The sequence below is a fragment of the Euprymna scolopes genome, chromosome 1 (assembly GCF_053919585.1).
Source record: "Euprymna scolopes isolate OS-2025 chromosome 1, ASM5391958v1, whole genome shotgun sequence".
Classification (NCBI taxonomy): domain Eukaryota; kingdom Metazoa; phylum Mollusca; class Cephalopoda; order Sepiida; family Sepiolidae; genus Euprymna; species Euprymna scolopes.
This window is the reverse complement of record NC_136482.1, coordinates 42,663,151-42,735,239: the sequence shown is the minus strand read 5'-3', so window position 1 is coordinate 42,735,239 and position 72,089 is coordinate 42,663,151. Positions and strand designations below refer to the sequence as shown.

At 33.6% G+C, this 72,089-nt stretch overlaps 1 protein-coding gene across 1 annotated transcript; it reads right to left on the bottom strand.

The window, feature by feature from the left end:
* Positions 1-40,131: 40,131 nt before the first annotated feature.
* On the bottom strand, positions 40,132-70,838 carry LOC145294050 (cysteine-rich venom protein VAR8-like). The gene is made up of 8 exons (XM_080141080.1): positions 70,612-70,838; positions 65,111-65,233; positions 61,845-61,935; positions 59,312-59,451; positions 56,832-56,926; positions 55,665-55,744; positions 50,319-50,417; positions 40,132-40,376 (listed from the first exon to the last, which is right to left on the bottom strand). Exons 1-8 carry the CDS (start codon positions 70,681-70,683, stop codon positions 40,258-40,260), a joined length of 819 nt encoding a protein of 272 aa, XP_079997206.1. The 5' UTR covers positions 70,684-70,838; the 3' UTR covers positions 40,132-40,257.
* Between the last annotated feature and the right edge of the window lie 1,251 nt (positions 70,839-72,089).

Below are 72,089 nucleotides of genomic sequence, written 5' to 3'. Positions count from 1 at the left end.
ATGTTTCGACCTATGTAATTTCGGATGTTCTACTGGTATAGCTTTTTTAGCTAGGGGTTGTGCACGTATATTGGAACAATCCCCCTGGTGGAATGCATTTATCATCTTGTAAAATTTGGAATCAACTATTTTCCCAGTGTTCAAGACTCAACCCCCAGTGAGACGAATATCTAATATAATTACACATTTCTTAGAGGTGTCTATCCTGCCAATGATGCATAGACGAGATCAGTAAGCAAACTGTTCGGTTTCTCACATCTGTAGATAGAGCAGCAAGTAAACTGTGAAATTTGATTGTGGAATATTTACAAGGTTTTAGAATAATGATGACGATGGTGATTAGGATGATGATTACTACGTGATGTAGAAGTGCCAGTAAATGTGTCCTGTGGGGCAAATGGCTTACCGTACAAACGTCCTCGTGTGCGTCTGTCCTGAGAGTCGCACGCGTCAAGAAAGAAAGAAATAGGCCATCATGGTCGCCATGATGTTTTTTAGTGAACGAAGTCCCGTTAGATCACGTGCGCGTGCCTTATATAAACATGTCACTTGTCGGAGGGAAAGGATCGAGAAATAATTCACCGTTTGAGAAGCGGCGAAATCAGTTGGGAAAATTTGTGTGAGCAGTGATTTTTCCTGTTGATCGACTGCAAGCTATTTCAGCCCATTTTTTTTTCAATGGACAAGATTGACCTGAGATTGATACCGGAGTTCGACGGCTCCTCCACCGGACCCTCGGTACTTGATTGGTGGGCAAAAACTGAGATTGTCTGTCGGCTTTGCAAAATAAACGATCCTACGCTTGGCATTCCATTGAGGTTGACCAATGGGGCATATTCCGTTTATCAACAGCTCGGGAATGAACCAACTCTGGAGGAGGTTTAAAAGGCACTATACGTGGCTTTTGCTACGGACCATTGTATTGCCTGGAGGCAGTTCAGCAAACGGTGGGCTGGGTTGTATGAGAAGATGGACGTCTACCCGGCGCATTTAAAGAGATTAGTTGTGCCGTATTAAGTTGTGCTTTTCTTACAGGACTCCCGGACGACACCAGCCGACTGCTACGAGCATCGCAAAGGCTTAGCAAGATTATGCTTCAGGAATTCTTTGCTAGATCCCGGAATATTTTAAAAGAAAAAGATGCGATGCCGCTGCTAGTAGCCGCAGAAGATGGTGTAAGGTGTTATAAATGTGGCGGGTCAACCCACTTTTCTAGGGACTGCCGAAACGAAAGCTCAGGAAACGCATGCGTTGCTACCGGTGCAGCAAGATAGGTAACGTAAAAGCAGTTGGCCGGGAAACGGCTTGGGGTGTAAACACTGGCGCCAGTATTCTCCCCAGATCATTGACAAATTCTGCGTTACCCGCAGTTAGAGTGCGCGTGAACGGATGTGAACGCTTTGCGCTCGTAGACACAGGGTGCACGCAGACTCTCGTGCACAAGGCAGGCTATGACGCATGGGACAAGAAGAAGATTCCAGTACTGATAGTCGGCGGGGCACGCTAGCCTCTTGTGGAGTAAGTGTCATTCGTACACGTGTCGGTGATGGGTCTATATTAACCGTACGAACCCTGGTTTTAAGCGAGCACTTTCTTGGTTATGATTTGCTGTTAGGAATGGGCGTTATCAAAGAATTAGGTGTTGTCCGTATTGATGGTGACGGTAAGGCCTATTTCTCTAACGCCTGTCTTACTCTCGGTGCATCCATGAAACTGGAATTACCTGACGTTCATGCCGAATTCGCCTAGCGTACGAGGTCTTGAACAGTTTCTTGGAAATGGTCGGAGGAGTAGCCACCCGGAAAGATATATAATAGGGTTTCAGAATATAAAATCCCCCTGGAGTTCGTGAAGAATATGATAAGAAACTACAGGCTTGGATAAAAATGGATGGCTAGTTCCCTATCCAGAGAAAAAATTGCCCCGCCCAAAGTATCTGATCCCGTTAATGGCGGTTATCTAGCACAATAATCGTGATGATATATGTACCGGGAATTTGATGGAATGGAGGCAAGTAGGATCTAATGTACCTGTGCTGAATCTTCGTAAAGCATACCTTCAAGTTCATGTACACCAGTCACGATGGTTCTATCAAACGGTGCTCAACAAGGTAGAAAGGTATTGATTAACCCGCATGAGATTTGGACTTAATGTGGCACCATCAACTATGAAAAGGATTGCTGACGCTATATTAACTAAGGGTGATCGCATTCAGCTGACAGTATTTGCATATATTGACGATATGTATGTGGATGAAGAAATTCTTCCTGCAACGCGCGTAAATGAACATCTTCACAACTTTGGCCTTCTCGGCAAGGAACCAGAAAGGCTACAGGACGGTGCAAGAGTGTTCGGTTTTCAGGTCTGGGAAGAAGATAATGTCCTGTGCTGGAAACGAGGCAATGAAATCTCAGGTGTCCCTTGTGTTTTTACGCGTCGGAACGTATTTTCATTGTGCGTAAAGTCAGTTCCACCTTCTTGTTGGTACTGGCTTCGTATTGCAGTGGCATTTATCAAATGGAGAACCTCTGACGTCAGAACCGGATGGGATGACATAATTTATGACGCCCTCTCAATAGCATGGTCAGAGAGGTCCTCACCAGAGTGTACAAAGAAGATCCAGCACGAGGCACATGGTGTGTTGACAACCAGGACCGTAGTGTATTGGTTGACACAAGCTCTCTTGCCATTCGCGTGTCGTTAGTCCATGATGGAACCGTAGTAGAAGACGCTTGCTGGTGCACCCAGAAAAGGGCTCCCAACATATACACCTGGCAGAACTCGATGCAGTGGTCAAGGGAATAAACTTGGCAATCCTTTAGAAGACAACCACCCTGCGACTATTCACAGATTCTGCTTGCGCCCGTAAGTGGAGTTCAGACACTCTTACCGGACGGCCTAGAGTTAGAACCCAAACAACAAGCGAAATGCTCATCCGTCGGCGGCTCGACACGATCATGAGCCTGGTGAACGAATATGCATTATCAATGGAAGTGTCCCTGGTAAGATCCAGCATAAAAAGGAGGATTGTTTAACAAGGGAACCTCATGGATTGCTTGATGCCATAAAAAGCACTGTTGAGCCTACGCAACCTCCTTGTGCGCATTTATGATCCCTGGCCAATCTAATCGGATTAAGGAAATCCACCAACAAAGCATACCCTATATTTCGCTAAGTTGGTTGAACCAGGAGTGCAAAGGGCAGACGTCATGGAAGTGGTCAAAAACTGCGTGGAAAGCAAACCCATTGATCCGGCACGCGTTCGATGGGAAAAGGGGAAGTTGGAAGTTAGGAGCCACTGGAGTCAGCTAGCGATAAACATTACTCACCAGAATGGCGAGGATTTCCTGACTCTCATTGATTGCGGTCCATCAAGGTTTGCCATATGGTGTATGCTGCGTCGTTAGATACAATCACTATTTTCCGTCAACTTAACAATATTTTCCTTGAACGTGGACTTCCCACAGAGATATTGATTGGCAATAGTACTGCATTTACCAGTGAGCAGTTTAGAAAGTTTACTGACAGCTTGGGAGTACATCTGAGGTTTCGATGCGCCCATGTACCTAGTGGAAATGGGATCATTGAACGGAATCATCGAACCGTGAAAACAATCGCGGCTAGATCACGCTGCACAGTGTTTGAGACAGTTTATTTGTACAATGTAACCCCGAAAGATGATGTGTCGCCCTCTACGGTGCCGGCTGATACATTGCATAGGTATCAGGTCAGGGTGAAGGGCATAGAGACGAACCCGTTGCCTGAACTGGAAGTAGCCGGAGAGAGATTGAGGAAAGGGCATGTTGTGTGGGTCAAAATCGCGCGAGGCAAGTGCACGACAAGGTATGGAGTCGAGGGTCACTAAAATTATTAGCCCACAAGCGGTGCGGGTCGACAGCCTGCGACGTCATGTTAAAGATATACGGGTAGTAACGCAACCATCACTCGACGACACGAGCGAATCAGTCAAAATCTAGCGAGGCATTGCTCTGGATTGCAGTACCACCATTAGACAATGATTCAGATATCAGTAGCCTCCCAGAAGACATAGAGAGTAATAGCCTCCCAGAAGAGACAGAGGTACTCGACCCTCAGACCGCAGACGAAAGTACAAGTGAAAATGAAACGTGTGTCGTCCCTCCTCGAAGAAGCACCCGGCGAAGACGATCATCATCCCTTTTTCATCTCTGTGATCATGAGATCAGGAGGGAGTTTGGGGAAAAGAGCTTACCGTGCGTCCTCGTGTCTGTTTGTCCTGTGAGTCGCACGTGTCGAGAAAGAAAAAAGAAAGGGTCCATCACGGCGATTGTGCCATTTTGTCGTGAACGACATCTCGCGAGATCATGTGCGCGTGCCTTATAAATACATGTCACTTGTCGGTGGGAAACGACCGAGAAATCATTTGACGTTTGAGAAGCGGCAAAGTCAATTAAAAGAATTTGTGTGAGCAGTGATTTTTGCCTGTTGATCGACTGAAAAATAATATCGCTCTAAACAATACAAAATGAAGGTAGCTGCGATAAAATATATAATTTGTATATAGAGATGCGATATGATACATAACATTTTCAGTGAATATTTCAATGGAGTTTCAAATCAATCCAAAAGAATCGTCTCATTGTGAACTATGTAATTCCACATACTTTTCATATCCAAAGGAAACTGGGGCAATCACGAAAAAATGCGCAGTACTTAAGAAAACGAATGACACAACATTTTATTGCGTATGAAAACACAACAGGGCAATAGATTTACAATAATAAATCTAAAGAGATAGATATATAATGAGGAGAAAGGCTTGTTATGCTGTAGATTTTTTCATCGAATGAAAAGAGCATGAAAACCCGATAACATAAATAGATCACACTAGCAAATTCATACAAAATAGATGATACAAATAATAAGCGTCTCTTTCAAACTTTTGCGTTCAAAATGAATAGGCAAATATAGTGAGACATTACTAAAATTCTACAAATTGTTAATTCTGTTTAAATTACTTTAAAATAAGTATGATATATATATATATATATATATATATATATATATATATATGTACATATTAATATTATCCTTAAAATTATAATTTGAATTTTGTCTGACTGTGCGACGGTACCGGTCTTTCAGTTCCTGGCTGCTGTTTCACACTGGTAGTAAAACGACAGTTGTATAATATCGCCATGACTGTAGCGCCATATCGCACGAAGGAAGAACCCCATCACTTTTCTGGGGTTGGCATCCCGAGACGCAAACTTGTACATGACGGCGAGGTTGATGGTCTTCTTGTGTTGCATGTTTAGTATTCTGCACAACCACTTTGCCGAGCACCTAACCTTAACTAAAACTTTTAAATAAACTAAAATTATTTCAGTTAAAAATTACTATTAAACCGGGCTTAAACTCAAAAGAATACACTCTGTATCTTCCCTTGATGCTTGCATTTACAAATATCCGCGGGCTTATCACTAATTTAGGTGATGTTGAATCATTTCTTCTAGCAGATACCCTGAATATCTTCGCACTACATAAAACTAGCGTACACTCTGCTATCCCTTCTAAATTCTTTAACATGCTTGGTTATCTTCAACATTGCCGTAAAGAATCAGACAGGCATATACACGGACTGGGAGTCTATATTCGAAACACCTTTTTCATGAATAAGGAATCAAAACTAGAATAAGAATTATATGTTTTCTACCGTTCTTCCTCGACGCAAGACTACGCAAATCAATCAAGTATTAGGCAAAATTGATATAATACTCTCCCTTGGTACTAGCGCAAAATTTCATGTATTTTCTAGCCATAATCTCCACAACAATATTTAATTTGGTTTCTCTGTTAAACAGACACAGCTTGTAGCACATAGCTTCTTTATATCGCATTCCCTATAAGAGACGGTTACATTTCCGACACGTTTCTAAAATCAGCAAGACCAACATGACTCACTTCTAGATCTATTTCTGATTGTGTAATATATGGCCATAGCCGACTCGGGCATGCTAATGACGCTGATAATAGAAGTAATCGCCCGTAATTTTCGTCCCAAAACTGAAAAGCCATTGCTCAACAAGACAAGGTATTATGAGAAGGCTGGCTCAGAAGCTATCAGGGATCTCATCAGAGATGTCTCAAGGGAAACTATATTTTCTCTTCTCGTTAGATAGTACGCAAATTAGACAACTGAATGGTTATAAACGTCAATTGAAGCACGAGTTCTCACGCGGAAATTCTATAGAAAACCTTATTTTCACCAGCAGTTTATTCTACTTATGCAGCAGCCATGGCGCAAAAGCAGCATGGATTCTGCAAGTTTAAGTCCAGTAGAAACGGATAAAAGTATATAGACGCTTAAAGTATCCTTAATAGTTAAATAGTGACAAAAAATATTCCGAAACCGCTTGAACACGCGTCGAAGAACAGACATTAGGAGCCCGCGATTTCTAGAAAATCTACAACAGTATAGTAAACGATGGGCTATCAAGATTCCCCCATTTTCCAACAATCATGAAGTTGTCGCAGGGTAGCCGAGTAGGCTAATATGCCTGCCAGTCCGTTTGTATAAAACTTTACATTAGACTCAGCAAACAACGCCCTCACTTACTGTTCTTTTGCGAGATGACACCCTACTAGATGATCTGAAAATTCTGGCAGGGGCTCTAAGGCGAGCAATATTGCTCCCAATTAGGGGGAATTAAGAGCCCCTTAAACACTGAGTAAGACCGAGTAATTATACTATAATTGTCTGCTAAGCATTAATTTAATCCCGGACAGCGGCGAGTAACCTAGCTTAAGTGATAAATTTATTGGGTTTTTGTAAAACAGACATACATTTTATGTTTGAGAAAAGTGAAAAGAGATGTCAGATTAAAGTTAGAATGAAATCGTACATTTGTTCTTGGCCTGACGAACCCGTGCTCCGGAAGTCTGGCTTTCTGAGCGTGTTAATAAATTTCAGTTCTGATCCCAGATTCGCAAGACTTGTAGAGGTGCATACACACAAAAGAATTCGGGACTTTCCGTATAACATGTTGAGTTCTGAATAATCTGGGGAACAACTAACCCCACCCATCCCCTTTCAATATAAGCAGATGCCCGGGCCGTAATGATCAGATGGAAGCCGAATCTCGAGAGAAACACATACACACCAGAAACGCCACTCACTCCCTCTCTATCACGGTCGCCATCGTGGAGAAGAAAGAACAAGAGTTGGACTGTATGTAGAACACCTGTAATTTTCGTAAATTGACGTTGAGTTTGTTTTCTTTTGATTTGCATGTAAAGCAAAGCTAATTGATTCTCAGCGGGGATCGACACGAAGCCTGCGACGCTGAACTCTCCTGTTAAGTACTCCCGAAAGAAATCGATCTGCGGCCGTTGCAGTTTCAACAGGGGCAGACCCCACATCTTATGCTCTAAGGAGGCAGGCTTACAAAAAAACCTTACCAGGTGCATGATATCATAAAAACGTGGGCATTTTACTACATGTGGACCCAATCTTATCCCGACCGTGCTATTAAAAAATTCTCCACTGAGACTGCTCCTGTTCTCACCGAATTTTACAACAAATTTATTAGTGAATTTTTCTTTCCTGACAGATGGGAAACGGCTTCTATAGTACCAGTTTATAAGAATTGTATACAGCCAAAATGGTAACTGGTTTCGACTTCATAACGCTTTAACTATTGGAGTTAAAAAAAGGTAGCTTTATATTTTGACAGAGAAGTATTAACTATTAATATGCACATTCGATAAAATTAGAGTGATTCACCAGAGTTGTTCATACAGTATAATCACATTTCTATGCCTGGTGAGAATAAGCGTGGAAATCAGTGGAACATACGCCCATGAATTCTCTCCAACCCGAATCTGCCTACGATGAGTGACACATCAGCAAAGTATATAATAAGTAAATGTTCATAGTAATCAAGTAAATTACTTTTTCCATAAGTGTCTGTCTGTGTGTGCCTGTCTACGTTTACATACGCAATAACTCTGTCAATTTTAAGTCTCCATACTCGACATTATATATACAGGGTACTGAGATTTGGGAAAATCGATGTGATCGGATTTCGCCAGAAATTTGGTGGTTAAGTGGTCAAAGTTCAACGATTTGACTTTTTAGTACAATATCAAAATATCAAGGTTTCTTGGGCATGGGTCTAACTTAATAACTTGAGTTGAGCTCAATACAAAAAATTTTAAGGGGTCAAAGATTTAAAAATTGATTGCTTTTTTTTTTTGCTCACCATATACCTCCAAATACCCGGGCAAAGTCGCCCTGAAATGCTAGTATATATATTCATACAATATTGCTAAGTAAATAAAAAAACGATGCTGAGGTATTTAGGTATTTTTTATCTATTTTCTATGCCTATATTGTTATGTATGTTTTATTTTTAAACTAAAAGTACCCGTTTTTTTCTGTTAAGACTTTATGAACGATATGGTTCGGTATTGCTATTATAATAACGATTGTTTCAGTAGAACAACACGAACCTGTCAAACATGTATTAAAATGTTAATATTTAGTAAAGCTGTTTGGTATGAAAAATCAATTCATGGATTGCAAAAGGCAAAAAAAAATTGGAATACACAAAAAGTGAAATATAATTAAAAGAACATACAACAAAAAAGAAGGAAAATATGGAATTTATAAAGCATATATATATAAATTAGTCTCGCAAGTAACTGCGAGACAAACAAAATGTTACTTCGAGACTACTATTGTGTAATCCAGCGTAGGGTACCGGTGGAAAAAATAAAAAATTAATTTACTTGAGACATACTTATTGAACATTTTCTGAAATAATACAATAATTACCTTGACATTCTTCTGTTTAGTTTAAGATATCATTTTCAGATATTTTGATACTAATACCGTTATTATTTGAATATAATTGCCGGATTTTAGTTTCATCAAAGTTTTCCACTACAATATAAATGCAGAAGCACATTTTTACCTAAGTACAACATTAACAAGAAGTAATATTACGACAATAATCATTATATAGATTTACATAGTAAAAAAAAAATGTTTTCTAAACTTCCCGTTTCGCTTCCAAGGGCACAAAATTTGTCAAAAATGCCCCAACAGTTTAAATCTCATATTTTTATTCTTGCTCAACAACGCCCACCAAAAAATCACCGATTAATAACGCATTAGCAGACGATAATTAAATTGGAAGATTCTAAGAAACGAAATAAACAGTCAAGTTTTAAAAAGGATTTAGCAAATAAAGCCATCTTTGTCATTTTCTTTGATGATAGGCTGAGTTAGATTAAAATGACAAATTTATAGGGTATTATATTATTCTGGGGGTCATTTCTTTTATTTATCTTTCATCTCCTTTCACACATGTATGTATATATTACTGCTGCACCTACTGCACACCCTTACTATACATTCGCCCCCTCTTTTCTACTCTCTATTTATCAGTCTCCCCATTCCCCTAACTCAACGTGACTATTCCTCCACTTTTTCATTTCGTCATGTTCCCCCCCCCCTTTCACTGCCCCTATTTTCCACCTCCCTGACCGATTCTTCTTCTTCTTCTCAATAGTACTCTCAATACTTCTCAGTTCTCTCTACTATTCATTGTTGAACTTTATTTAATTATTTTTTTTTATATTGCTCATTCAGATCATCCGAGACTTGAGACCACAAAGTGACAATTAGAGACTCAGACTGTTAATTAGAGAGAAAGAGAGTGACGCAGGAGGGAATATAAAAGATTGTAATGGAAAAGGAAGGATCGAGTCAAAGTAAAAGAAAGCCTGAGTTGTAGATTGTTCAGGAACAAACAGAGAGAGATATAAGCAAGGAGAAAGCAAGTGAAAGAGAGGACGAATATTGCCAAGAACAGACTTACTGAGAGTGAGGGCACTCAGAACAGGAAAAGACAACTCAAGCTTGTCAAGACACTGCATAAGGCTTGTCACTCCTACCACTTGTTTGACCATTTTTATACATTTTCTGACTCGTTTCTTGTTCAATTTGCACATAATTGACATATTTTTGCCAACTATATTGCATTGCAAAGTCATTAAAATTGTATTTATGTTCATAATTATAAAAAATGTAATATGTGATTATATTTTTTCTATTTTCACTGTGAACAAGATAAAATTTAATTAAAATATATCTTTTATGAAATAGAAATTATATTTCACAATTAAAAATTGCATAATTCATTTCGAATTTAAGCCTCGTTATCACAATAAATGCTACATTATGCATAAAAACAGATCTATTATTCTGATGCTTCTGATCATTTGTGGAGTCGAAATTAACCCAGGACCTATTGATAAGCAAAATGAAATGGAGTACACCAATGCAAATGATGGCAATAAAAAAGTATATGATAAAATTGCTGAAAAAGCTAGAAAAGCTGAATATTATAGAAAAAATAAAGATAAAATAAAACAAAGAGTTCAGAATTATAAAAAAAACTCAAAGCGGTAAATAATGATACTTATAAAAAAAAGCAAAAAGAGTCAAATAAAGAATATTTCAATAAAAATAGAGAAAAAATGCATGCGAAAATGGCCCAATATTATAAAAAAAATAGAGAAAAAATTTGTGCAAAAGCATATTATAACAAATATAAAAATAAACATAGAAAAACAGCATCTAAATTTACTTGCAAATTCGAAATGTCAAGCAAAGATGCTAATTTTCATCGACACATTCTGATTAGAAATATGAGACAAATTAAAAAACGACGAAGATGTTATGATGAATTAATGCAAAAAATTATTATAATGAGGAAAATGATTATGTCATACAAAAAAAATGTCAAAGAGAATATAACAGACCTACAGGAACGCAGACTGGCAAATAAAAGTGCATTCAGCACTGTAAACAAGAAATATATTGAAGGAGTTGGCATGAGAAACTTCATGATCAACCAATTGAAGAAGTACTTCAGATTCATCCACTCTTATGTAGAAAAAGCCAACAATGACGGTCTGCAGACTTATTGGGGCAATAATTTGTTCCACTGCTTCACCAATAAGCACTTTCTTTGCGATAAAAGCAAATATGAATATGTGCCATTGGCTCAGTTGTCAAGACACAATTTTAAATTTATGCATTGCCAAGAATGTGATTGCAGTGAATTAAATACATTTGAAGTCCCCATAAATGAAAACAATGAAAATCAAATTAATAACAGTGACTACAGAATATCAATGACTCGTCTTTGTAGAATCAAAAATGGCTGTCCAGACTCAGCTCAGAAATTGGAATATGCTAAAAGATTGCATAACAATTTGTCTGATTTGAGTCCGAATTTGATAATTGCTCAAATGAGGAAGAAATTGGATAGTTTCCAAAGTTGCAAAGGTATGCATTCTGATAGAATTTATTGCTGTGGCCAAAGTGATTGCACGGACAAGCTGGCCCTGCTGAAACTCTTGTCAGCACACTCGCAACACCTGAGAACAGTGATCAGAAAAGTATATCGATTATTGTCGATTGGAACATGGCTTAACAAATATGACATCGCAATACTTGAAGTTGACTGGTCAATATATACTGAGTTAATTTACCAGGTTAGCAGGGATGCTACTATTTCTGACCTTTACAATGAATCCTTTTCAAATGAAAATGAATTTCACACTGAGGTTTATGTTACAACAAAATATGCCAATTTGTTTAAAAGATTTCAAAAGGCAATTTATGATTTTAAAATAAAGCATTGTGACATTTGCAAAATGCGCAAAAAAGATTCAGAATTGCATGAATGGGACAACTGGGATAAAATAAAATCTCAAACAATACTTAACATTATTAAAGCAAATTACACATTACCATGTATTGTATGCAAAAAATGTCAATCGGATATGATAACATACAAAAAAGTACCAAATTTGGCATCGATTAATGGTCTTCAAGTTGATGACATCCCACCTGAAATCTCTATTTTGAATATGTATGAAAGTCTTCTTATTCAAAAAACCAAATGCTTTATGAATATAATTAAATTGGTGCCATACAAGTTTAAAGGACTGCAAAGCCAGTTGATCCCAGCTATCAGAGGAATAGCTAGTCATTTGCCAATGCCAATGGAAACAACTATCAACCATGCTATGACTACATTGCCAAACAATGATCATAAATTACTTGAAATTATAGTTGATACATTGCCAAACAAAAAAAAATTATTTGGCGCTCATTGGTTAATATGGATAAAGTTCTCAAAGCTTTGGATTGGTTGAAAAACAACAATATCTTGTACAATGACATTAAAATTGATCGAAATGCCAACTTGGATGAAATTGTCACATGCTCTGGGCGAAATGATAGTCTGAAAATGGATCATTTTCTGACTCAGACTGGGGATCAGATTTCATATGAGCATCACACGCTCATTGAAATGCAACCAATGTTGCCACCTGAAAAGGATTTGACGATTTTCAGGCAAAAAAGAGTTGAAGGAGTATTACTAACTGACAATGACCCATTATTGGAATTGTTTTGTTTTCCTAATTTGTTCACAAGAGGTAGATTTGGAATGTTTTCAAATGAACGTCCATATGGCAAAGTAAAACCATACATGTACATCAGAAATGGATTGAACCATTGTGATCCTAGATTCAGAAGAAACATTCTATATTTGATGTTTTCTGCCGATAAAGCTGATAAACGAGCCATTGATGCTGGTATTTATGCTAAGATTCACACAAAATAGTCCAAACTTTCATTGAATCTATTATTACTTGTCAATTTCCCAACCATTTTAAATCACCTAAATTAGCCTATTTGGTGAATAAAGTGCAAAGAGACACTTGTGGTGGATCACGTTACCGTAAAAAAATTGTCAGAAATAAATTTTACACAATTTGTCGCTATGGATTTCCTAAATCTGCTGGAAATTTCAAATTTAACACAATTGAAGAAAGTGTTAGGTCACATAAATGTGGCAAAAAAATTAAAAAATTGTATAATTTGAATAGAAGCTCACAAGAGCAGTACATTAATGCTTACAACCCAGCTATTTTGATGATGTGGGAGTCTAATATTGACTTGCAGTACATTTCTGACAATTCAATGATTCTGAACCATTACATCACCAGCTATCAGACTAAATATGAAGCATCTGAGACTGAAGGTGTTTGGTCATTGGACCAATCAAAATCATTTTATGGTAAATGCAAAAGCGCTGGTCTTTATACATTGCCCAAAAGAGATTCAGGAGCTTATGAAGTTGCTGATAAGCTGTTGGGACATCACTTGTTTGGAGCTTCTGCAACTGTAATGTGGGTCGGTGCTGATATACCTGAATATAGAACCCGCAGATTTTTGCCACAAGAAGAATTGGATCAAATGCAGCCTAATTCTACAGATTTGTATTGTGGCAATATGGTTGAAACATGGTACCCGAATAGACCTGATTCTATGGAAAATAAAAGTTTGTACTATGTTGCGAGAAACTATGAAATCACAATGAATGCTTCCACAAATGATGATGAGAAAGTTTCATTGAAGCTGCGAAATAATCATGGCTTTTTAAAAAAGTGAAAGAAAAAGCTATAAAGACGCCAAATGTGAGATTGACTTCTGAAACAAAAGAACGATATTATCACAATTTGTTGATGCTGTTCAAACCTTGGCACCAAGAAGAAATTGATTTACTTGATGGCTGTAAATCATATGAGGAATCATTTCATCAAAATGCTCCATATTTGTCTGAAATGACAAATTATGAAAGTATTAAGAAAAAAATTAAAGATGCTATTGAAATAAGCAATAAAATAGAGCAAAAATCTAAAAATTATGAAAATGAAAATAACGCTGACGATGATCTAATTGATTGCGATCCTAATATGGCTAAAGAGGCAGATAAAAATGAAGCTGATTTAAATATGCCTCAAATAAGACATGTCACTGAAGTTCAAGTTTTAGAAAATGAGCAAAAATTGAATTTCATTCAAAAATAAATTTATAATGAAATTATTTCCAAACTTGAGCAACAAAATCTTCATTGGAATGAGGAAAACCCTATTCACAGGTGCAATTGTGACGATTGTCCACAAATTCTAAAATTTATTAGTGGTTTTGGGGGTGTGGGCAAATCTGTTCTGATCAATGCACTGGCAGATAAAATTACTCTAACATATCCTGCCATCAATGGACCCAGTGTAGTTATTTGTGCTCCTACTGGTGTCAGTTCTTACATTTTGAAAGGATCTACATATCATAGAGTCTTTCAACTAAATGTGCAGCATGGTTCTACACCTAAATATGAACACTCATCAAAGGATAAAATAAAAAGTTTGAGAACCATGCTTGGATATGTGAGATTATTCATTATTGATGAAATAAGCATGGTTAGTCACTTGCAATTAGCATTTATTCACCAACGTTTGCAAGATGTTTTTGGTGATATTAGGAAACAAGTGTATCCATTTGCAAACATGTCAATTGTTGCATTTGGTGATTTATTCCAGCTTCCACCTGTTAATGAAAAACCTGTATTTTCCAAAATATCTATTCAAGATGCTAGAACATCAAATTTGGGAATTGCTGGTATAAATTTGTGGTCATATTTTGATTATGATGAATTGACCATAAATATGCGACAAAAAGATGACAATGAAAACTTTGTTAATATTCTTAACAGAATTAGACTTGGGTCACCAACTGATCAGGATATTGAGATCTTGAAAAGGCATCGAATCAATTCTAAACAAAAAGCAAATATTGATCAAGTTACTGATCTTTTGCAAAATTTGCAAAAGAAATTGCATATTATTTGCATTGTACCCACAAATGAATCTGCTGAGGAAGTGAATTATAAAATGTTGAAAAAAAATAATATTCATATCATTGAAATTTCAGCAACTGATTCCAACTTAAGACAAAAAACCGTAACAAAAAAAAAATCAAAACAGACACCAAAAACTTCTAAACTTAAAACGATTTCTGACACAGCTGGACTTGAAACTGTGCTTAAAATTGGAATTGGTGCTAGATGCATGTTGCGTCGAAATATTGATATTGAAAAAGGACTTTGCAATGGTACAATAGGTACAGTCACTGAAATATAAATGAAAGATGGCAAAGTTGTTGCTGTGACTGTAAAGTTTGATCATATGGATCATGCAGTCAATGTTGAATTTGTGCAAGCTGACTATGAACTTTCTCCTGGACTCTTTGTGATTAGATCTCAAATACCTTTGTCACTCAGCTATGCTTTAACTGCCCACAAAACCCAAGGTATTTCAGTCGATGGTATCATTGTTGACTTGGGATCTGATGTATTTTCAGATAGAATGACCTATGTAGCTTTGTCACGTGCTAGAAAGCTGTGCAATGTCTATTTGATTGACCTTGACCCTCATAAATTGACCATGTGTAACAAAAGTGCATGGACTGAATATAATAGATTGAGGGCCAAAAGAGACAAGGTTGATTTGCCACCGCTTCCTCCTTGTTCTGTTAAGCCTCAAAGTTTGTCATTGTACAAACAGACTTATAAACGAAAAAAAAAACAATCGTTATAGATCCTGATTTGAAGCAAGAACCTAATAGTCCAAATAGAAAATGGCTGAAAATAGACAATTCAATTTCTCAAAATAATTTGGACGTCAAATTGATCAATGAAAGAAATGCTTGTTTTGCTAACAGTATTGTTCAGACAATTTACCACCTTCCTTTGTTGTCTAACATCATTAAAAGCATTCCAAACATTGATTTGCCAATTCATGCACTCACAGTGTTGCTGATCTTAGAGAATCAATCGGAGGCGTTTTTAATAGTGGCCAACAAGAATGTGCTATTGCATTTTGGGAATCTTTGATAAACAAGTGCCCTGACAGTGCCAAACAATTATTCACTTTTGAAGAAAGTAAAGTGATGAAATGTCTTAGAATACGCAAACAAAACTGCCAAAGACTACAAGATAGTGAATGTAATTGCACCTTTAAAGTTAGCTGTGGGTTCCAAACCTTGCAGATTGCTGGAATACCACAGAGATTAGTTATTCAACTTCATCCTACTGATGGTCGACAGCAATTTAAAAGTTTGCTCAAAACTGATGCTTCAGTGCTCAAACATTGTATCAAATGTCAGCAAAATACTGAGCACTGGGAAAATGTCACTAGAACATTTCCTACTGCAATGAAATATTTGTGTGTTCAAATAAATAGATTTATGTTTGAAAATTATAATCCTCGGCGAATTAATACTGAAATTATGAATTTCAGTACAAAAAAACAAAATATTTTTGGAACAAATTTCAAAGTAAAAACAGCTATTCTGCACACTTTGAATAGAGTCGATTTTGGGCATTATACTTGCATTGTTAGAAATAATAATAAGTGGAATATTGTCAGTGACACTAACTTTTCTAATAATGTCAATTTTCCTTCCAAAATGTCCAATATTGTTCGCATTTTTTGGAAAAAATATAAAGGAAGCAAACATTTGATAAAAACAAGGTCATACATTCAATAGAAATAAATAGTGGTGGTTTTCGCTTTTAAAATTCAACCATCACCTAGGCATGGCATGGGGCTGTAACTGTAACTCTGCAGGCGAACAATAGCACTGTTATGAATCATAACTAAACTGGAGACAAGATTTCTGTTTCAAGAGATAAATGTACTATAAAATTTTAACTGGAAAATTATTTTACTGAAAACTATTGATCAATATTACACTCTAAAAAGGAAGATACTAGAGTTAAAAAAACAACAATTTTATTTACACTCACGCAATTCAAAATTTATCTCCAAACTGACTCTTCCATTCGCAAATATTGTCAACAAAATACTGAGCATTTGGAAAAAATCCACTAGAATGTTTTCTACTGCAATGGAATATGTGTCTGTTCAAACAAATAGATTTTTATTTTAAAATTACGATTCTCAATGAATTAATTCCGAAGTTATATATTTCATTAAATTTTTTTTGCAGAAATTTTATTGTAAAACCAGATATTCTCCACTTTTATGAAACTCGATTTGGGTATTTTACTTGCATTATTTAGAATAATAACAAGTGAAATATTATCAGTGACACCAATATTTCATATAATTTTAATTTTCATTCCAAAATGTCGTCCATCAATATTGGCATTTCTTTTAAAAAATATAAAAGAAACAAATAATTGAGAAAAATCAGACCATATATCCAATCGAAATAGCAAAAACTTGAGTGCTAACCTCCCAATCAGCGTGGTATGGGGCTATAACTCTATCCCTGCAGGCGAACGATAGCACTTTTATGAATCACTTAAATTCAGAATTTAAAAAAAAAATTCTGTAATTTTTTTTTTATGTAATACTTTTCCTGTGATCATTAGCATGTTCTATTAATTAATAAATATAATTCTATTATTTTTATTGTTGCTGATGTTGTTGATGAATAGAATTTTAAAAAGTTAGGTATTTTCTTGAAAAAGGATTTCGGCCTCAACAGAAAGATGTTCAACAAGATGTTTAACCATAAAATTTACCAAAAACTATTAATATTAAACTATAAAAAGAAAGATACTAGAATTTAAGCAAAAATATTTTATTTCAACTCAATCAGATGTGCCTTATGCACTAATAAAAATGCAATTGGCATTTTGTTAAACTTTTTAAGATTTTAAATATTTATAAATTTTCTCATTATAAAAAACGATTATTATATTGATTAGTGTGTGCCTTTAACTTTTCCGTATATAAGCGGAATTGAATGAGGAGAGAACGAGACTCCGTGACACTCATGCTGGGAGATTCAGAAAAGCAATCAACGTTGATCAATGCGGAAGGGGTCACCTTATATCAGACAGTTGCTATTCCTTTGGACATTCCTCTTTATATGGACGCTGGTTTTCCCCAATATCTGTGTGGGAAACAAACTGGCTTACAGCAACATTTAAATCGCGTGATGTTTGACCTTATTACATTCACTTACCTTTTTAATCGTAAAAATCTGATAAAGTACCCACTTGTATGTTCAGCAAAGTCTGTTTCCGCCGTGGTTTTCTGGTGGGTTCTTATGTCTTGAAACTTTTTATATACCCTCCTGATTTTAATATCTGCGATATCCGAGTGAATGTAGTGTGTAGATTTATTTTGCTTGACTTTTATCAAATTCGCACTATTCCATTCTGTCGCGGGTTGGTTGTTGTTTTTTTTTGTCCTATTAATAAAGTAACACTAATCAAAATAATGGCTTTCCTCATAGGGACGCCCAGAAAGCAATTAGCTTAGATCAATGCGAGGAAAACCGTCACATCAGATAATTGTTATTCATTGGGGCACTCTCCTATGGGCTGGTTTTTGGGGAAACAAAACCAAAAAAACTGCGTCACAGCAAAGTTAATTGCAGGATTTCCTTCCCCCATTGGGTGATATTTGACCTCATTAAATGTACGCGGCTCTCACTGAAGTTTTAATGGTTTAATTTCAACACTCCTTACAAGTAACCCTCTTTGGGTCCTGGTAAGCTGTCAGGCTTTTTTTTTTTTCGCTTTCGCCTCAAGGATTCGGGTTCAAGCATACCTGCCTACCAAAATATATATTTTACAACTACAGACACGCGAACAAAGCCGGAGCCCCCTGCTAGTCATTAATAAAATATTATATATTTCATTTTCATGGTTGTAGATTTATCGACATCTTACATGCATAATTGTTAACGAGATGTTTTACAAAGATGAACACCTGATATGTCGATAGCAGTTAGAATTGAATTGTGAACTTTAGAGTAACACAAACTATATTTATGGATTTAAGTATAAAAAATGATGACGGCGTTTTTACCTATAAAATGTCTGAAAATAAAATCTCCCTCCACTTTCACATAGTCAGTATGCCACATAAAAATAACACATGCATAATGTTCTCCTTCTTTTAGGGCGTTGATTGTCTGAGGTGTACTTCCGGTGATGACGTCATTATCTTCTGTTTAAAAAGATGCGTATAATATATATATTTACTACATTGACATCAGGTGTCATATTATAAATACTACATGGGTTTACTGATGATTCAAATAAAAAAGCAATCATATCGGAAATGGCTGAAACAGTTTACGATTTCAAGTATACTTTTAACACAGAGTTGGAGGTATAAAGTCCGTCCGGCAAATGGCTGAGAGAGTTTACGGAATAAACGTTACATAAGTCCATGTATATTTTTAACAGTGGAATGGCATACGTGAAGTCCGTCCTGGGATTGAATGAGATAAGTACAAATATATGTTAGTAAAATACTCAGCGTCGCCCAGGATTACATGAGATAGGTGAAAATATAGTAGCCGAATACCAAGCGTCGCACGAAATCGATTGAGGCAGGTGGAATATATATACTAGAAGAATACATGGCATTGCCCAGGATTGACTGAGATAGGTTGAACATATATAATATACGAATACCCGTGATTGATTGATGTGTTTTTAATGAATAATATATATATATATATATATATATATATATATATATATATATATATATATATATATATAGCACCATTATTTAAGTAAGAGGCGGCGATAATGTGGGTTAAAATTATAATAAAGGTTGTCGCAATAAGTAATATATCCAAGAATTATGAAAAGTGCTGAAATGTGCTTTTAATAATTGGTGTGTTTTAATGAATTACTAACCGATGACAATATATCAAAGTTAATATTTTAGTAAGCGGGGTGTAAAGTGGGTTGAAATTATTAAAACTGATTCTTGAAAATAGTAACATATCCAAGAATTATAAAAAAAATCATGAAATGTGAGTTAATTAATTGCTGTGTTTGTAATATAATAATCACCCAGGCAATATATCAAAGTTACAATTTTATTAAAGGAAATAAAAATGTGGGTTAAAATAATTGAAAATGATTGGCGAAATTAGAAACATATGAAAGAAGTATGAATAATAATGAAATGTGGGTTAATTGAATAATGCCTTTTTAATGAAATAATCAGCACAGGAAACATATGAAAGAAGTATGAATAATAATGAAATGTGAGTTAATTGAATAATGCCTTTTTAATGAAATAATCAGCACAGGAAACATATGAAAGAAGTATGAATATTAATGAAATGTGAGTTAATTGAATAATGCCTTTTTAATGAAATAATCAGCACAAGAAACATATGAAAGAAGTATGAATAATAATGAAATGTGAGTTAATTGAATAATGCCTTTTTAATGAAATAATCAGCACAGGAAACATATGAAAGAAGTATGAATAACAATGAAATGAGAGTTAATTGAATAATGACTTTTTAGTGGAATAATCAGCACAGGAAACATATGAAAGAAGTGTGAATAATAATGAAATGTGAGTTAATTGAATAATGCCTTTTTAATGAAATAATCAGCACAGGAAACATGTCAAAGATATGTTTTAATAAGAGAGGGACGATAATGTAGGTTTTAATTATGAAGGATGATTGTCAGATTTAGTAACATATCCAATAATTATGAAAAAATGATGAAATGTAAGTTGCGGATTAGTGTATTTCTATGAAGAAAATGAGCCAAGCCAATATATCAAAGTTATAATTTTGTAAGGAGGAGAAAGAATATGGGGTTTACTTATTAAAATTTATTGTCGTAACTATAAACATACCAAACAATTAAAAAAACTTATGAAATTTGAGTTAATTGAATTATGTTTTTGTAAGAAAATAATCATCCCAGGAAATATATCAAAGTTATTATTTTAGTAAGGTTGTAGCTTTAAATCATGGGGAATGTTTATTGAAATAAGTTACATATTCCAAAATTATGAAAAATGATGAAATGTGAGTTAATTGATTAATGCGATGGTATTAAAATAATCAGCCCAGACAATATATCAACGTTGTTATTGAACTAGACGGCGGGGGCGTTAATGCAGGTAAAATATTTTTTAAGTTAGTTACACATCCAAGAATTATGAGAAAGAATTAAATGTGAGTTAGTTAACTGGTGCTTTTGCAATAAAATAATAAGACAGGTTGTGAATTGACTAATAATGGGGCAATAATATGGGTTAAAATTATAAAAATGATTGTCAAAATTACTACCATATCCAAGAATCATCCAATAATTATGAAAAATCGTGAAATGTGACCTTATTAATAGGTGCGTTTGTAATGAAATATTTTCCGAGGTATTACATAAAGGTTATTATAGTATTTAGGTTGTGGACTAGAATTATGAAAAAGATCGTCCAAATTAGTAAATGACCAAGAATTCTGAAAAACGATGAACTGTGACTTAATTTATTAATATGTGTGTAATGTTTGTAATCAGCACAGACGATAAATCAAAGTTATTATTTTAGTGAGAGGGCAATACCCTGCAGTAAAATTATGAGAAATGAGTGTCGAAATATCTTTCTATTAAAGAATTATGAAAACTGATGAAATACAATTAATTTATTGGTGCGTTTGTCATGAAATACTCACCCGGACAATATATTAAAGCCCCTTTGTAAGTGTGGGGGGCGATAATGTGGGTTTGAAATTATGATAAATGATTGTCGAATTTGTAACATATACAATAATTATAGAAACTGATGAAATGTGAGTTAATGGATTGGTATGTTTGTAATGTAATAATCATTCCAGACAATGCACCAAAGTTATTATTTATTAAGGCGTCTGGCTATAATATAGGTTAAAATTATGAAAAATGATTGTTGGAATTAGTATTCTGAGCTAGAATAAGGAAAAATGATAGTGAGTTAAATGATTAGTAAGTTTGTAATGAATTAATCAGCCCAGACAATATGGCAGATTTATTATTTAGTAAGGGGAGTATAGTGTGGGTAAAAAGTAAGAATAATGATTGTTGAAATTAGTAACATAATAAATTATTCTGAAAAATGGTGTATGTTAGTTAGATGATTGATGTGTTTGTGATGTAATCATCAGCCCCGACAAGATATCAAAGATCTTATGTAAAAGTAGGGCCGATAATGTTGGTTTAAATTATAATAAATGATTGTCAAAACTAATAACGTATCCAATTTTCATAAAAAATGATAAAATGTAAGTTAATGGATTGCTGTGTTGGTAAGAAAGTAATCAGCGCAGAAAATACATATAGTGATTATTTTAGTAATTGAATCGATAATGTAAGATAAATTATGGTAAATTAGAAAATTTGTTAAGAAGTCTGAAAAATTATGAAATATGATTGAATTGATTGGTATATTTGCAATAAAATCATCAGCCGAAACAATATATCAAAGATATTATCTTTTAAGGAGGGAGGTTATGAGGTAGATTTAAATCATGAAAGTCGATTGTTGAAAGAAGTAACATACACAGGGATTATGAAATATGATGAAATATGAGTTAATGGATTAGTGTTTTTGTAATGTAATGATCAGCACAGGCAATATATCGAAGTCATTATTTTAAAATGGGGGGAGGGTGAAAATGTGGGTTTAAATATGAAAAGTAATTTTCGAAATTAGTAACATATTAAAGAATTATGAAAAATGATGAAATGTCAGTTAATTTAATAGTGTGTTGGTAACGAAATATTCAGCCAAAACAATAAATACAAATTATTTTAGTAAGGGAGTGATAAAGCATGAATAAAAGGGCTAAAATAATGTTGCAATCATTCATGCTAAACGCTAATAGAATATCTAGCAAAAATATATTACATATGAAAGATGCCGAGGTCAATTTCCACAGGTTCCGCTGGTATAACATTAATAGGTTAGCCTAATTAATCTGAAGCAAAAACAACCCAATCCATTATCTGTAACAGTTTTTGTCTTTTAATATAGGGAGGTCGTGTTAGAGGAACACTTCTGGAGAGGCATATATTGTTTGGTTTTATACACCCCGAGACAAGGTGTCATGCTAAACAATTAGAGATCCCTTAAACATAGAACTATAGTCAGTGCGAGAGAGCAAGTTGTTCATATATCTCTGGAGATTAAACGAGCTGCTGACTAAATATTTCACCAAGTAACAATTTACAATTATTTTTTACGATAATTTGCCATATAGTTTTCAAGGTTAGAAAGGTTTCCAAACTATATATATATATATATATATATATATATATATATATATATATATATATATATATATATATATATATATATATATATATATATGATGAAGCTGAATGGCTGTGTGTGAGTGTCTGCCAGGAATTTTATGAGTTATAAGTAAAGATTCCAGAATTTCCTCAGGCGAAAAAGATTAGCTTTCATCTGACTTGCAAAAAGGAGCAGATACTGAAGGTTTAACATTTCATTCCGAAAGAAAACCTTCTTTTTAATCGTAATGTATTCTTCGAATGGAATTTTTTATTCACAAATAAAACACATATTATTCACCCACATTTTAAATTTCCTGGAAACTTCAACCGCAAATAAATGGAATTTCTTAATTTTCCCGAATATATTATAGTTTGATCGTTCGAATTAGAATTAATGTTTTAGTAGAAATAATTTAGAATTAGAAAAAAATGATTTTTCGGGCGTAGTCCTTTAATCACATGTCGGTTCGAAATCATATACGTGTGTGTGTTTTTGTTATTGTTATTAGATTATTATAGAGAAAGTCTCCCGCTCTAGCAAACCCACACATACATACAAAGTTGATTATATATATATATATATATATATATATATATATATATATTGGTGCGGTTGTTGTTGTTATTGTTGTTTTAGTACACTCATCCTCCTCAATTAGAGAACTTATGACGGAACAGTCACACGATTTTGAGTGTAAAGTTTACTGTCAAAATATGTGCCACATATTAAACTTTGATAATCTCTGTCAAGATCCGCACGCACAATACTATTAATCAACAAAGAAATTTGAAGCTGTATGTGTAGGACGGATATAATAAGGTGTGTTCCTTGCTCATGCGTTCTAATCTGGAGACTAGTGATTTAAAGTGCATAAAACTGTGTGTTTATAGCGAAAGCTGTTTGTTTTCGTGCAATAAAAATAATTTTCTAATCAGCATTGTAGAAAACTAATAAAAATTATTATTATAAAGTAAAGTGTGTAGGGGGTTATAAGATAAAAAAATGTATCTTTAAAAAATGGTCTATGGTCTAACAACCCCCACGTTTAAACAATAAAGTACGATTGTTGTTGTTGTTGTTGCTGTTGTTGTTGCTGTTGTTGTTGTTGATGTAAAGTACGGTCGTAAGAACGGACGCTTCCAATTACCGGCGGTCACCCGCAATGTCCCAATATTTAGAAGGCGTTCTGAAGAGGAAAAATGTCGGCGCTGTTTTACAATCATTCCCTGTGTAAGGGGTGACAACTTTGTTTTACTAAGAGATTCGTTTGCTTACACATCTATATAGAACAATATTTTTCATTAAATCAAAAAATAAAAAAAAAAGTTGGGACGATTTTTTTAAATGTAACGAAGTTGATATATATATAACTATACAACATGTATTCGGTATCAAACTATTTAGAGAAAACCAACACAGCAACGATCGTTTTATTAGATAAAAACATTTAAAAACCGCTTCAGCAAATTTATTTGTTAATTAATGTATTAATATTATGGTGAAGTTTTTCAAACAGATAATTTTTAACCTAAAAAATACAAAGTAGAAAGCTCTTAAATAACACAAGGAGGGAACATTTAAAGATGCGACAAGGTTTTTAGCAGTATCATATTATATAATATACGTAACGCACACAATTGTTTAACATTACAAAGAATTAAAAAGCGACGATAATTATAGAGGGATTGTAGACGCAGTTTTAAAAGTTTCGTCCTTGTTGCGTTAAAGAATTTTATTCTTTGTATTTTTTTAAGTTAAATACTAATGTTTACCATAACATTTACTTTTTATTAAAAAGAAGTTGCTACAGCTACGTTTTTAAATGAGTTCATCTACTATCGTTTGCCCTTTGGTTTTGTCTCAATAGTCGATTACAGGTTACATTTTATATTATTAATGTTATCAAATGTGTTGCATTTAAAAAAAACAATCGTCGAAGCTTTCTTTTTTATTTTTTGATTACTAGAAAATATAGTTACATCGGGCGTCTAAAGTTATTACATGCACAAATGAACCAACCTTTATATTATATAATATAAGTAACGAAGATAATTGTAGAGGGATTATTTAGGTAAAATAGAGCTGCAGGTTGAACGAAAACAGCGCCTAAATACCGTCATGTTTAAGAAAAGCGTTAATATAATTTGTCTATAATCTAACACATGTTTACAGTATGGGGGCGTCAAGTGAATTCTAATCAACAAATCCAGAAACGAGAATTCAAGAAATTGGTAATGAAAATATAATGATTCAATATAGTATTCTTGGTATGTTTCTGTTTGCAAGTATTTAGGCAATATTAGTATGCTAATATGCACCGACCAAATACTGTAAAAGGAAACAACTCGTTAAAAAAAGGGAACTCTCAAAAATAATGAAGTAATAGCATCTTTGTCGCTTTCCTCATTATGAACTTAATCGAAACAAAAATCAATTGTATCCGTAAATGTTATGCATTTTCTTTCACGAAAATTTGTGTGGAATTGGGTGTAGTTGTTATTAAATGTGAGGGTTTAAGTACGCACATTCATGATTTTGTATTGCTTTTAAAAGTCCTACAATTATTGCTTTGTGTAAAAGAGGCATCCATATTTATAAAGGTCTGACGAGTGTATTTTTAAGAAGTGTATATTCTGGAATTCTACGTGTGTATGTTCTCAGCCATGAAAATAACCGGAAGGGAATGAACAGGAAACATTTCTTTTTCGAGTTGGGAAGTGGAAATATAATTGTCAGGATTGTTTCGAAATATTGTCTATATGCCTCACTAAAATTGATTTCGCGATAACCTATTGGATAACGTGCTTTTTGGTAAAATATACATGATATATTTCTTCCCCAAAACAGAGAACCTGATTACACTCAATAAAAATAATTTACAAATCCCGACATTGTCAATTTAATACGATTTACCCCTTATTTCTGGCACACAGTTTTTCCCCGTAATGCTAATATGATACTAAATTTTGTCGTTTACCCCTCTAGATTTAAATGTCCACTCGAGTCGCACGGGTGTTTCGTCATGTAACCGACAAAATTAATATCCACGGCTGTCTCATGCTGTTTCGTAAGCGAAACTATAAGCTATAAATAACCACTCTAGTGTCCAGGATGTGTTGTCTGTTAAACGACCAGATATAATCGTTACACTAAAGATATGGTAAGGACTCATTAGAGGGCATGGAGTCGGAAATATAAACAGAAATTGTCTTTGACTTACGCTCTTCTGTGCGGAGCTAGATTTGGGCATTACCAACACTACCTTCCAGCTAAATGGCATGTACAAGTCGATCTAGATGCACACAAGTTCCAATGCTGGTACCTTATCGATTTCTTCATTATCAGACACTTCTATCTGCGTTACTTGCTCTAAACGTGCGTGGCGCGTAATGCTTCACAGATCTCGGTCTAGTTCGCTCATATCTTTGGCTAAACGTATGTCCACCTGCCCGTCGGCGGAAGCCAAAACCGTGGTTCGGCCTGTCTTACGTGATGCATACGCTGAGTCCCTTCCTAACCTCGCTGCTGTCTCAGCAGTGACCACTATTACCCTCCCAGTAGAATGACAAGACACTGCTTTCCATGGTTCTTCAGAATCAAACCTTGGCTACTCTAAGAGGCGAGATAAGGGCTGGTTCTCCTCTTGTGCAAGGGACACCAGTTTCATTACACATGAGAAAATGCAGCTTATGATGGCCTTCTTAGAAATGTAGCATCTTTCACACATCGTAAGTATTTCATCCCCGTGCCATAGCCAAAATTACGTCATATGATGCATGAATAGTGGCTAAAGAAGGCCTAAGGAATTCAAGGCCGTGCGGACCTTGGAGATAACCACGGTTTTACAAAGTAGTAGAAGTGATTTATGACTCAAATGAACGGTCTATGCATCATCATAGTAAAAATAGTGCTCTTATCAAAGAGAAGTTAGGTACCTTGGAAGGATAGACTGAAAACCTGCGAGATCTACTTAATAACATGAATTCTACTGATCCCTCTATTGCTAATACTATCCCAACTCTGCCATCGATTCCCGTACTGGGCAACCCACAATCCATCAGGGAGGTGAATACGGCGATTAACAGCCTGAAAAAAACAATAAGGCAGCTGGTCCCGACAGTATACCCAATGAGATCCTAGAGTGGGACGGAACTAACCTACTCCTGCGTCTCCACTTATTCATCCCGGATTTAAGATCAGCAAAAGGGTAACCCACAGCAGCGGCAAGATTCTAACACCATCCTCGTCGACAAACGTTAGGGTGACCACGCTTGCCGTGGCAACGAGCGAGGCATCTTTGTCCTCTCTGTGACTGGTAATGTATTGGCTTTGTTCATGCTCACCCGACTTCTGGAAACTGGTTGTCCTCCCAGAACACCAGCTACCCCCGAGTGTGTAGTACCGAGAGATTTCCGTCTCCTTTAAATATCCGCATTTCAGGTGAAAAATTTCATGTTTAAATTAATATAAATTCTGACGCATTTCAATTGAAAACGTTATTATCTACTTAAGTGTCTCTTCGACCGTTATAATCCTGGCATCCCTGTAAAGGAAAACTGGAATATTCTATTCAAATAGAAAACAAACAATAAAAGAAGGGTGCCGCTGGTAAGAAAAAAATCCAACAACCTGGAAAAGTAACTTCTGATTAATTATTAAAAGGCACAGGAAAAGTAACTTCGGGTAACTTAAACAAATGCGCTTAAAAGTAAACTCTGATTAATTACTAAAATCCCCTGGAAAAATAACATTTGATAGATTATAAATATAAACGCAACAAACATAACCATCGCCCAAACACCACCGGCAACACCGCCACAACTGCAAGTGCCGCCATTGCAAACACAACTTCCACCGCCGAAACGGCCACCACTGCTTCTATCGTGATTGCCCCCGCCGTTGCCACTGCCACAACCACCACCATCATCTTCATCTATATTTCAACTGCTACTACCAGCGCAAGTACTGTCACAGCACAACTACTATCACTACCACCACTCTTATCTTAAGTGTCATTGCCACAAGCAACACTACCATTGCTTCAAAAACAACCACTGCAACCACCACAACCCTCACCGCAACCGCACCCGCAACTGCGAACACCACTGCGATCGCCGCCGCGACCACCGCCGTCAAGACCGCGCCACTACCACCACTATACTGCAACAGCTACAAACACCACCACTACTGTCAGCCAACCACTATTGCCACCACCACTGCCTCTATTTCAAGTGACACTGCCACGGCGATCCCTACTATTACTTGTTATAAAACAACCACTGCCATCACCACAATCGCCTCGACCATTACTAGTGCTATAACGATGACTACCACTACAACCACCGCTACCCTTCTAGCTTCTATCTCCACTAGAAATACCACTGCCATTGCCTGCAACTACGATTGCCTTGAACTAATACCATCGCCACACCTCACCATCCTTACGATCGCTGCAAACTAAACTGCCAACACCTCGACCACTGCTACCACACAACCACTTCCACCGCGACTACCACCACCGCTGCCACAACTACCACAATCGCCACTACGAGTTCTGTCGATAACCCTACCGCCACTACCAGCACGACCACTCAAAATCAGGTACCTGTACAATACTCGACTCAAGAAATAAAGTGGTTTTAAAGTATAGTACCAATAAGACTAACAAAATAAACCTTACCGTTGACGTACGTAAAAGTGGTTAAAACTAAAATCAAGTAAACCTATCGAGCTGTTTGATTTTAAATAATAAATAAGGTGTTTCTACAGTATATTACGTCTATGAAAAGAAAACTCTAAGGCGTGGCGTACGGAAAGTAAGCACAACCGCAAATTATGTAAAAAGAAGAGTAGTTTTATTTAAAAAAATATTTATACAGTAATTAAAACGAGAAATAACGTATTTGTACAATATCCTACCCATATTAAAAACAAAACGGAAAATCTTTAAAACCGAAGATCACGTAAAATCCCCAAGTATTAGGAAGTTTAATTGTGTTCTCATATAATCAGAATACTGTAGAAATACCTTATTTCCAGGGTAGAATTTTGTGCAAGTACCTTATTACTTAGGTAGAATTTTTACAAATACCTTATTTCTTTTATTGTGACAGCGCGGGTAGGGAACAGAAGGATTACAAGGGCTCAACCAGGGGAATGGCTGAAACAGTTTACAATCGAAAATCACTTTATTTCATGTATAGTCGAATATCGCACAACATTTTATATTATCTGAAAGACTATATTTTACATAAAATTCCCCATGGCGACTTGTAAATTAATTAAAATAGATTCGTATAAATTTAAGTTTTGTAGTAAGTTATTGCAACAGTTTTAATTTGATTTCACATGATGCATTTTCCAGTAAGTTTTCGATATACTACCTTACTTTACATAGCATTTTAAGGTGCGTATTCCGCTGTATATAATAGACCACTTTTCAATTGTGTTAAACCATGTGTCTTTTGTTTTCTGAGCGTTGTATACAAAATGGAAACAGCAAATACGCACAATTTTTTTAATTTCAATTCAAGCTAAGCCGAAAACTGGCGAAACAGCTCGCGATATATACGAAGCGTTTAGTCAAATAACAAACAAGACTGAACGCACAGCCCAAGGGTTGCTATAGAAATATCGTTGCAGTGAGGAGGAGGTTTTTAAAAATGGTGGGGGGAGTTGTTGGCAATCGGACTTTGACAACGATCAATTAAGAACCTTAGTTGATTCCAAAAAATGCACAACTCTTCGAGAACTTGTTTCTGAAGAAGATGGTTTCCAATAACTTGATGATGATTAGAATAACAAATACACTTGATAAATTTGTAACTCTCGAATTGAACAACAACAATCATATTCGCTTTTTTAAGTAACAAGAACGATCCGTTTTCTGTTGTTACATGCGATAAAACGTAGATCCTTTATGGCAAGCGGCGACGTTTAGCTCAGTGGTTAGACAACGATGAAGCTCAATGACACGTCGCAAATCATATTTGCACCAAGAAATTCATGCGTACTCTTTTTTCATCTGTGACCCTCTCATTTATTGGTTTTAGGAGTGCAATCACAACGATTCCGGCGGAAGAGAACTGTCAACAATAGATGAAATGCATAAAAATCTCCGAACCCATCCAGCATTAGTCAATAGAAAAGTTCCCAATTTACTTCACACTAATGCCTTACCGCATATTGAGAAACCGATTCTGCATGAATTAAAACCTCCCATGTAACGACTACTATTTTTTCAAGCATCTCCACAAAATAAATGCTTCAAAAACGTAAACGGCAACCTAAAATCCTACTAGCGACTTTATTAACACTTAACGCATAATTTGTATGTTACTGGCACAAATATACTCGTTTTGAGTTGAGAAAATTGTGTTAGTTCTGATGATGATGGTATCGGTCAATACATTTTAGGGGTAGAAATATGTTTATCTCTATTTAAAAAAAAATCGCATGTACTTCCTTGTCAACCTGACAGTTAAAAATAGTTAATAGTTACTTTCAATATGTAAATGAATTGGCCTAACGTTGGTCAAAGCATTAATGTGTACCATAAAAACACTGTCTTATTTTAATTTTTACAAGCTTCATTATATGAGTATTTAAGTAAGATGTTTAAACTTATTTTTTTTTATAAAAATGTTATGAAATAAAATGTAATCCCCTTACTATGACACTTTAGATTCAGTCTAGATCGTTCGGGAAATCTTCATGCATTGCACACAGATTGGTGTGTGGATCTGCTATTACCACAATTGCAGGGTAGTCCGCCATTAAAACGAGCAACTTGGCTTAACCCCATATAGTCCAAAATCTCATTGGGAAAATCTTCGTTTAATGGTGCAAGGCATGGGAATGACATAAAATACTCGTATCCCTCTGGGATAATTAGATTACAGTTTTCTATCCCTTAGATGAAGAAGGTTATGAGAGAGGCAGGATATTTAGATACAAAATTAAGAAGGTAAAAATGTTCAGAAAAGGCAAATACACTCAACAATGACAGAAATGGAATGTAGGTTACAATTCTGGATACTTTTGTTTTTTTTTGTTTTATTCCATTTATTGCATGGTAAATAGAAATCGACTGTCAATAATTTCCACAGGTAGGAGGGCTAAGATATTTTGAAGAGCAACTCATGCCAGCAATAAATAAGAATAAACTCGCCACCGCTTTTTTTATTAGCGTTAAATAAATACAAGGAACATTAATTCACATATGATTACCTCATTCAATCCATGGTGTTCGTCGAATTACGTTTCTTTTATTTTCTTTATAATCTGATTTTCAAAAAAATATGTTTTATCTTTTCTTGTTATCCATTTTTCCTTTAATTAGAGATTGTATTTACAACTTACAAAACTTATTGTCTTGGGTTTTATCTAATCAATTAAAAACTAACCGAGTAAAATCTACGGCCCATAAACACAATATCGTGTTGCATAGTGCATGCGTAGAGAGATTCGTACTTCTAACTCGAGCTGTGCAGAATTCATATTTTTTCCGTTCGATGTAGAATATCTTTCATTTTATCCTTGTTGCTTCCCTTATGCTAGCGCTCCAAATCAAAGTTTTTTTTTTGCCACCGCCTTGATAGTAGAAAGTTCACATATACATAAAATTTGCCTCTAGACGGTTGATTCGTTTCAAGAATCCTTTATCGTGTTTAGTTCAATCAGAGATGTTCTGTCCGCCAGGTTGAGGTTTTCTTGACACTTGACACTTATTCATCTAGCTTGCCATCTATGTGTAATGCCACAACGAACTTCTTTCATGTTTTCTGTCGCTTTCAAAAGTGAATATTTTCTATTCCTCATGTTTAAATGAGTCTCTCATGCATGCTTGCCTTCACGTATGTCGAAAAGATTAAAACAAATTGATTGACCGATTTAGATCATCTGACTCAAAGTTACCCGAAAGCTTCACCTACTACGTGGCTCAGCAATAACAACGCCTAATCGCAAGATGACCTGGCGACGCTCCTTCAGATCCTTTCCCTTCAAAAAGTAAAAAATACTAATATCTCTTACTCTATTTTACATGTTTTTTTAAAGACTCGGTATTACTCTAGCTAGACAATATCGACAATGCGGGCATTTTCTGATTATCCCGAAGCCTGAGATATTTTATTTCATAATTTTACTCCTGTAATACTAGGTTACAACTTTTTAGTTTGCGGTTTCCTTCCGTATTAAATCAACAAATATCAATGATTGTGATCGATATATACTTTCATCGGCCCCTGCGATGCGGTAAAACAGACTTAACAATGCCGTAAACTCAGCAATAAGGTCAAACTTACTTTTCTATGTACAAGTAACTCCTCTGGTATTTATTTAAATTCTTGTAACACACAGATGTATAATTCACATCTTCATCCTGTTATTATATTACCGCGCGAGGTCATAACCACACGCATTTGTGCGCAAACAATATTGTCACAAAGATCGGTACTTGTAACACTGGTCCAACGCTGGACATATTCTCTATGCGGTCAAATGTTTACTGATATTCCTATGATCAGAAGGTTCGTCAAGAGTGCTGTTACTACGAAACAGTTTTGACATGATATGCGATAATATCTATCCATTCCCACCACCCTTTGTAAACTCCTGATATTCCATGCCTCCGGGTACACTTTGATGTCGATGACTTTGTTCGGGCTAACACGTCTATACCAGACAATATGCCTTAAATACTATACTTTGCAGCGTCAAATTCGCCCTTGGCCAAATTGTATATATATATATATATATATATATATATATATATATATATATATATATATATATATATATATATACAAATAAATGGGTTAAGAAATTCCAACGAAAGAAAGATGTATATTTAAATAAGCGAGTAGCCACCAACAATGTGTATTTTTTAACATTATTTTATTATTCCCTGTATTGGTTTTTCATTGAGAATTATGTTTGGATCATTGTAATAATGTTTTTAAGTCATTGAAATCGTTTTTTCGCGCGTTTCAGACGTTCTGTGAAGCGTCCTCGTCAGAAATTATTTTCAAATGTGTTGGAGATGTAAAAATGGAAATATTCGTAGTTCATTTGAAGTGTGTCCAAGGGGTGGAGGCTGATAAGTCTTTATTATTCATTGGCATGTTCAATTTTGATTACTCTTTTATTGGGCTTGTCGAGGCCGCTGACCTGCTGTAGTCACTCTCTCTTTCTGCTAGTGTTTCTTTTCTTTTCCTTTAGGGTGGTATAGTGTGTGTGTGTATTTGTGCGTGTGTATTTGCTTTTATGTTTGCTTTTATTGGTTTGAGAATGTGTATACTGTTTTATAGTATTATGAGGTTATTTGCTTCCTAGGAAGGTGACTGTGATCCGAGGTCGTTACTAATGTGTATGTGTGAGGAGGGGGGGGCCAGCTGTTCTGAAAAAATGGTAGGGATGCTTTCATTCTATTTTGATATTTTTTTTTTGGATTCTTGCATTTTAGTATGGTGATTTTTTCGTTTCAGTCTTCTCGGGTATTCCTTATAGTATGTTTCTTTAGAAAGAGGGGTTTATTTAAAATATGTATAGGGTTTTTTTAATGTTTCTATTTATTTGTCTCCCCATATGGGTATGGCCAGACCCAGGATCGGTTCCTAGTGTGGGGAAGATTTTGTTCCCCAGAGGGGGGCAATTGGAGGGGGTGTAGGTATGGGAGGGGGATGATAGAAGGGATGATAGTTGTTTCAGTCATGAAGGGGTTCTCCTCCACTGACTGTGGAGGGAGCGAGGTGTTGGAACAGATACTATACTATGGTTCTAGGTGTTTCCTAGTGTTGTTGGTTTCGAGGTTAAGTGGGGTTGGTATTGCTCAGTGTGTTGTATACGAGATAGGATGTTATATCTGTGTGTGGTTGTATGCGCGCAAGTGTGTGTGTTTTAATGTGTCTGTTCTGATTTATGTGTGGGTGTGTATATGTGTATGTGTATGGATGTGCATGCGAGTGTACCTTGCATTTCATGTTTTTGTGTGATGATATTATGCTCTGTTCAGTTCAAGAGTGAATCTGGTGAGGAAGTTTTTTCCTGCGTAAGTAAATAAAAATAATTGTCTGTTTGGAAGATTGGCATTATTTTGAAGCTGTTTACACTGCATGTGTGTACGTGTTTTGAAACATAGAGGTGTCTGTTATCTGCAATCTAGATGTTGCTCTAATGTAAGGCCACTCTGTTGCTGAAATATTTGGTGGCGCCTATGTAGGATTTGTTTCATGTTGTGCATCTTAGTATATATACTACATTTCTGGAGGTGCAATTTAGATCCTTTTTTATTTTGAATGTTTGTGCTGGGTTTTTGAATGTGTATGTGTTACCTTCTATTATTATGTCACACACTCCACATCGCGGTTTGTTGCATTTTAAAGCCCCTTTTGTAGTATGTGGGACGAGTTTTGAGGAAGTTAGGATGTGTTTTAACATTTAGGTTCGCGTTTGCTTTTTATTATTTTTGTTGTTTTAAGTATGTCGTTTAGTCTGTCGTTTTGATTGAGGAGGATAAGATGTTTTGTTATCTGTGTGAATAGTTCTGGGTAGTTTGTGTTGTGTGTAGCGACGTATGCTAAAATTTGTTCTTTGTTGTGTCCTTTTGGGGTTCTTAGTTCGTCTATTGGAATTTGTTCAGCCAGTTCAATACCTTTCTGTATTAGTGGTACTGGATATCCTCTTTTCAGCAGTGTTATTTGTAGTGCATTCAGTCTAGTTGAACGGAGGTGGCTGTCTGTTACTATGATGCAAACTCTACGTGCTAGGGAGTAAGGTATTGATTTTAGACAGTTTTTTAGGATGGTGTTTTTGAAGTGGCGGTATTGTTGAGTGTGTGTGGGTTTGTGGTAGATGTAATTATGTTGTTGTTTTTTATTGTGTTTAGGATGTCTAGGAAAGGTAGTTCTGTGGGGCTTTGTTCTAGTGTAGAGTTTATTTTGGGGTGTAGATTTTGTAGCAAAGTGTGGAGTTCTTTGATATCCCCCCATGGGGTTCTCCAGAGCATAAAGCAGTCGTTTAGGTATCTTTTCCAAGATTTTATGAAGAGTGTTTTTATATTGTGCCCGTACTTTTGCTCTATCCTTTCATAAAGCGTCTCTTCTAGGAAGGCGAGTGTAAAGGAGGCATATGTCAGTGCCATTTTGGTACCCATTACTGTGCCTAGTATTTGGATGTAGTTGTCTTTATTGAAATGGAAGGAGTTGTTATTGAGGATTATATTGATGCCACCAATCTCTCTCTCTCTCTCTCTATATATATATATATATATATACATACACACATATATATATACACACACACACATATATATATGTGTGTGTGTGTGTGTGTGTGTGTGTGTGTGTGTGTGTGTACAGGGTGCCACCCCAAAAAAAAAGAAGCTAAATGGATGCCAGAACATATGGTGTAGAACGGAGAAAAAAGGTCAAATAGCCTAGTGTTTTGATGTGATGTTTTGAATATAATAAACTAGTTATGACCACTGTTTCATTTCATTCGGACAAAACACTTGGAAACGGGACCTAATTAGAGTTCTGGCCCGTTTTGGGGGGTCATGCTGTATATATGTCACAATTACTTTTGACGCACCGATTCCTGCAATATCCCCGAAGTTGAGCAACGTTGAGCCTGGCCAGTACCAAATGAGTGAACATTTGGTAAGTTTAGGCGCTGTCTATATCGCACTGAATCGTAGAAATTTCCAGGTTGGTATCTAGAGAAGCATTAATTCACTGCGATAGATGAACCTCACCTTCGTGAAGTCATTTTTCTAGGAGGAGGAAACTCTAATGTAAAACAGGTGATTTACTCTATAGTCTGTCCCGTGAAAGTCGTCTGCACCGACAGTCATAACCAATAATACCAAATAGTGTGGATGGTTCTAAACAAAATCTTCAGCAATATAGAGAAATCATCTGTGTGGATTTCCGAGCAACTCGTAAATCTCATATATATATATATATATATATATATATATATATATATATATATTTATATATATATATATATATATATATATATATATATATATATATATATATATATATATAGTGCCCCAAGTTATGACAAGTCGACATTTTTAACACGCATCTAAATAACTTTTATATTACATTTAAAGTCCTTACATAAAAACTCGAGAAAGGAATTTTGTAGAGACCTAACTTTAGAGAGAGGAACAAACAAGGTCACTTATATATAAATATATACATACACTAGCAGTTCAGCCCGCCTTTGGACGCGTCCTATGTATTCTTTCTAAGTGTATGTGCATATATATATATATATATATATATATATATATATATATGCTTTTCTCATATCCAGGTACCCTACATCTAAAATTGCAATTAATTAGACACAAGAGTGGCGGAGAACTTTGGTTTAGTCTCGAAAACTTAACTATGTCTATTCCGAGCCCTTCCAGAACCTTATCAAAAAGCTTACTGGATTTCTCAATAATCTTTATGTAAATTTTCCAATGTTAAGATCTAAAACTGTCTGAAAAGTTTGCTAAAGACGGCAAAAGCTAATCTTTTTGATTAGACCCTTTTGCAGCTTAATTTTCGCTCAAAACCGAGTAAAACGTTTACTTTAGGTCTGAATAATTTTATGTAAAATTTAAAATGTTTAGAGAAAATGTTGGCTGAGGCATTTAGTAGAGACCGCAAAGCTCAATTATTTTTTTTTTAACTGTGAGTTATTCAAATTTATTTTTGGGGGCTCAAATGTAATTAAAAATTTGAATCCCACAAAAACACACATACAAACATATTTTCGCTAACATGTATATATATATAGATATATATATATATATATATATATAAACATATATATACACATATATATACATATGTATATACATATATATATATATATATATATATATATATATGAAGTGGGTAACAAATCTGTTCATTTTTTTTTTATTTTTCCAGTAGTACTGAGTGCTTAATATGCGAGTATATTATGCAGCCTTTTACATTAGATTGAATGTAAGAGGTGTGCTGCCTTGGAACTAACTACATTTTAAATCCTCGCTGACGTGATGAACACATGTATTATTTTATAGAATAGTTGATCCATTTTGTTTATTTATTGGTGGCTTATCGTTTTACTTCACTAACATACGGAAAATATTCGTGGGTAGAACGGATTTTTTCATGTATTGAATTGTGTCATTCATAAAGTAGTGTCACTGTGTGTTTTGAAGGAATGCAAACTTAAGAATTTGACAATAAAATCGGAATGTTACTAAGCTAAAACGTTATAAATGTATTATTGAAACCATTAGTACAAATAATATGTATAATACAAATACATGATATAATTTTGTGACATTTAATTTCAGAATAGGAAACATTTTATTTTGATTAGCTAAGCTACATAAAATTCATTACCAAAATAAATAAGAAAAGTGTGTGTTAACTTTCAACATCCATGTATTTTTCGTTTCCTTTAGTTTGTGCTTTATTCTCCACATTAGATTAACGATGGTTCTGACAAATATGGACTAGGTGATATATTTTTTGTTGCACTCTGTCCATTTAAAATTTCTTAGTGCCTATAAATATTTAGATTGTGTAATATGTTTAGCTTAAATCAATAGTTAAAACTATTCTATGCAGCAATTTCTATAAAACGGCTTTACCCATATATATTATTTTAATTGGAATTACTTTGGATGGGTATTATTTATTTATTTTTATTTATTGCGGACTATTATCCTCATCATTTTCTTAGTTGTTTCACGATATCTCGCCCAACTATTCTGCTGGCCTTCGTATGTTTCAATTAGGAGATTGAGAGTTCCTATGCGTCGCGGTTACCACCTGAGGAAAGCCAGAGCAATAGTTGGCCGAAACGTCGTGGAACAACTAAGAAAGGATAATAGTCTGCAATAAATAAAAATTAGCTTTACCCTTATAATTTTAAATATGTATATTTTTTTCATACAAATAAACGCAGCAAAACTATACTTTGAATCGTTACAACTATATTTTTGATAATCGTATTATCTCATAATAAAATACCCTGAGATGTGCTATATATATATATATATATATATATATATATATATATATATATATATATATAAAGAATCTTAAGTTAAAAAAAAATATGTGTAGCAGTTAATGTTGCTTTGCCTATTTATATGGGGAGTATATGGATACCGAAAACGGTTTTGTCTATAGTAATGTTTTAAAATATATATAAATAATAAATATTCATTAAACTTTAGATTATCGAGAACATTATAGAAAACAATAAATAACCGTAGTATGTTATTGCGAAAACATTTTAACGCTTAAAGATGAATATTTATGCCGAATTGATGGTTGCGCATATGAAAATTGATAGGTATATTTGCAATAAATAACAAATGCCTATTAATGTTAAAGTATAGTTCGAACGGATTTCAGAATACTTAGTAAACCAAATTTTTAAATGACAGCAGTAAAAGTAAAATTTTAAACAGATCGCATTGGTAAATTCGAGAGGATCTTATCTAATTTACCAATTTGTTATCTCGGTAACCAATCCTAATGAACATCTATGAATTTTCAAGTCTGAATAGAATGATTTACTAAAGAATGTATCATATTGATGATGCGTATGTGTGAATATATCAGTGGAGCTACGGATAGCGTGCTAGCGAAAATATTAGCAACAGTACTAGCATTATTAAACGTATGTTAATTAGTAATTGTGTGTGAACTTGCATCACAACAAAATGAAGAAAAATAGAACACGTGATGGAGAAGTGAACAATATATATCGGGCAAGCTTGACGTGTTAAGATGAAAAAGAAAAAGCGCTGGCTAGCGCCACATACATGTGGTACGAAAACAGATATTTTTAAAACAGTACGTGTGTGCAGGAATACTTTTAATATATAATTCAAAGCGTTGGTTTTGAAGAACCTCTAATAAATGGATTTCATTTGCACATAAAGAAACTATCGAGTGTGATTTTTGTTTGTTTTCATTCGTAATCTGCTTGCCAGTTGACAATCACATAAAAGAGCACGTGCGGGGTCGACTGGATAAATCGCAATAACACGGATCTCGTTTAACTGCCACATTATATATTTTTGTACAAAAATTGCATCAGATAGTCAAAAGAAAAAAAAAGACAAAAACACACGGATAAATAAATACACAGAAATACTAAGGTGCCTTGAAAAAATGTTCAGACTTTTATCGTATGCGCTCTTTAATTAATCGTACACATGGAATTTTAGAGCACATCTAACGAATCGCCTCCACATAAAATGCTTGTTGTTCCTAGTAACAACTTCTGGGAGGTCCCTATAGAGTCCTCTCCTGTGGGCGCGTCGATAACATTAGTTCAATCTCTTTCATTTCCTCAATTGACGAATAACAACAGCTCGTAAATTTTTCCTTGACCTTAAACAAAAATTATAGGGTGCTCTAAGGTCTTTAATCCTCTTTCACCTCTCACAGACTTCTTTCTTCTCTTGAATCTCTTATTCTCCTCAAAAAGTGATTCTCAATTCATGCAAGATGGTTCAAAAGCGGCCTAAAACGTTGTAAACATTTCGGTGGCATTTTCCAAAGTTTAAATGAGAATAGTAACAATAAAGTATAAGTAATGGGCATTCCAATTCCTGCTGTGGTTGTTCATCCGAACATAAATTCGAAAAATTATTCAGACATTCTAAATGCATAGCAATCATATACAGATTTGAAAGTGTCTACATAAACTTTAAATGTTAGTGCAAAATATCTGGAAATGTATGAAGGCACCTCGTAATATACACTATTATCCATGTATCAGAGAGCTCTGCTTCAATAATCAAGCGATAACTTAAATCATTGTGTTACATTTTCCACCGACCGAAGTCACACCAGAGAATACAGTTTATAGAAACCAGTTTTTCTATAGTTTTCTAAAAATAAATAAATAACATAACCATACAATTTAAAAGAAGCCTTTTAAATAGTTAGACATACCTTGTAATTAAAGTAAAATAACAGCCTAATTTCAGAATGTTAAATTGTTTTCTTTGAAATGTGACACTTTTCCTTTTCATCAGTTCTACGAAAATACTCATAGGCTCACATATTTAATGTCATTGTTTAACAAAATATAAAAACGATAACAAATAGAAACACATTTTAATGGATATCCGTCGTTTTAATATTAAACTTACATAAAGTATGTATTCTTAATAAGAACATTCATATTGGAGTGTGTAATGAATAGTCATTTTTGGTCGGGCTGGCGGCATGATGTAATAAATTACCCGTTGTAGCACAGTCCACAGGTTATAGGACATCTGGCCCTGGGAATGAAGCCAAATTTAAGACTGCAATAACTTTTATAGTAGCTGCAATATTTCCATTCCTTGCTACAATCCACTGAAATAAGATAGAGAACATTATTTAATGGTGGAAATGAATAGAATAAAATGATATCTGAATTAATTCAGTAAATGAATCTAAATAACCCTTACAAATAACTCATGGCTATTAAAATAAAATACTACACAATAGTATATTTTTATTTAATTTTCCATTATATAATTACACCCCTAATATTTACAGTAAAATAAAAATAAAGAGTATAAAAGTACGCAAATATATATATATATATATATATATATGTAAATATATATATATATATGCATATATATGTGCATGTGTGTTTATATATATTCAGTCATATACATGGATATATTGTATGATGCCCTTCAAAGTATATTTATTTATAATATAATATACCTCTATATGTGTGTATACATGTATAATGACTGCATCCGTAAAGCTGAGCAATATTCTAGTATAGTTGGCCCCGATTTTATGAGACGTTTAAAATAAATGTTGATACAAATACATATATGGTTTCTATTTTTCAGTAATATAAATCTCTGCCTTGGAAGTATTTAAAAATGTCAGTCAATGTATATATGTATATATATATATATATATATATATAGTAATAATATTAATCATAGATTTCCCCCAGTGGTGGGACATAGGAACCTAGATGAAAACAATCTACCCTATTAAAAAGAGGAGAAATTAAAAGGAGATGGAAAAGAGAATGTTTTAGGGCATTGCATTACGAAGCTAGCTGCTTCTCATCAAAAGCATCAGAAATGATGGTATTTTTGTATTCTTAAATATTTAAATCAAATTCTTTAAATAAAAAAAATGTGTGTAAAAATAATATGTTAAAGAATACTAGCTCTACTCGCCCGGCCACGCGTTGTTGTGTCTTAGTCTGGTTGACACAAGAATAAAAGACATACGATCATACACACACAGACACCAATATAAATGCACACACGCACACACACGAACACACGCAAACAGACACGGAAGCAGGAACCTAAAAAATCACAAACGGAAATATGAATGCAATGGCGTCATATATGTGTATAGGTGTGCATACGGAAAAAAACCCATTACCATAAAGTTTAAAACTCTTATGTATAAACACCTTTTTTTAATATATATATATATATATATATATATATATATATATATATATATATATATATATATATATATATATATATATATATATATATGTTGTGGGGAGATCATATATAAACCATAGACCTTTTGATCTCAAGTGTGGATTTAACACCAGTGCGACCCTCGCCTGCTCCTTGACGTTTACTACTCTTTTCAGTCGTACCCTTTTACGTTGTTCCAGTAATACAGAGTTTAAAGTCTATTCCATTGTTCTTTATGGCTTATTGCAAGCCATAACACTGGCGACATTTGAATCGGAGAACATACTTACTTTAAAAAAAAAACAGTGTTCTAAAAAACTAAACACTGACGTCATTGGATTCAAGGAACATACTAAAATCGAAACCAGTAACGACATTGAAAAAATACTCGCGTTGAAATAGTATTCCAAAATTACTAACGACGTCGGACTCAAATCTTATCAAGCCTAAGGAAGTGTCTAACATAACACTTGCAACTGAAAGGTTCACGGAAACTAAAAAAACGCAGATCATTACGAAAAAAAGAGTTAAAAAGAAAAAGTTCGTCACGGCTTTCAAAGATAGCGCTGTACTTTTGCAAAAAGAAAAAAGTTCGTCGCGACTTAGAAAGGTAAATGGTTATACTTTTGGAAAAATAACTCGCCACTTGTTGTTTTCGCTGCTAAAATCGGGCGTTATTTTTTTTTCTGGAGAAAAATGTACACTTGATTTTTTTCTTTAGACATTGCACTTTTTATATATTTATGTTTTTTTCTGTTCGTTTTATTGTTCTTATTGAAAGAAGATATAAGAAAGAATAAAGCGGTTATGTAAAATTCAGCGAAGGTTTTGAAATTGCTAATGCTGACCATGCAAAATTGACGAATTGAACGTAGCGTTAAAACATTTGACCAAGTTGCATATCGATGCCGCAAAGCGTCAGTCACAATCCAAAAAAACACTGTACTGAACGTCAAATACGATTCGAAAAACAGCAAAATGAATTGCAAAAACAGTTAGCGGAATGGCAAATACGAACCGAGAAGCAGCAAAAAGAAGTTCAAAAAGAGTTAGCCGAACGTCAATTAGGAACAGAGGAATTGCTTACAGAAATTGTTAAGAATGATGCGAAAGCGGAAAGCAATTCAGTATTTTCGCAGAATACAATATGGACCGCGATAGACAATTTTAAATACGAGGAAATAGGAAAATCAATCACAGCGTATTTTCAGCGTTATGAATACTGTTTTTAATATTGACTGAAGCAACTGGTCCGATTAAAAGAAGACTAGACTTCTATTAAGAAAATTGAAAACGTCTCAGCATGATAAATTCGGGGATTACATCTTGCCTCGGAAAATAACATATCCATCATTCAATGAGATTGTAAATTTGTTAACAGAACTTTTCTCGTCGAAAACGTCTCTTTTCCATAAGCGTTGGAGATATTTTAATGTGGTAAAATACGATAATGACGATTTTTGCGACCTACGCAACTGTAGTGAACAGACCCTCTGATGAGTTTAAGTTGTCTGAACTAACAGCAGAAAATTTTAAATGTCTTGTGTTTGCGCAAGGGTTAACCTCGGGGAAAGATGTGGGAATCAGGCGCAGAGTCCTTACAAAATTAGAAAATCAACCGAACTTTACACTTCAAAAATTGACTGAGGATTGTCAAAAAGTAGAACGTATTAAAAAAGATGCAAGAATTATCGAAGCAGGCAGCGCGAATATAAAAAAATTAACTAAGAAAACCCGTCGAAATGGCGCACAGAACCTAACAACCGAAACTCAGAAAAACTAAAAGCGCCGAGTGTTTGTTTCAGATGTGTTGTATACATTAACAAAAAGATGCCATTCAGGCAATAATATCGGTTATAAAAGTTCGCACTGTAGGAAAACTCAGAATAGAAACCGTGTACGTCAAACCAGGACTAAGCACGTCGTAGATGAAAATCTACGCAAATATGTAACGGTTTACATTTTCGGCAAGGCTATTAAATTCCAAATCGACAGTGGATCGGATCTTTCAATAATAAATCTCAAAACGTGGAAAATATTACGAAAGCCGACTATGTGAAAAAAAACTAACAAACAGCGACGGCAGTTTATGGTACAAAAATTCATTTTGAAGGTGAATTAATTAAAAGATCACATTACGGGGGAAAACAATAAAACTAAGATTGTCTGTGATAAAATATAGCGAGAACCGTTTAGTTCTTACTGCATGGAAGAGTTTCGTCTCTGGGACCTTCCTATATCCACATTTTGCAAGAAAATTGATACCCGCTCAGCAGAAACAGATAAACTTATAACTTGCTTTAAAAAAGTATTAACAAACGTATTTACTCCTGGCCTGGGAAGATGTACAAAAATGGCCGCAGATTTTAAGTTGAAACTTGGCACACAAACGGTGTTTAAAAAGAAACGTAATATCCCGTTCGCTTCCTTGAACAAAATAAATCAGGAACTAGACTGATTAGAAAGCATCGGTATAATATCGCTAAAATTGAATATAGTGAGTGGGCTGCTCCGGTAGTTTACGCAAAGAAAAGATCTGGGGAAACTCGCGCTTGCGCCGACTTCGCGACTGGGTCGTTAGAAAATTTTCACTTTCCATTACCTAGTCCAGAAGAAGTGTTAAAGAAATTAAATGGCGGCAATTTTTTTCTAATATCGACCTAAGCGACGCTTACCTACAGATTCCGGTGAACGACAAAAGCGATTACCTACTCTGTATTAACACTCATCGGGGTTTATACGGATACGAAAGACTCGCGTTTGGTATGAAGGTGGCACCCGCAATATTACACCAAGTAATGGATACTATGCTGTCCGGCCTGGACACCTCAGTCGCATATCTTGATGCCATTATCATAGCGAGCAAAAGCAGGGAGGAACATGAAAAACATCAGATAAGTATTCAGTCGAATAAAAGATTATGGATTTAAGATCAAAGCCGATAAATGCGAGTTCTTTTTGCAAACAGTTAAATACCTGGGTCAAATAATCGATAAAGATGGAAGGCGCCCAGACCCAGGTGGGGCATTCGCTATTAAAGAAATGCTGGCATCAGTAAACATAACTCAATTGCAGAGTTTTTTTTAGGTTTGTTAAATTATTACTAGGGGTTCATCCTAAATATGCACAAATTGTGCGCACCACTTAATGAATTGCTGAACAATGATAAGGCTTGGGAAAGGACACAAGATTGCCAGACATCATTCCAAGAAATAAAAATGAATCCTTAGATCAAAACTATTCCTAGCGCATTTCAACCCGTAGGTGGACATAATAGTAGCTAGAGACCTTAGTCAATATGGCGTCGGGGCGTTCATCCTACATCGAATGCCGGATGGCTCGAAACAGCCTATTGCTTTCGCATCGCGGACTCTCTTTGCCAGCGGAAAAGAATTATTCTCAGATCGAGAAGAGGCCCTAGGAATTATATTTTCAGTTTCAAAATTCAACCGGTTCTTGTACGGAAGACATGTTTTTTTTTTCTACAAGCCGACCACAAGCCGTTGATATCCATTTTTGGATCAAGAAAAGGACTTCCAACATTCACTGCGAACCGACCTCGGAACTCTTCTGCTGAACTATAATTTGCCAATTCAATTTCTCCCCTCCAAACAACTAGCTCATGCAGACGGTCTATCGGGACTGATTCCTTCCAAAATGGAACCTCTAGAAAATTCAGTAATCATGGCAGTACGTATTAATAGTGATGTAAAAACCATGATAAGCAATATTATCCGCGAACTGCCGGTCACACTTCAGGAAATTAAGTCAGAATCCCTAAATGAAAATTTCATTCAAACCAGGAAGCAGAAATTAGCACATAGTAATACCAGTTCAGACATTTTTCCGGTTGTGACGAAATACTGTTATACGGTGAAAGGGTTGTCATCCGCCAAACTATTCAAAAAAGAATTATGGGGAATCCAGGAATAAACAGAATGAAAAGCCTAATGAACATTTTTGTTTATTGGTCAGCTATCGACCAAGATATTACTGACATGGTGAACAGATGCAAAGGCTGTGTTTTGGCTGCAAAAGAACCACCGATAACAAATAAATCTTGGCTTAAGGCTGAACAACCATGGTCAAGTATCCACATCGATTATGCGGGACATGTGGAGGGTTTTTACTACCTGATAGTAGTTGACTCTTACTCTAAATGGTCAGAGTTATTAAGATGAAAAAAACCGACCACGTCAACAACGAGAAAATTTTTTTTATTGGAATTGTTTGCTCGGTTTGGCGTTGTAGACTGTCTGGTAAGCGACAAGGCTATACAGTTCACCTTGAAAGGGTCCAGAGAATTCTGCGAGCCGTATCAAGTCAAGCATATAACGACAACCCAGTACCACGCCAGAAGCAACGGCCGGGCAGAATGTTTCGTTGATACGCGTAAAAGGGCATTAAAAAGGCGCCCGGTACACCGACATAAAAGGCCTTACAGCAAGTTCTGCAGGTTAACAGAATCACGAGAAATCGGAAAAAAAACAGATGAAGGATCCCCAGCAGAAATCATGTTGGGCGGAAAATAAAATCCGTATTTGATAAACTGCTAACGAAACACATAGTTCACAACAGAACCTCTACAATGGCGACAAAAAGGTTTAACAGCGGAGATAACGTGTATTATAGACATTTTAGAAATAGCGTTTCCTTTTGGGAACAGGGCACTATCTTACAAAGAATCAACCATGTTACATATATCATTCAAAGCCCAAACTTCCAACATAAGAGGCACCTGAACCAAATCAGGAAACGCTTATACGAGGTTCAAGAAGAACTACCGCAGGACGGCAGTGATACGATTGAAACTGTGTATGATTGTTTTGACATAGACTCTCCGTAAGGGATGTCAGAATCGAAACTCTCCGGCAGAAAGAGAAAGCGCCCAGACCCCTTGGTGGCCTGCCACAAAAGGAAGAAATACTGATTTTCATAACCGCGGAAATCAGCTTGGGAGGGGGTGTTGTGGGGGAATTACCCTCCGAATTGATTGTTCTATCAATTATATAAACAATAGACCTTCTTATCCCAGATATGGATTAAACACCAAAGCGGTGACGTTTACTACTCTTTTCAGTTGTATCCTTTTTACGTTATTATTCAAGTATACATTGTTTAAACTCTATTCCCTTGTTCTGTTTTCTTTGTGGCTTATTGCAAGCCGTAACAATATATATATATATATATATATATATATATATATATATATATATATATATATATATATATATATATAGTAATTTATAAAATATATATGGCGATTAAGCTACACTGAATATTCTGCGTTTCATCCGCTATAAGATTCGTCAGGCTTATGAAATCTATACTTTCATATATTAGGTTTATGTGAGTAAATGAAGTAGTTATATATATTTATATATATATATATATATATATATATATATATATATGTCTGTGTATGCATATATATTTATTATAAGAAATAAAAATATTAATATATAGCAAATATTGCAGTCCTCTGAAACTATGTATGTTGAATTATAAGAAATTTAACAGTGTAGCGATAAAAGTCCGTTTTTATATGTCGTGTCCGTGTACACCATGTAAAATACGCAGAGACCGTTCTATTTTAAAAAAGGTTATATATATATATATATATATATGCGGTATAAAACTTATAAAAGCAGATCAAGTTATTACATCGTATATCACATGCACGCGCACTTGCATATGTCTATCTGCATTCTCTTACTTCTTTTCCACTGCACACTGCATCTGTATATATATATATATATATATATATATACATATATATATATAAATACATACATATATATATTTATATATATTGTATTCGTAGTTACATTTTCAGTTTTTCATGAGCATAACGTATTCATTAAATGCATGAAGTTAAGTAGATCTTACTTCTAATAATATATATATATATATACATATATATATCGTGTTCGTAGTTATATTTTCAGTTTGTCATGAGCATAACGTATTCATTAAATGCATGAAGTTAAGTAGATATTACTACTACTACTACTACTACTAATATATATATATATATATATATATATATATATATAAATCCATTTTTAAGGTAAAATATTTCCGATGAAAACATTCTCTGCGTAACTTTATGATATTTAAATACTATGTATCTGATAAATAACTATGTTTTGTCTTCTGGTTACAATATAAACGTTTTGACTAAACACACAAAGACACACATACGGATATATATGGATATATGCACTTATATATTCATATTCTGATCGTTTCATACTCATTTTCCTGTCAGATAGTATTATTCTTACTGTTTCAAAAAAGTCTAGTATCATTCTACTATCTAGTATCATTTTACAATTCATAAAATACGTTATAATGTTCGGTAATTTTTTCAGATTAGCTTCCCAACGGAAAATTCTGTCTCATCTCACAACTTATTCCGAATTCGTAGCCAATGAAAACTTTCTTTTTTCCCTCAGGACAGATAAGATACAGATGGAGATTAAACAGGGGTTAAATGAAAATAAGTAATTTGGTAATGTTTAGTAATTCTAATATTTTTCATAACTATTTGGGTGTTTTTCAGAATATCGCCTTATTTAATAATTTGAGGCATCACATTTGAGTTCCTATCTTTACATATTAATAGTTTGCAATATAGTTACTTTATACAATTATTTCCAACTTTCTTGAAAGATAATGTAAAGGAACGCTACTCTTTTCGTATTTTTTATGTTAGTATTTATATATTTTGTATTATTAGTCTGACCATAGATAGCCGAGTGCAAATTTATTTCATGCAAACAATCTTAGATAACCTTTTGTTTTTTTGTTTATAGATTATCATTAAATAATTTGTTTAATTATATAATTCCAGGGTGCAAATGCTTACTTAATTATGGCGCACTGTATATTTTGGCCCCAACGTGCATTGTCTATTACATTATATTGTTCGCGTAAGGTAATACACTTACTCACGTAGCTAGATAGATGATAGGTTGTGTGTGCAGTTGCCAAGTGTCCTAAATAAGAAAACAGTTTTCGAGTTTGCTTTTGATGCTGCAATAAGTGTATGGTGCGTATATTTTGTCTTTTAGTGTTTTCCAGTAATATATACCCGTCGAGCGAAATAAGTAATTTACCTCGAAAGGAACGTCCACCAGGATTTTTAACATTGCACACTTATTCCCCATCAGCAATGTGGCTGATGTCGTTTTAACTTCATTAACTGCTGAATTAATGTTTACAAAATAAGGATATATCATGGTTGCAGATAACTTAATAGCCTTTGAAGCAATTTCACTGTTTTTGGTTGAAAATATCTACTCATGTTATTAACTGAATTAAAATTATTTTTCGCGTATTATTATATTGTGTTTCCCATTTTATGATCGCCAGACCCATATTATATGATAAAAGGTCGGATTCAAACTCACACTTCATTTAAGTCACCGCTATATTATGAGGTATATAGTGCTTCCTTTTTAGATTTTTCATATGCCATTGTATGTGTTCGATGTAAGATAATCTAAGTATATTTTATGCTAGGAAAATATCTTGATTCAATTAACTTGTTTACATAATATAATATGATAATGTGTTCAGGATGTGGTACTTATGCCCTGTTATTTTATTTCATGTAAATTGCTAGCAAGTCGATGATTTATGTTTATATAATAATAATTTTTAGGATTATTTCAAAAATTGATGTAACGTTGTGAAATTTGTTCTATCACGAATAAGAGCGAAAATGTACGCATCATACATGCATTTCAAAGGTGTTGGAAAATCCACGTTAAATCGACGGCCTATCTTTAGTATTATGATTCAAAGAAAATCTATGTGATGACCATAAACGTGCAGCAACCTTAGATTAAGGCTTGTTTAGATACTATCTAAATTATTTTTACATTAGCTGTTTAATAATATTTTCTCTGTTATTTGTAATTCATCTATTATACATCTCTAAATTCATTCCCAAATGGTTATAAGTTTTGTCTGCTAAAACTAATAAATAAGGATCATCCTTTAAATCTATATATTCTAGTATGTTTGAAATATAGAAATAACAATTAAAACCTTTTGAATTTACTTTCATATCACAGGTATATTTTATTTCAAAATTGTCAATGACTATAGTATTTTGTTGTAAGATTACACGTCTTTTTTAACCAAATTGAATTAGTAATTTTATAATACACCGAAGGGTTCCGCATAATCAATGATCGGTTTTTCATTTTTTTTTTCACCATTTTGCAAAGTGAAGAGGCTTAATTATTTTCTGGCAGATTCTTTCCAAAATTGAGCATAGGGAACTATTTTAAATTGGTATGCTCTGGAAAGAATTCAAATTATCCCTTATTAAATATTTCGGGTAAAATAGTCAGGTTAGATTGAATAGCAGTAAATTGCTTAGAATCGACAAACCTTTGCGATTATATTTCTCATATTGTGTACACTAATTCTTTATAAAATATAAGCTATATTTTTGGTAAATAAAGGCGGGCCATTAGTCGCGCACGAAAGGATTTAAAATAATTCTGATAGTAATAAAAATTATTTATTAAAACCAAACTTTACCAATAAACTGAAAAAAAAACACGTTGTATACGCTAATACAATCATAAAAAAAGATGTATCTAATACACAAAGAATAGAAAATATATTTTGCCTCGCAGATTTTACAGTTTCACATCACGTGATTCTTTGGTGCGTGACTTATGGCTCACCCTGTATAACAAACGGGAATAGGAATGTTGTCAACTAACAACTATTGTATTTTGTATTTTACTTCGGTTTACCTTAAAAAAGGTTCTTGATTTTTATTCTTTCGAGATTAGAATCTTTATGATAATCTTACCCTTTTGGCAGACTTCTCCATGGAAATTGAAGTAGCAATTACATTTGCAGGTATTGAGATCAAGTTTCCCACCATTCTTGCACACCATGCCGTTGCAATCTGTGATAAAATAAAAGCGACGTAATTTTATAAGTGTAATACATTTTATACACGCACTAAATGAAAAACAAAGTTTTCTAGATTGCTATAAGGTTGCGATTGGACAATTAATCCGCTGTGCTATATATGTGACAACATTACTGTTGAATAAGCCCATTTAATGTGTCTATTAAAATGTGTAATTTCCTGTGTTTATTAATAATTTAGGATAAAACCTAAGAAAGTAGTTCTGTTAACTTTGGGTAAGTGTTTCCCTTGTGTAAAAAGTTGAAGATATTCGCTAATAAGAGAGATATTTCTCTCAAAATATTCAGAGCAGTAAAAATAATTTGATAATGTGTGAATTCCCCGTTTCGAAAATTCAGATGTATTCCGACCTTTTTCTTTCTATTTTAAGGTAGCGTGTAACTAGAAAGCAGCATAATTATATACTACTGCTCAATACCTCTTCACTATTTATAAATTCTTTGTTAATTTTTTTAAAATTACATTGTCACCCCAAACAAGGCACATTGCCACTTTGATATAGCGGACAACTATTAGGGACATAAGCTACATGGGTACTATGTTGGGAGTTGGACAGCAAGATGTGGTTAGCGTTATACTTGAACTTCTGCATATCAGTATAGTAATGGAAGAAGGAACCCGGAAGGGAATTCCAAAGTCTAGCGGTTCTGTGGAAGAAACTACTGGAGTAGAAGGCTCTCTTATCTCTAGAAGGGGTGGAAGTTTGCTGCTGCTGTTTGCTGTGAAGGGGTGGGAGTTTGCTGCTTTTCGGGTTGTCGGGGGTATTTACGTAGAAGTGCTTGCAGATCATCGGAGCATTCACCGTTAAAGTACTTGTAGAACTGGCAGAGGGAGGCTACATTTCGTCGATTGGGCAGAGGTGGAAGCTTAAATGACAGTTCAGGACCTATCAGCTAGCCGATTCTCTTTTGAACCTTCTCTAGGATTGAGAGATTAGTAGCAGTGCGCCAGCCCAAAGATGACAATAGTACTCCATACATAGGCGAATGGTAGACTTATAGAGGTACAATATACTTTCGGGCGTTAGTAGCTTTCTAGGGGGGCACTACCTTTTCGCAGCGGTCCTGGCAATGCTATAAATGTAATTGATCCAACTCATGTTTCTGCGAACATTAGGCCGAGAAGTTTAAAATATGTACTTTCTGATAAAGAGTATTTGGCCATTACTATTTGTGGCAGAGAAGGTTTCTTGTAATTATTGAAGGGAACAACTTTAGTCTTGTCAGCATTGAATGTGGTCATCCATTTTTGCCCCCATTCTTTTGGTGGTCATCCTCTAGTTTTTCTATCATTTCTTTAGATGTGTGTTCATTTGTTTTCCTTCTCTAGAAACAAAATAACGCAATAGGTTTAAAGTAAATATCTATATATTAATATAATAGCGGGTATGTTATTTTATGTGTCTTGCTCACCTCCAAGTAACAGTCATTTAATTGTTATGCACTTTTGTTTATTGTAATACATATTTTTCCCAAGAATTCCTCGTCAGTTTTTGTTTCGGTTTCGATTATACCTGATGTCATTTCAGTAATCTATTTTCATCAATACTTTTCTCAAGAATTATTTATAAGCTTTGGTTTAATTTTAGATTATTGCTCAAATAACTCACTTTATATATATATATAAATATATATATAAAGATATATATATATATATATATATATATATATATATATATATATATATATATATATATATATATATATGAATGTAAATGTTGGTTCGTTCGGAGTTAGTTGTCTAAAAAACCACTGGACGGATGGCTTCCACGTTTTGGTATAATATGTTTACTATATCCATGTGTGTTTTTATATATTTCTTTTTAATTATAACATTATACTTAATTTTTCTATGATAAATAGCTGGATTTCTTTGTATCGAGAGGCCATTTTTTTATTTAGGGGCAATTATTTATTACCGCTTCCTGTCACGTGACCAGTGTTACAATTTAGCGGTTTTCCTACTAGATCTGGAGATTTCGTTTACAATCTAGCGGGAAATTCTAGAAAATCTGGAGGTATTTGGCACCCACACACCCGCATGAGATTGCTTGAAAATACTTTAAAACATAAAATAAACTCATTCATGTAAGTAAACAAAAAGTAGCATTTATTGCCTTTGGTAACAATTATTTATTGATTATTTGTTTTGTTATTCACCTTTTTTTCGACTAACCATTCTTAAATCTCACTATAAAATCGATTTTTCCAAGTACATTTAGGTGGGGGGGGATTCCAATCTCCCCGAAGGGATTTCTATTACTGCACACGGGTTTGTATTACTGTACACATAGATTCGATAAAGTTGTCAAAAAACAAATATATAACAAATAAATGTTATCAAAGGCAAGATAAGTTACTTTTCTGCCAAACTGGCTAGCGATTTTCTGGACATGTCTTTCTCCTTATCTCGCGGTTTTTTTTTTAAATCTCAGTTGACAACATTGCATCACTAAAAAAATACCACGGGCTTAATGTAAAAAGAACGTGTTTACAATATCGGTAAATTGTCAATGGGTTTATTGATAATGTAACCACGTGATTGAATTTTAATTTAAATTAACCACACCTAGTCGCAAAATAAATGCCGATGCTCAAAGTGTATACACATTTTGATTCCTCCCTTTATTTAAAAATTCACCAAAAATCAGGAAATTAACGAATTTTAATGAACATTGCAGTATTTTTCAAATAATGATCGCAGAATATAATGAACTAATTATTTTTACTTAACTCTTGGTGAAAATGTTTTATTTCTTTTAAACAAAAAATACCTTTACAAAAGTTTTGGTTTTCAGTAGTAAATAAAAAACGCAAGAATTTATTTTTGATTTTTTTAAAGCATCGTAATTTGTAACAATAAAAAATAATTTTTACAGTAACATTACGAAAAAAACCCCTAAAGTCCGTATTAATGTATTCGATATAACTCGAAGAAAAATGAATTATCGGATACTATTCAGGAAATTAAAGATTCAATTAGATTCCTATTTCAGTCACCTAAATTATTTAGGGTGAAGAGTTTAGGAATTTATAGCAAAACCTAAATATTTTTTTTGGTAAATATCCAGATACGCTACTACAGAACACCGACCACTCTTATTTGTTTGGGGGGGATGTGATGTTGGGGCGCACGCGCCCCCAATCTACTACGTAAAATCTTCGGAAAATGTTAAATGGTGTTCTATATGGTAAATGTCGGTGCGTTACTTACGGAAAATTTGAAAATTCGATGTTGCAGGTAAAAAAAAAAACAGATAAATTACCCCCCCTACTCCAACTTGGTGTGCTTTCCTTTTCTTATTTTATTTCTTTTTCAGCTAATTTTAAATTTTCCACCCAAAAAGCGCTATAATGTATTTTTGAAAATTAGAAAATTCTATGTCCTGGAAAAATAAATCCCCTCCCCCCAACATAGTTTGCTTGGTGAAGCCGTCGTTAATGCTACAGCGTGCATGCGCGTAGCATAAACGGATGCTGCAAAATGGTGGAAAGAAGTTCGTGGGTTCAGGGGTAAATACCATGCAAACGGTAAATTTGCCCCAAGTTTGATTATCAGATTCGTTGTCAGCGACGTCAATTACCTATAAAAAAACAAATTAGAGTGGTCGGTGTTCTGTAGTAGCGTATCTGGATATTTACCTTTTTTGTTTTCTTGCTTTAAAAAATAGCATTAATACAGTAAGTTAGGTAAACTGACTTTTTCGTTTAAAATGGAATTATGTCCCTTTCGTTATTCAGTTTAAATTTTTTTTTTCTTTAATAAATATTTTGTGGGGTTTGTATTACTGTACACATAGATTCGAAAAAGTTGTCCAAAAAGAAATATATAACAAATAGATGTTATCAAAGGCAAGATAAGTTACTTTTCTACCAAACTGGATATATTTTTCGTGTTTTTATTCAATGTAACATGTTTATTAAGCTCGAAAACCATACAGTGTTTACCGATGTATTGGAACATTCAAGATGGCGTCTGATTCTCTCTTTAACACGGTAAGTGTGGGAAAAGATGTTATAAATAAAAAAAAAAACGGATAAAATACTGTTAAAAACTCGCTCAATATATGTTACCGTGACATAGGTTGACATATATTCGGCGGGTTTTTAATAGTATGTTGCATAGTTTTTTTTTTATTTATAACACCTTTTTCCATACTTACGGTGTTAAAGAGGGTGTGAGACGCCATCTTGAATTTTCGAATACATCGGTAAACACTGTCTGTTTTTCGAGCTGAATAAATATGTTACATTGAATAAAAACACAAAAAATATATCCCGTTTGGCAGAAAACTAACTTATCTTGACTTTGATAACATTTATTTGTTATATATTTGCTTTTTGACAACTTTTTCGAATCTATGTGTACAGTAATACAAACACCCATTTCGTGTTTTATATACATAAAGTACAATTGTTGAATGTTACTGTTTCGATTATATTCGTTTGGGGGGCACAATTAAAAAATTAAGAAAGATTAAAATGAAGCGAAATTTAAGTTTCCGTTCAATTTTTACAACCGTAAACAGTGCATACTCAGCAAGTTTTATCGTAATTTATAAGCATATTGAAACACTAAATCAACATTTTATTTATTTTTTTTGCATAATTAATGATGGGAGTATTTTTCTGTTTATTTTCTTAACATTTGTTAAAAAAATTAATAATTCGTACATTCTCTTGAAAAAAAGAATCAAACTTTTCTCTACTTTCACATGTGTTCCATTTTAACAAACTGAGCCACAGCAACGCGTGGCGGGGTACAGCTAGTATATATATATATATATATATATATATATATATATATATATATATATATATATATATATACATGTGTGTGTGTGTGTGTGTATATTCAGGTTTATATTTCGGTTTCGATTACATCTAATGCACTCTAATCAAAGTGATATTTTTTTTATTTTGAAATCGCAACTTTATAATTTTAAAAATTCGATCGAATATTAACTCTATAAAAATATATGCAGATTCTTCAAAGATTAAAATATATATGTGTACTTTACGAAAAGGCTACGCCGACATCCATTTCTGGTATAAATGTTTACGGCAAATGTTACTGTTTCTAAGCGTCATTATCTTCAATTTTTTATAAATTGGCAGAAAATTGTGTCAACTAGTTTCATCTAAGGAATAAAGTTTACTGATATTTAGATGGGTATTTTCGAGCAGTCTAGTATTTTTTCTCGTACATGGCGCTACTTACCACAAAGATTATTTTTGCACTTATTCGGACAAGAAGCACATGGCTTTCCCAATGTATATGGATTTGTGAAGTCATATTGCCTAAAGATATAAAAAAGCATATGTATATTAAAAATAAAGCAATAGATGTATGGGTATCTCATGTAACTTAAATGAATGGCTATGTCTATCAGATGCAAAAATATATATTTGCCATTATATATGTATAAGATATGCATTTATATTACAAATATTACATTTTATAAATTCTTTTTTTTTCGTCTGTAATCAAATACATTGATTAAACAATTATATAATTTTTATTTGCTAGATTATATTACCCTGTTATCAGTTTGTGCGTTTTTGTGGAATTAAGGTTTTTTTCTTCACCTGATTATTGAAATAATTTTTTTTCTATATTGCGGTTGATTTAATCATAAACTAATTGCAGTTCCATGCACTGGGCATTACATTAATTAAAATATCGATTATTATACTCTATACATAGACGAGAAAGCTTTTTCCTTTTTTGTGTGAAACATATGAATACAATTTAGAATGCAATCTTATTGTGCTGAAAATAAGATGGGTATATTACTCAGGTTCCGTGTCCGACCAGCAAATGTGGGTATACTATTTACAACATTTCACTTCGACTCTCAAAGCGGCTGATCATAATAAGCACTATTATTTTATTTCAATAGTCTTCAATCCGATGCTAAAAATTAGAATACATTCTTTGTTTCTTTTTATCTTCTTTCAACAAAGACGACAAGCAACTGAGGGCTAACTCGTCGTTTGTGTTGAGAATGCATTAGATACAAACTACTTAATGGCAAGTCTGTCGACCGTATTGTTTTTTTCATTATTCATTATTCATTATTCAAACGTTCCCTAATAATTTAAAATAGCTATTCTATGCAGAGCATTATATTTGGACACTTTATACGGCACCATGCTTTATATATCTAAAAACATCGAATCAATCTTCCAAACTCTGATCGGTATACGTTAACTACTTAATCAAACAGTATCTGATCTATAACAGTTATATGTTCAGTAAGCTAAACGCGTTTTTCTTTGACAAAAATTCGGAGGGGAAAAATACTGAACTAATGAAAACGTAGTAATGTCGGAAACTATAGATATGTAGTGTATCTAAATATCACGATATTACAGCTTTACTTACCCTTTTAAATAGTTGCAGGTAACAATGTATTTCAGCCTCCGGTTCGGACAATATGCACCACCACATCCAATCCTGGCTGCCTTAGCTTGCATCAACTGTATATAAAAATATGATAATTCGATAGCAATATATTCTGTCTCATGTACCATATGAACACTAGGCTAACAATTTACATGTGCAATACACAGCGTTTTATATCTATCTATCTATCTATTTATTTTTATATCAATATCTATATCTCTCCCTCTCTCTTTCTCTCTCTCTCTCCCTCTCTCTCTATATATATATATATATATGCAAATTACCTTTTTACTTACAACCAAATTATTCTGCATACTTAAATCAATATAAATATCATACTAGAAAAATATCCGTCGTTTACTGGGTTCAAAAGCAGAAAATGGACTCTGATTATGAAAGTATGATAGGCTATTAAAAGGAAGGGTTGTGAATTCGGGTGTAATTTGGGGGTATCAAACCCAAAGCAAAATATGATGAAAGTAAAAATAAAATAGATAAACCCCATAATTTAGTATACCATACCTGTTCACACTGAAACACTCATCACAATATTCTCTGGATCTATATTAAAAAAAAAACTTGTTAAAGTTTGTAACATATTTCCATTCTATGGAGGTCAGGCGGGAACGAACACCCCATTATTTTATTATACCACATTTCTTCAAACTGAAACATAATTATGAAATTATACTTACGCAGATAGATATGAAAAGTCTTTATTAAAGCCTGTGTCTATTTCCATTCTATGGAGGCCAGGCGGGAACGCAGACCCCACAATTTAATTATACCATCCCTCATTAATTAAAACATACTTATCAAAGTATTGTTATGTACATCTATATCAAAACCACTTGTAAACGTTTTTTCTTTTTTAATTTTTACATTTTTAATTTTCATTCTTTGTGGACCAGGCGCAAACGCTTACCCCCCCAATTTTAATGAACCACCATTCCGCCAGATCAAACATACCCATTCCTGTGTCTCGATACATCTTCTATCATTATATGTAATCATTTTTTTAAAATAGTCAACCATATAGGAGCCTATTCGTGACCAGACACACACACACAGAGCCATTCAGCTTATATATATATATATATATATATATATATATATATATATATATATATATATATATATATATATATATATATATATATACCGTGTCGGCAACGTAAGTAAAATCCGCTTCTTTACGGTCGATTTTAAATTGTTTGTTAAACTAGAGTTTAAAAGTCGATAATAAAGGATTTCGAAAAATAATTCGTCGTTTTTAAATCATATATACTTTAAATTATGTCGGATCGCTGTAATGTTTTTTTAGACGCAGAGTGAGTGTATTTTAATTACATTTAATGTGTAAGATTATTGAATTTTTAAAAATCCTATATATTTTATGTATAGACATTATAATCACGAGTTTTTGCTGTAAAACTTTGCTTGCTTATAATCTCGGGATCAGAATGATGTTTGCTCATAAAACACCATGCGATGTTTGTTAGCTATTTATCGTGCAGGAATTTTATTAAAATACAGCAAAAGCAGAAAAATGAAATACAACGTGACCCCGCCCCAACAACAACAAAAGCTGAATGGAGGCCAACTAGAGCATATCATGTAGAACGGAGAAAAATGGCCAAAGACCCTAGTGTATTGATGTGGTGTTTTGAATATAATAAACTAGTTATTACCAAAGTTTCATTTATTTCGGCAAAGCACTAAGAAACGGGGTCTAATTAAAACTCCAATCTCTGGTCCCTGCTCGCCAATCTTTCACGAAAAACAACCGTCTAGCTGAATCTACTGTGAAAAATTTTCCCCACTCTTTATCTGTACCTACATGAAAACGTGGATTCCATGAACAAAGCTTCTTTCTTAGAACTACACGCCTGTGGAACTCTGTTCTGTATGGCTGCTTCCCACCTGACTACAACTTGGATGTCTTCAAGTCCAACGTTAACAAATTCCTAATGCACCGCCCCCTTAAGTAAATACTTCATCAAATCTCCATACTAATGTAATGTACTTGCAATAACCCTTATCCCTGAGTGGCTTCTGGACCTTAATAAGTGGTGACCACCGTGTAAAAAAAAAGAAGTTGAGTCCCGTTTATTTGGGTCACCCTGTATATGTGCACGGAGAAACTGTGCAAAAAGACAGGAAAAGAAGAATTGGAAGGAACATATTAAAGTATTTAGAAAAATACCTAATTTAGCTACACTGCTTTCTCCATTCACACATGTTTGTTTAGACATTTTTCATCTGCCCGATCCAGTTGTCTGCACCCTAAGAGCGAGACTCCTTCTGACGAAAATAACGCCATGTCTTGTTCTCGTCTTTAGCCCACACAATATTTCGAGTGCAATCAATCTGATACCTCCTTGACTGTCTAACAATGGTAACAGATAGGGTTCCATTACATGCCAACGCACATTCATGCCTTTGATTTAAAGTACTACCTGAGTGTAATGTCCAACGACTTTGTTTGTTTTGTTTCCAAAAGTGAAGTGTTTTACTTCAGAGTACCAGCCAATGGCAGGTGAAATACCACTGGGTCTCCTTGTTCCGGACCATAAGTTCTGTCCAACATTAATGTAGCCTAAAAAATAAGCATAATATATTCATTATACGGCTTTTAAATAACAGGTGAAAATGCATATATTCGGAAATTTCCGTTCAGTAGATGGCCCGCTACTAACTAATTTCATGAATTTGACAATAAATGTCGCTAAAATAAATATATTTTACAAAATATATATTCTGAATCGGCCTTTCTAATCATATTTTATGAAACGTCTTAATTGATGAAAATGAATTTACATTCATTTAAATTGAAATCAAAACCGAATAATAAAACAGAAATCCATTTCCATAGAATGATTTCAAAAAGATACCTTTAATTATAGGAAGCAAGGTTTTTTTTTATTGTTGTGAATGAATTGTAATAAACACTAGGAGAACATGCTCAGCTATTATGTAATTACTAATTTTGAAAAAATGTATACACTAATCACAATGTTAATCGATATATTTCTTTAAAGAGTAGTAATATATAGTTCGTCTATTTTGTAAACATCATATCAATCGTAAAAATATCTCAGTCAATTAATTGAATTTGGTAGAATCTTGCAACAAAAGATGTTCTGATCAGTCATACGTTTTAGTTCTCTCTTTTAGGAATGTTATAAAACTGTTGTATAAGGAATATCGTTTTCTTACGTACTTTACTTTATATAGTATTCCTGAATTAATTCCATAATATATGTAGCCATCGCATATAGCATTTTGAAGCGCGTTTTTCGCTGTATCGAATCGTGTTTTTCGTTTCCGTTCTCAATCTATTCATTAATTTTTTGAAAGCTTTTTGACAGAATGTAAAAAATTCACATTCAATCGATTACTTGTTTTAGTTAAAGGAAAAACTTGTCCAGACAGCTCGTGATATCAATGACGCGTTTCGGCTCGGAACAACAGTAGTTATGGACAATTCGCAATGGTGACAAGTGCCTCGAAGATGTGGACGGTTGCGGACGGCAGACTGAGATTGATAACGAACATTTGAAAGCCTTAATTGAAGTCAACCTTTGCTATAGAGGTTGCTGGTAAATTCGAGGTATTCCACGAACAATAGTTCGCCACTTAAAACAAACGTGGAAAAATCTATAAATAGGTGCCGTAAAAATTGAACGATTATAACATTAGTCGTATTGAGGTGTCTTCTACGTTCCTTCTGCGAAACAAGAAGGACCCATTTTCGAATTAGCTCTGATGTGTGATAAGAAGTGGATCCTCTACCACAATGGCGACGTTAGGCATCGTGCTTGTATGCCGAAGATAATCCTCAACTCTTATCGAAGCCGAATTTGCACAAACAAATGGTGATGGCGACTGTTTGGTAGTCTGCGGCCGTTATCATCTATCACAGCTTCTCGAATCACAGCGAAACTATTACGGTGAATAGGTATTGGCGATAAATTGACGAAATGCCTCAGAAGCTCCAACGAATGTGCCCGAGTTTGGCCAATATGTAGGAACCAATTCTCTTCCAGATACCGGATGTACGCAACAAAATTCCTCGTTGGATTTACATTTCGCAGGCTATTATAGGTTACATTATACTGGCTACACTGTGCTGTGTACATAGATTAGTTTATGTTATAAAATTAGTTCATATAATTGCTTGAATTAATGTTCTAAATGTGAGATCCATGCACCAGCGTTCAATTATGCTAAAAACGGAACATTTATTTCGAACGCGCCCTTGTCGTTTAAAACAATATGTAGGCGATTTCATATGCGTGGCCATTCTGCTTGTGCGGTGAAATAACATTCTCAAATTTATTTGTGAGTTAAATTTTATAAAGGCGTTTACTTTGTCAACATCCATCTTCTTTCTTAAATCAGATTTTTCTGCTTACAAATTTCCGATACTTATCGGAGGCCTTCCGATACAAAATCATCATAATAAATTTTACGAAATCGAATGTACTTTAAAGTTAAATGAAATGAAAACGGCCACGCCGTTTCCGTGCCCGTAGGAACGAATACCCACCCACAGAGAAATAGCCTGATATATTAGTAGAGATACTTAAGGTAATATGACTTTCATTGTTTGAAAGAAATGATCACAACATGACTCATAAATTGTCTAATCCATAAGTTGCCATTTTCTTGCAAAAGAATAATATTCATTTATCTCTCCGCAAAATACACGGTACAATGTTTGTTTAAACCCGTACAACTAAATACATAGTTCTGTAAATTATCAAAAACTGTTATATAGACAGAATACGTTTTGGAAATGATGCTCTGGTTATAACTCTGCTGCGTCTAATCTTTAGGCACTAAAATTCGCAAACATATATGCAACTTTGTTAATAAAACAAAATTGCGAGTATTTTTTAGCTTGTACCTTATAAAAATAAAAGACGATTATTTTACATAAATAAAATAGAAATTTGCAATAGAATTTTATTTTTCAGATTCACCTACCATCAAATCTTCTATCTTTGCTTGTATCGTGTTCAAACTTGCATTTCATGGAAAGTTTCACCGACTGTACCGCCAGTGTTTCATCCCAGTACTAAAATTAATTGAAAAAAAAAGAACAATATAGTAATAAAAATTTAAATTGTGTATCTCATGTAAATACGGCAAAAATGCAGTATAATAGTAACTTAGATTATAAGAGAAATCTTATATATATATATATATATATATATATATATATATATATATATATATATATATATATATATATATGGTAAGCAAAAATGGGCTAAATAAATTTTAGACATCATGTTGCACTAAAGCTATATTGAAACAAAGAACAATTGAACAAGGAAACTTAAACGAGGCTAATAACTTAAATAGATGCTTAGTATGGAATCGCATTCTCTTTTGATTTCTTTAAAATATCAATCCTTATAAAAATTGTTCTCAACCAAAGTGGAACACTGTGAAGAGGAGATGCTGTTTCATGCGCTTTGAACAGCTTCGTACGGTTTGTCATTGTTCGCAAAAGTTCTTCAGGCAAATGCACGAGATATTATGGATCAATTATTCTCGATTGGGTTTAAATCGGAGCTTTCACCTGGCCAAAATATTACATCAATTTAATTATCAGAAAACCATTTTTGTGACTTTAGCAATGTGTGCAGGGGCATTACCATGTTGCAAAATAATGTTCTGGGATATTCACAGTTTCTGGATAATTGGTAACAGTCCTGTTTTTAATATTCGAATATATTCTGTTGCATTGATTGACTTCTCACATCTAATAAGTTCCTCAACTCCTGTACAGTAAAAGCTTCCCGTACCATTATCCCTCCATTCCTGTATTTAACTGTCGTTTTTATGCCCCTTGTCGAAAATCGTTCTCCAGTTCTTCGATTGCACCGATCGGGAGCATCATGAGCATTACTAACAACACGAAATCTTGATCCATCAAATCAGAAAACATCCCTGAAAATGTCTGTATATTTTTGCCATAAGACGTGGGACATATCTTTTCGTCATTGCTGTTCATCTTATGTAAAAATGGATTCCTTGCACACCTTTAAAGAAAATTTCATTTCTTTCATTCGTCTAGATATTGCATATCTAGAAGGAGAATTTCCAGCTCATGTTTTGGATTCATTGCCATGGTCAACATAAGTTTCCATTTGCTCCTTTAAAACAGTTAATTTTATCCTGTGGTCGTCCTTAAAAGTAAATGCTCTAGGGCGACCAGATCCAGATTTTCTTTTTACGAAGTGTTCGACTCCGAACATTTCACCAATTTGCTTCACTACAGAAAGAGATGTTTTCAAATTTTCTTTTCTTAAAATATCAAAAATCTTCTTGTAAGTCATTTTAAACTGCCTTAATCATGCAATTCGGTTTTTATATCATCGCCAATATGCGGTCTTACCATTTTTAAGATTCAATTTCCACTTATTATTATATGCTATTATAATAATTATTTTTTAAATAGAAAGTTTCAGTTAAAATTAACAACAATTCATGGAAACATATTGAAAAATCGATTTCTTCTTATTTCACTCTTGCCCTTTCTTTCTCATAAGTGTATATATATATATATATATGTATATGTATATATATGTATATATATGTATATGTGTATGTATATGTATATATATATATGTATATGTATATGTATATATATATATATATATATATGTATATATATATATATATATATGAGAGAGAGAGGGATTGTAATGATAACTATTACACATTGCGGACAAAATAATCTGAAATAACCAGTTATTTTTATATAAAAGTTGACTGATTTATGCAGGAAACCCCACGCATTCAGCTAATAAAATCCTAACAGAAGATGCAATGGATATAATCCCCAAACTATCTTACGACTGTTAGTCTTACTTTTTTTATAAACTCTTACGCAAGTACATTTGAGGATTTGTTCCTGATTTTTTTTAGATAAGGCTTGCTCATGCGTATTATTTCTATTCTAGGGACTACTTTCACAAAGTCCCGGTCGAATTTATGTTCGATCTACTGCACGTATACCTTGTCGATCTCTTGAACCATTCTGTTGAAACCGAAAACCCGAAAATCTGTTTAAATGTTCAGCTAAACATGCAACTGAGTTTTAACCAAATATTTTATCCACTCGCGTAGTGAAAAAAATACGTACAATAGCTCAATCGTAAGTTCAACTTCTCTCGATATATAAGGTGTAATCCTCAGGGGCGAAGCATTTTATTTCAATTGCGAATTAATTAGAATTCTATCCACCCATCATCGACGATACGAAGGTAAATTTCATGGATTTAATCAAGGATTCCATTCGAAATATCGTCAGTTTGACAGAAAAGATAACCGAGTTAGATAGTAATATTTCCGGGATCTGCAGAAAGTTTCTCAAGTATAAGAAATATGAAGAAGCCGGAGTTGCGAAAATGACTTTTTAGTCAACAATATTTGGACGATTACCAACTCTATACTCATGAATATATATGCGTAAATTGTGAGCACAAAAAGTCTAAGACGATGAAAATGATATTTATAACGGTAGAAAATAGTTTTCCTTTCAAATTTGTCTGCTTCTTGAGGTTTCGACTAGAATGGTTTATACTGCTGTACCTGTACACTATGTATCCAACTTAAATAATTTGGATTCATCAAGCCGCACACACTTTTAAAAGTGATGTTTGTTTCACTTACCAAATATTTATTTAAAAAAAAAACACAAAATTTAGCGTTACTAATCTATCTACGCTGTACTTGTTATACTTCCTGGTAAATCGTCTATGAGACTTCAAATCATTACCCCGCATCGAACTTAAAAAAAAAAAAACAACTAAAAGCAGTCGTTTACCTACGTATACTTTTATCAATTTCCGTAATTTCTATCTGTTCCTAAAAATAAACGAGGATTTTATGTTGAATTTATTTGGCAGAACTGTCTGACTATCGAACACAATACTATATGGCGGACAGCCAGTTGATTATAACGTAGATAATATTGCTGCGCCGCTAACATAAACAATTTAGGCCCATTTTCAAACAGAATATATGATAACGGTGTTCCCTCACATACACCCAGATACATTTAAAGCCCTTTCCTGAAATGCACTTGGGCCTAGCTAAAAGGTTGCTTATTCATAGAAATAACTATGTCATGTACGAGTTCGTCCGGGATCAGCAATATAATTGCGATAAATCCCCTAGCTATACTGGTGACAATTGACGAATAAATAAATAAAAAATACATAAACAAAGCTACTTACAATTTTCTCCATATTTGAAGCTGTTGGATTAGCCTTGGAACGGGCATTATTATGATAATCCAATATTTCCTGCTGCATTTCTTTAGTATAAATCAACGGGCACTTAGTGTCACGTTTACATTTCTGAAATGAACAACACATTTGTGATATCAGAGGTCAGAAAAGTACATAGAATACTGACTATGAATTTAATACAGATAATCTCATCAGCATTACAATTGGCAAATATCGTTTATTAAAATACATTATGGAAGTTTATTGTTATACGTGAATGCATAGTGTCGATAGATTCTGGAAATGCACATCATTGTTAGGAAAAACAAATACTCTAAATATAAGATTAAAAGACAAAACATATATTTGGAAATCTGTATACTTAGGTAAACGTTTTTTGCTGATGCATGTGTGATAAACCAACAATGAAAATATTTGTATGTTTATTCTCTGAGAAAAAAATCGATACAAATATATTACATGCTCTGGCCCCCTGGGTGTTTCGATTGCCTGCCAATAATTAGAATTTTTATTAAAAAATGTTTGTACAATATTGAATCAAGAGGTATTTTGTTAGACGCTTGTATGTATCATAAAACAATTATATATATATATATATATATATATATATATATATGTGTGTGTGTGTGTATGCGTGTGTGTGAGTGTGTGTGTGATAGCGTTTGTGCGTCTGGCCCCGTGCCTCTTTGTTTGTCTCTGTGTCTGTGTACATATCCCTACGCAATAACTCTGTCAATTTTAAGGTCTACAAACTCGAAATTTGATATACGGGGCACTGAGATTTGTGACAAAATCTTTGTAATCCGTTTTCGGCAAGTAAATTCGGCTGTTAAGGGGTCAAAGTTAAACGATTTAACCTTTCACAACTCTACCAAACTCCTCCGACAATTTTGAGTATAAACAATTGAAATTTTATATATAGCTTTCTTGGACATAGATCAAACTTAATAACTTTATATCAGCCCAAAACAATAAATATTAAGGGGTTATAATAGATGTCAAACTTAAAAAAAAATGAACCTCTGCGGTATCTACCAAATTACTCAGAAATTTTCTCGTCTAAACATTTGAAATTTTACATAAAAAGTATTCAGAGATAAGGCAAGCTTTTTAATCGATTTGGTCGAAAATTTTCAGGTCTCAATATATACATGTATGTATGTAGATATGTATGCATGTATATTTGAATGTATGTCTAAAACTTCCAACAGAGGCGACGCATTTTTCCAACATTAGTATCGTTTTGAAGTTTTTCCCGTTCTTCTCCTCCTTCGCGGTGAGGATTCGAGACTGCCTTCCTACTATCACCTTTATTTTTCTTTTTTTTTTGCTAAACATGCACCTCGAAACACCCGCGCAACGCCGGGTTAAATGCTAGTATATATGTCATATATATATATATATATATATATATATATATATATATATATATATATATATATATATGTATATATATATAAATATATATATATATTTATATATATATATCTATTTATATATATATTTATATCTATCTATATATATTTATATATATTTATTTATATATATTTATATGTATATATCTATATATGTATATATATTTATATATATTTATATATATATATATTTATATATATATATATATATTTAAATTTATAAAATACTGTAAATTAATTATCAATAGCTAATCTCCATTAATTACATAGTACCGATATTAACATTTCTGCGCAATATCTGACTAAACCGTGTAAACAGTTTTACTGCAACTCCGCATCAAATATGCTAATACAATTTCAATGACGAGACAGTGCAAGTTTAGAGAAAGTCCAGGTTTAGTAGATTCCAAATGAGAGGAAGTCCAAATAAGAGGAAGTCTAACTTAAGAGGAAGTTCAACCTAAAAGAGTTTTACTGTATAACGTACATTGGTTACTTTGGAGAAAATAACCTTTTCAATTATTTTGATGTAAAATAGACGTCAATAATAACAGTTGGAAAATTATTTTAAAATCCATAATTTTTAAGATTTCAGAGTATGAACTGTACACAGATATACTCAAATATCAAGATTTGATTTAATGGCTGGTTGATTTAATTTGGAATTCGAAGATGTTTTCTGTTTGGGAGTTGATGCAGGCATGCGCGTCTTTAATTGACAATTTATAACACTTACAAATATATAAAGCAATTTTTTTTTAGTTGGTAAGCTGAATGTATCCATACATAGTATATAGTAAAGACAGAGAATACAAATAATTATTAAATATTGTATCTATACATTTCTTCACTAAAATGTTCAATATTACCGTGTGCATTATCACATAACATACGTAGTAATACTAAAAAGGATACGTTTTTCATAAATATCGATTGGCAATTGCATATATCAAAATTATATATATATATATATATATATATATATATATATATATATATATATAATTTTGATATAACATTAATTATCATAGCTAATCTGATGGGTGGGCGGTGTTGTCCGGGTGCTTTGAGGTGTATGCTGAGCAAAAAAAGAAAAACGGTCAATTTAAAAAAAAATGACCCTATTATGACCCCTTAACATTTATGGTTTTCGGTTAAAATCAAGTTATTAATTTAGATCCATGTCCAAGGAACCTTTACCTAAAATCTCAAGTGTTTAGAGCTAAAATTGTTGGAGGAGTTTGGTAGATTTCGCAAAGGTAAAATCGTTGAACTTTGACCTCTTAACAGCAAAATTTCTGGCCGAAAACCGATCACATAGATTTTCCCAAATCTCAGTACCCTGTATATCAAATTTCGAGTCTGTAGACTTTAAATTGACAGAGTTATTGCGTAGAGAAATGTACACAGACGCACAAACACACACAGATACACAGACAGACAGACACGTCCCTTTTTATAGATATACTAGCATGGGTTCCCGGCGTTGCCCGGGTATTTTGAGGTGCATGTTGGGCAAAAAAATGCGGTCAATTTTTTTTTAAACTTTGACTCCTTAACATTTATTTTTTGGGGATCAGATCAAGTTATTACGTTAGATCCATATCAAAGTAACCTATATCCAAAATGCCAAGTGTGTAGACCCAAAATTATTAGGGGAGTTTGGTAGAGTTCTCAAAAATCAAATCGTTAAACTTGGACTAATTAATCGCCAAATTATTGGCTAAAAAACGATCACATCGATTTTTCCCAAATCTCAGTACACTGTATATCAAATTTCGAGCCTGTAGACTAAAAATTGACAGAGATATTGCGTAGGGAAATGTACACAGACGCATACACACAGACAAACGGTTTAACTTTTATAGATATACTAGCATGTGTGCCCGGCGTTGCCCAGGTGTTTGGAGGTGTATGCTGACAAAACAACAAAAAACAAAAAAAAACGACATTTTGTTTTAAATTTGACCCCTATTATGACCCCTTAAAATTTATTGTTTTGGGCTAAAATACAGACTATTAAGTAAGATCCATGTCCAAGGAACCTTTATCTAAGAATTCAATTTTTTAGACTCAAAATTGTCGGAGGAGTTTGGTAGAGTTCTCACGGGCAAATTGTTGAACTTTGACCTCTTAACAGCTAAATTTCTGGCTGATTGGTTTGATCACAGATTTTCCCAAATCTCAGTACCCTGTATATTAAATTTCGAGTCTGTAGACTTAAAATTGGCAATGTTATTGCGTAGGGAAATGTACACAGACACACACACAGGCACTTTCACTTATATATATATACATATATATATATATATATATATATATATATATATATATATATATATATATGATTACTTCACTTATTCACATAAATGAATATACAAAGATATAATGTTATACGCAGTTTTTCAGTATTTACTTCAGTGCTCAATATATAGGTAGAGCTAGGGAGTGAGGTGTGTACATTTTTATGGCTATTAAGCTTTACAGAATATTCAGCCTTTTATGCTCGTGAGAATGAATCACTATATATATATATATATATATATAAATATATATACATATATATATATACATATATATATATATATATATATATATATATATATATACACATATATATGATGTATTAGTTTTGTCAATATAATATATTATGTTAAAAATATACACAATCTATTTATTTAAAAGACTTATGAAATAATGAAATAAGCACGACATGCTTTTTATCGAATAAGATATAATATATGGCGAATTTGTATTTTTGGAAAGAGGTCCGATGGTAACACCGAAATGACACTGGAAACGGGGAACTTGTTTAAGCCAAAAGAAATATTTTACTGACTGCTCCAGTCTGTAATAAAATAAATATGCTAATAGTCAAACACAACTAAAAAAAAAGTTATCTTTATCAATTCCTATGTAGAACTCGCCATTTTTCAAAGACACGACTCAAAATACACTACGTACAATCAACAAAAAACCCCGACTTGCTGTCCACTCCATTATTTTATAAATATATGCGCAATGAAATCCATATATTTTAATAATGCCGCGCATAATTCTTCTATATGTAATTTTTCTGTGACATATTCACTTCAGCAAAATACGTTTAGAGATGGACATTTGGATAAGATGCATACGTTGTCGATTATGAACTTTATCTACTTGTGCAAGAAGGTTACAATATTGCTGCTTGTTTCTTTTTTCCCCTCATTTCTATACGCTTCGACAAATTAAAAAAAATAATTAGCCCTTGTATTTTACTGGTTCAGTTCCTTCTTCGGACTCTTGCATGCGGTTTGCACGAATGTATATCGTAACTATTCAATGTTTTTAATGTGTCAAAAATACTTGCTAGTTTTTACTGGATTATAAATTTATTTGGACGGAAATGTCTGAACGTAATTTTAATCCTGATAAATTGAACAAAATATACACATGTACCGCTTATATAGACAATGGCCGTGTTTACCAAATTTCAACGTACGATTAAAGAGGATATAAATAAATATGCGTTTATGAAGTTTATTGGTAAGTTTCGTAAAAAAATGTGTTATACATCAATTTATGGAGCATGTTTTTTTTTAAAGCTTATGATTTTCCTAAGAAAAGAGATTAGATTTAGGCTACTGGTATTATGAATTAGGATTTAAATGTAAAATACACTTTAAATATACAATATAAAGTGACGATAAATTAAGTATACGCACGAAGAAAATAAGGTTCCCTTTTTATAATAAGAGTTATTTTAAAGCAGTTTAGTGATAAAATAAGTGACTTCTAAATAATGAATTTATACGGGGAATCGAAAATTAAGAAATATATAAAATTTTACATGACAATAATAAGAATAGATTAAATATAATATGGCATTAAATATAAGAGATACGAAAATAAACAACAATATTGTTATATAAGCAATAAGAAAACTAATAAAAACTTCATGAATTAAAAAAATAAGATATAGTATGATTTATATATATATATGCATATATATATATATATATATATGTGTGTATGTGTGTGAGGGTATGAGCGTGGGCGTGTATTAAAATGAAATATTAAAATACTTACTTGACTTGCTCTCGCTACAACTTCACTCAAGACAGCCAATAAGGCCAATGCGATGAGGACCCCTTTCACCATTCTTCGGTTTTAAACTTCACGAATACGGAATTCGACTGGCGAATGTTTATCGCAAATGCAAATATTGCTGTCTTATATATACTTTTGAACATCCAATAAAGTGTTGTTACAGAAAGAAACATAACTAAATAAAAAGGCTATGGACAATAGAATATATGCTTTGTTGTTGTTTTTAAAAGGCAATCACTTTTGTACGCTTCATATACTTAATTGTTTCTTACACTTTACGCCCTACTAGTCAGGCAGTTAAATCGATCCGTTGTATTATGTCAACCAGGAAAACATGACATTTCCAAAGAAATCAAGTTCGATTGTTGTGCATTCGATCGGAAAATTGTATCGCAGTTTTGTTAAGTAACTCCAAACAAACAACTCGTATTTGATCATATTGAAACTTACATAGAAACGCAGATTGTCATGAAATTTGAAAGAAATATGTTTTTTATAATTCATATATATATATATATATATATATATATATATATATATATATACATATATATATATATATACATATATATACATATATATATACATATATATACATATATATATGCATACATACATATGTATATATGCATATATATATACTCATATATATGATATGTATTATATGAATTATAACGAACAATCTTTGTGCCCATTTTATAAAGATCTACTTTATACTCAAGTATTTGTTAAAACTTACCTGTTTACTGTAACACAAATGGGTTAATTTGTTTTGTTATATTTCATACAAATATACGTGTTGTGTTTGGAAATGTTCTTAGAAAGGTTTGATCAAAATATAAAGTGTCAGAAATGGTTAAACAGATGAATTGAGTAAAGAAAGGAAAACCCCGATTCTGACAGGTTTTAGACTATATGATAAATAGGTAAGTAATTAGCACATTAGAGAGTAGGCCGGCACATAAAATCCACAAACGATCAATTTATTTAATTAGGGGCTAGTACGATTAAAATGCTTCAAATAAATCAAGTAAAATTATGCTGCTACTATTGACAATATAGTTAAACAATGATATTTCAGCTTAGAAATAACAGTTTACACAATCAATTGCATAGAAATAACTCCGACAATCAATAGGGGCTTCTGTACAAGGCTATGTAGATTTCAATATATTGTGAGTTAAGACACGACAAAATGTAGCATTTAGTTCCCCCTGCAGTGTATTACGGTAGAAGCCCGAATAAAGATCGAAATTCACCGTTTAGATTGAAAAATAAGGAATTCCGGCAAAGTGTATGCTCTCTATATCTATGCCTTACACACACACACACACACACACACGCATATATATACGCATATATACATATATATATATATATGTATATACATATATATACATATATATACGCATATATATACATATATATGTATATATACATATATATATATATATATA

What these genes read in the sequence shown, in the direction of transcription:
- LOC145294050 (XM_080141080.1), bottom strand. Translation starts at nt 70,683, where the DNA reads ATGGTGAAAGGGGTCCTCATCGCATTGGCCTTATTGGCTGTCTTGAGT. An exon ending in TCGTTGGACATTACACTCAG is followed by an intron (nt 56,927 to 59,311) that starts GTAGTACTTTAA and finishes TTTTATATACAG; the next exon opens with TTGATGCAAGCTAAGGCAGC. An exon ending in GTGCAAAAATAATCTTTGTG is followed by an intron (nt 50,418 to 55,664) that starts GTAAGTAGCGCC and finishes ATTTTATCACAG; the next exon opens with ATTGCAACGGCATGGTGTGC.